The 72089-nt window shown below is 36.3% G+C and overlaps 4 protein-coding genes, 1 long non-coding RNA gene and 1 other non-coding gene across 7 annotated transcripts; 3 read left to right on the top strand and 3 right to left on the bottom strand.

The window, feature by feature from the left end:
- Positions 1-13788: 13788 nt before the first annotated feature.
- LOC125582567 lies at positions 13789-13895 on the top strand. The gene has a single exon (XR_007320024.1). It is a non-coding gene; the product is annotated as a small nucleolar RNA R71 (small nucleolar RNA).
- Positions 13896-25283: 11388 nt separating this feature from the next.
- Positions 25284-26947, top strand: LOC106404899 (gibberellin 2-beta-dioxygenase 1-like). Its single transcript, NM_001315692.1, is given in 3 exon segments — positions 25284-25633; positions 25933-26287; positions 26690-26947. Coding segments are annotated over 3 exon segments (963 nt in total).
- Positions 26948-48889: 21942 nt separating this feature from the next.
- LOC106406853 (E3 ubiquitin-protein ligase DA2-like) lies at positions 48890-49548 on the bottom strand. The gene is made up of 2 exons (XM_013847592.3): positions 49312-49548; positions 48890-49210 (listed from the first exon to the last, which is right to left on the bottom strand). Exons 1-2 carry the CDS (start codon positions 49342-49344, stop codon positions 48890-48892), a joined length of 354 nt encoding a protein of 117 aa, XP_013703046.1. The 5' UTR covers positions 49345-49548.
- A 2478-nt stretch (positions 49549-52026) lies between these two features.
- LOC106406852 (E3 ubiquitin-protein ligase DA2) lies at positions 52027-54892 on the bottom strand. Its single transcript, XM_048747409.1, has 9 exons — positions 54488-54892; positions 54030-54377; positions 53888-53939; positions 53764-53809; positions 53501-53582; positions 53256-53400; positions 53083-53161; positions 52764-52821; positions 52027-52663 (listed from the first exon to the last, which is right to left on the bottom strand). Exons 2-9 carry the CDS (start codon positions 54222-54224, stop codon positions 52190-52192), a joined length of 1131 nt encoding a protein of 376 aa, XP_048603366.1. The 5' UTR covers positions 54225-54377; positions 54488-54892; the 3' UTR covers positions 52027-52189.
- Positions 54893-62429: 7537 nt separating this feature from the next.
- Positions 62430-63221, bottom strand: LOC106404843 (VQ motif-containing protein 10-like). Its single transcript, XM_013845505.3, has one exon. The coding sequence runs from the start codon at positions 62981-62983 to the stop codon at positions 62669-62671; it is 315 nt and encodes a 104-aa protein (XP_013700959.1). The 5' UTR covers positions 62984-63221; the 3' UTR covers positions 62430-62668.
- A 2453-nt stretch (positions 63222-65674) lies between these two features.
- Positions 65675-68092, top strand: LOC125581630. 2 transcript variants are annotated; one of them, XR_007319244.1, is made up of 2 exons: positions 65675-67330; positions 67587-68092. It is a non-coding gene; the product is annotated as an uncharacterized LOC125581630 (long non-coding RNA). The 2 variants fall into 2 exon arrangements; XR_007319245.1 differs by having other exon boundaries at positions 65675-67484.
- The last annotated feature ends 3997 nt before the right edge of the window (positions 68093-72089 follow it).

The following is a 72089-nucleotide window of genomic DNA, read 5'->3' as shown; positions in this document are numbered from 1 at the left end:
GATCCGGGGGTCATGCCGGTTCATCTATTGGTTCAACAACCAGGTCGAGAGCATCTCCCGTTTCTCCAACTCAACCCACGACGAGGCCATAGCACTTGGTTAGTATTTTTTTTTATTTGTACCGTTATATTTTTTGCTTTAATTAACTTGCTAACTTGTATTTTTTTTAAAGGTTCACCAAGTCGAAAAATGGCATTAGCCGGAGCATCAACCAGATGATGTACTCCATGCTCCGTTTTGGATATCCAAAGTGGAGTGTGATCCCTTCCGACGAACGAGAGTTGTGGTTTCGTCAGTTTGCGGTATAGTAACCCTTCATTTTTTATAAGTTTTTACATTTTTTTACATATATTTACTTATTAAATTGTGTTTGTTTTGTAGCAAGAGTTCAACTGGCACTCCGATCTTACGGCATCAGGACCCCGTGATCAGAGGTGTAGTTGATTTGGTGGAAGCTGAGATAGTTTCTCAATCTCAGCCTCTCTCTGATGACGGCGACTCCACGGGAGCTTCAACCAACCTGTCTCTATTGCAAATAAATGAGATGGTTGAAAAGGTAATTTTTTTATTAATATATTTTTTTTATAATGTCGATTACTTACTTGTCCATATTTACTTACTTTAAATATTTTTGTAGGCGGTTCCTAAAAGGAAAGGAGGCCGTTTAGTTGGGTTGGCCCGTCGTGCTTCTTCGTATCCGGCATCTTCTTCGCAAGCTCCGTATGCCGATCCCATGATTCTCGAGGAGCTACATGACAAAGATGAACGGATTGGGGCATTGGAGGAGCAGAACACCACTATCCTTTCGGAGAATGCCACTATCCGTTCGGAGAATGCCACTATCCTTGCTGAGTTGGCATCCCAGAAGAAGTTCAACACCGAGATTATGCAGAAGCTAGATCGTTTGATGTCTTCGAGTTCATCTTAGTTTATTTCGGCTTTATAAAACTTTCGGAATGTTTTTTTTTCTATTTCGGTTTGTATGAATTTTAAACTTTGTGAATGTTTTTTTCCTATTTCGGTTTTTATGAATTTAAATTTTATAATATTATTAGTTTTAAATTTCCAATTTTTTAAATTTATTAATATCAAAAAATATATAAAAATGCAAAATTAATTTGTAAAAAAAAAGGGTATATACCGACGGACAACGGTGGTCGGAATATACCGACGGACATATATCCGTCGGAATTTACCGACAAACTCATTTCCGTCGGAATATACCGACGAACGTGGTTTGTCGGTATATTCCGACGACCGATGTTCGTCGGTAAATTCCGACGACCGTTGTCCGTCGGTATAAACCGAGGAACCACGTTCGTCGGAATTGTAGTTTTCCGATGAACTCTGGTCTCGTGTAGCCGCATCGTAATATCGTCGGAAGTTCGTCAGAATGACGTTTCTCGGTATTCGTCAGAAAGTCGTCGGAATTTCTGACGAAATTCCGACGAATTTTTTTTTTCCGACGAAACGATACCGACGGACGGGTTCGTCGGAAATTCGTCGGAATAGACCGATTCCGACGAATTTCCGACGATTTCGGCCATCAGAATCCCCCTGTTTTCTTGTAGTGACGACTACCGTAGTTTAAATCGTATATTTGCTAGTACCAAAAATTGATAAAGAAATATATATATATATATATATATGCTGTGGTAAAGATAGTACTCATGCCCCACGATTGTGTCTTCCATAAAAATCCACTGCGCTAAGCCACTGCGCTAAGCCACTGCATTTGATTTTGAGTTACAGTAAAACATAAAGCAAGAGAAAATTTGATAAACAAAGTATACGTACTTCTAGCCAGGTTCTCCCACTGTTTTTTTTATTATTTAGAAACACTTTCAGATTTTTTAGTGTTGATGTTGCTCTAAGATACTTCTTACTTACCAATTGTTTTTTTTTCAGGTTGTTTAATTTTGTTCAGCACTCAATTATTCATATTGTGCTTTTCCTTATACGTGCAAGTCACAATAATTTGTTGCATAGCAGTATTGTTGACTAATAAATATATTAACCATAGTTAATAATTAGGCAAATCTCTTGAACTTAGAAAACATTTGCAAACATTTATCAAATAAAATATCTGATCCCTCAAAAGCGTTTCATAAGTCGTCAACAGAAAAAAACATTCATAGTTATCTTGCCATCTGACTCTCCGATTATAGGTCAAACTTGTACAAAGATATATCTAGTCAAAGATATTAAAAAATTTGATTAGGAAAACTCTTAAGTAATCAAATCCAATAGAACTGATGTTAACATGAGAATGAGTGACATTTTTACTGGTTTGTGTAAAGAGACAAAATCACAGAGAGTAAACGGATAAAAAAACATATGGGGATGGTCTAGCGGTAAGATCCGACTTCGAAGCAACTCCACGACACTAAACATCTGTGGCTACACGGACATAAAGTTACATTTTAGATCTTATTTAAATATTCAAAATAAGAGATGAGAGTCCATCTGTGAACCTGATATGGGATTTTTCAAGGGTCCAAAATTCAAATCAAAGTAGTATTTTAGATGTCAGTCAATTTCTAAGTGTTTCAATTCAAAGAGAATTCATGTTCATACTTAAGCTAGATGTATTCAATGTAATGAAGTGGTTTGATTAAGCTAACAAGGCTCTAACACAATTTACTAGCAACTTTTAAGCAATGGATAAAAGAGAAGTCATGGGTGTAGGAATTTGATTTCAGATTACTAAGATTTACACTACAAGAAAACAGGGGGATTTTGATGGCCAAAATCGTAAGAAATTCGTCGGAATAGACCGATTCCGACGAATTTCTGATGAACCTGTCCGTCGGTATCGTTTTGTCGGAAAAAAAATTCGTCGGAATTTCGTCAGAACTTCCGACGACTTTCTGACGAATACCGAGAAACGTCATTCTGACGAACTTCCGACGATATTACAATGCGGACACACGAGAACAGAGTTCATCGGAAAAACTATGTACCGACGGAGAACGTTCCTCGGACAATTCCGACGTAGGGGATTCCTCGGTATTTTCCGACGGACGTTGGTTCGTCTGAATATACCGACGGACATTGGTTCGTCGGAATATACCGACGGATATTTGTTCGTCGGTATATTCCGACGGATATTGGTTCGTCGGTAAATTCCGACGGATGTTGCTTCGTCGGTATATTCCGAGGAACCGTTGTCCGTCGGTATATTCCGACGCCCGGAGTTCGTCGGAATATACCAATTTTAAAAATGAATTAATTTTGCATTTTTATATATATTTTTTATATTAAAAATTAATTAATAAATTAAAAAAATCAGAAATTTAAAACTAATAATATTATAGAATTTAAATTCATACAAACCGAAATAGAAAAAAAACATTCAGAAAGTTTAAAATTCATACAAACCGAAATAGAAAAAAAAACATTCAGAAAGTTTTAAAAAGCCGAAAAAACTAAGATGAACTCGAAGACATCAAACGATCTAGCTTCTGCATTATCTCAGTGTTGAACTTCTTATGGGATGCCAACTCAGCAAGGATAGTGGCATTCTCCGAACGGATAGTGGCATTCTCAGAAAGGATAGTGGTGTTCTGCTCCTCCAATGCCCCAATCCGTTCATCTTTGTCATGTAGCTCCTCGAGAATCATGGGATCGGCATACGGAGCTTGCGAAGAAGATGCCGGATACGAAGAAGCACGGCGGGCCAATCCAACTAAACGGCCTCCTTTCCTTTTAGGAACCGCCTACAAAAATATTTAAAGTTAGTAAATAGGGACAAGTTAGTAATCGACATTATAAAAAAATTACCTTTTCAACAATCTCATTTATTTGCAATAGAGACAAGTTGGTTGAAGCTCCCGTAGAATCGCCGTCATCAGAGAGAGACTGAGATTGAGATACTATTTCAGCTTCCACCAAATCAACGACACCTTTGATCACGGGGTCCTGAATTTGACCCATCGTCTTGTTAGTGTGAGCCACCTTAATGAGTTGGAGACGATCAACGGGATTACCGTCATTTGCTTCGATCTAAAAAAACCGCCATTATCAGCCAAGGAATATATAAAATATTTATTTAAAAATATAAAGATAAATAATAATAAAAAACCTACAAGTTCATCCTCCTTAGTAGACATAGAGCAAGCGCCGAGGTTGTGCACATACATACCTTTCCCGCCACGATCGCTCTTCCGGTTCTTAGAGTTCCTAGAAGACGTCTCTGCAGTTTCTTCCTTCTCCCAATGAGCTATCAACTGCTCCCACACCGTCCCGTTGATGAACCGTGGCCTCTTGTTCTTCTGCCAAACTGTCTTCCACGCGTTTATCTGCTTCGTATAAGAGTCCATGGCCTTTTCGTTGAATTTCTTACGGACTGTTTCCGTAAGATCGGATTGCGAGTTGAACTCTTGCTACAAAACAAACGTAATTTAATAAGTAAATATATTTAAAAAAATGTAAAAACTTTAAAAAAATGAAGAGTTACTATACCGCAAACTGACGAAACCACAACTCTCGTTCGTCGGAAGGGATCACACTCCACTTTGGATATCCAAAACGGAGCATGGAGTACATCATCTGGTTGATGCTCCGGCTAATGCCATTTTTCGACTTGGTGAACCTTTAAAAAAAATACAAGTTAGCAAGTTAATTAAAGGAAAAAAACATAATGGTACAAATAAAAAAAATACTAACCAAGTGTTATATCCTCGTCGTGGGTTGGGTTGGAGAACCGGGAGATGCTCTCGACCTGGTTGTTGAACCAATAGTTGAACTGGCATGACCCCCGGATCCTGTTGAGCAGCAGCGCGAGGGGCAGAGGGAGCTGAAGCGGGAATATATGCGGGAACCGAGTTTTGTTCATGAGACGATCCCGATGCACGGGAACTGCTCACCGAACTACGTCGAAGACGGGCTGCGGGGCGGGGTTCATCCTCGGCCCTAAAAAAAAAATTAATACATCAAAAATATTTTCAAATCATTTCTATTTTTAATGTTTTCATTTATATATTTACAAAAGGTTTTATAAACGTTTTAAAAAAAACTATTAAACCTTTTATTATACATAGTTTATTACTAGAAACTAATAAAAAATAATAAAAAATTTAAAAATTTTTATTATACATGATTTATATATATATATATATATGTATACACAATTATAAAACAATTTATAAATGTAGAAAAATGTTGTTAAATATTTATAAAAAATTTTAAAAAACGTTTTATTATACATAGCTTATTAGTGGAAACTTATAAAAAATTATAAAAAATTTTAAAATTTTTATTATACATGATTTATATATATATATGTATACAAAATTATTTAAAATTTATAAATATAGAAAAATGTTGTTAAATATTTTTGAAAAATTTTAAAAACGTTTTATTATATATATTTCATTACTGGAAACTTGAAAAACGTTTTTAAAAATCAAAAAACGTTTTAAGAACATGAAAACGTTTTGAATTTTAACAAAAAAAAAAATTCCAAAAAAAACTAAAACAACAATCCAAACAACAATCCTAACTTATATATCCTAAACTATCCATTCAATCCTAGAATTTTCAATCAAACAACCTAAAATCCGAGATCTAACTTCCAAAACCCTAAACAATTGATATAAAAGAAGGGTTGGGATGATTCTTACATGATTTGGGGTTTGGGGAAGAGATATGAGGGTGAGAAGAGGATTCGCCGGTGAAGAGAGGTGGAGAAGGGCCGGAATCGCCGCAGAGATGGAGAAATCGCCGGAGAGAGTTCGTTTTGAGAGAGAGGCGGAAATAACGAAGAAGGAAGAAGAAGTGTTATTATATCTGAAGATTCCGACGGACACGGGTTCGTCAGTATTCCGTCGGTGTAATTAAAATATACCAAATGGCGATTCGCGAAAATTTTCACGCGGTTTGGTTCTCCCGGTCAAATTGGATTTCCGACGGAATGTGTCCGTCGGTATATTCTGACGGAATGTGTCCGTCAGTATATTCCGACGGAATTCCGACGACTTAGTGTTTAGGGTGTTGATTACAAGTTTCTAAATGCAAAATCCATATCTTTGATAAGATATATAGTATTTGCATAAAGATTTAACAATAAAAATGTTTTTATAACACGATTTTACACAACAACATTTTTTGTAATGTAAGATTATATGAATATGATTGTATAAGTATATGAGTGTTAAGATGAGATGTTATGAAAACAATGATATGCATACATAAATATTTTAATGAGTTGTTATATTTGAACGGTTGCGATCTAATACTATACTAAACACTTATTATGTGTTATTTTCATAATTTTGGCATCTAAATTTATAGATTTTTATGATTGAAATTTTTTAGAAACACATGTCGTCGGTAATTCGTCGGTATATACCGACGAATTACCGACGACCTATACAAACTTCAACGAAACCCTTGGTCGTCGCTATGTCGTCGGTATATTGGGAGGGATTTCCGACGGACCAATAAAAAAAAAAAAAACTAATCAGAATCTTCTGAATCTTCATCAAACTCCCCAACCTCGGCTTCTGGCTCCGAATGTACAACAGCATCATGTCCAAACACAGTCAAATTCTCAACAAGTTGAACATTTTCCAAATCTTCAACTGCCTGGGCGTTGATGGTAGACTCTGGTTGCAATGGTTCATCATCATCAGAAGTTCCATCCACTCGTCCTCTTGGGTTGATTTGCGTTACAGTAACCCATGGATCGTCTCTGTACGTCACCCGAGGGTAACTTATGTAGCACACCTATACATATCAATTATACAAGTATTAGTAAAATATATAACATTAATTAATTATATTGCTAAAAAATTATGAATAGATTGACATACATGATCAGCTTGCGAACCAAGAATGAAGGGATAATAATATTGAAGTTTCCGCCGCGAATGAACTGATGTAACACCAAACGCATCAATCTTCACTCCTCTATCTGGGGTGGTGTCATACCAATCACAATAGAATACTACACAATGCAATCCAACCATTCCAGGAAATTGGATTTCCAATATTTCTTTTATGTTGCCGTAGTAGACATCGTCACCGGAAGAAGATGAAACACCAGCATCATATGTTGTCTTAGAATGACCTTTCCTTGTGAATGCATATCCTCGCGTACAAAATTTAGGATATGATTTGACCACATAGTTTGGTTCCTGCACAAATTCGCGTATCCAATCATCGAATACAAGACCTCTGGCCAAACCATATATGATTGAAAAGTTAAATTAGCTTATATTAAAAACATATATGATTGAAAAGTTAATTAGTTTATATTAAATTTAAACTAATCATTTGCATAGGGTAATATGATATATGACTCACATAACTACGAAGCCACGCAGCAAATCCGTTATCTCTAAGTTGTCGAAGCTCATCTTCTGTTGCATGCCTGTGAGTCATACGCAACTCCACCATATATACACTATATACAAAAATATTATCAATATGAAATAAATTTATTGAATATTAATCTAACAATAAATGAATAAATATTTTTACCTCTCATATTGTAGAACATCTTCACAGTTGGTGAGCAAATATGTTTGCAAATGAGAGTGCTCAGTGTCCGTAAGTCTCCGCTTCGTGAATTTTCCACTAAGTCGTCCTATTTCCTTGAACATGCTTGGGACAGTAACATGATATGTTGCTCTCTCCCCTCTATCATCATGTCGAGCAGGTCTTCGGTGTTTTGTATGCACTTCTGGTGGAAAATAATTTTCAGCAAAGATTGCAGTTTCTTCATTGATCACCTGTGCCACTATAGATCCTTCCACCCTACTTTGATTTTTGACCATCTTCTTTAGATGATGCATATAACGCTCAAAAATATACATCCATCTGTACTGCACAGGACCACCAAGTTCCAATTCTCTTGCGAGATGAATAGCAAGATGTTCCATTACATCAAAGAATGATGGAGGAAATATCTTCTCAAGGTTGCACATGCTGACTGGTGCGTTTGTCTTCAAATTATTAATACCCTCTTCAGTCACTACTCTGCTGCATAAGTCCCGGAAGAAAACACTAATCCCTACATAGATAAAAGACATAATTTTCGTAAGTATTAAGTTTTTATAAGCATAATTGTTAAATATGAAAATAAATTAAATTGTAAAAATATAAGATACCTGCAATTGCTTCATGAACTTTACGTGACAATAATGCTGAAAAAGCAAACGGAAGGAGGCGCTGCATAATTACATGACAATCATGACTCTTCAAGCCAGTAAACTTTCATTCGCTTCTATCAACGCAGTTCCCCAAATTTGATGCATATCCGTCAGGAAATTTCACTTTATCTGTAATCCAATCAAAGAACTCTTCTTTTCTAGCACCATCCAGCCGATAAATGGGAAAAGGGGCCGTACCGTTCTCATCAACGTGAAGTTCAGAACGATCACAGATATCGACTAAATCCAACCTTGACTTCAAATTATCCTTCGTTTTACCTTGGATGTTAAGGACTGTGTTCATCAGATTATCGAAGAAGTTCTTCTCAATATGCATGACATCTAAATTATGCCGCAATAGATGACTCTCCCAATATGGTAGATCCCAGAAAATACTCTTTTGTGCCAGTTATGTAGCTCTCCAACCGCACTGACTCGAATGTTTTCATGTCCACCTACATCTGGCGTCCTTTCTGCATCAGAATACCTAAACTGCTTCAACAAATCTTTCCCACTAACTTCCTCAGGTGGACCATCAAACACCTGCTTGTTCTTCGTAAACGAAGTCTTACTCCTGCGGTATGGATGATCAGGTGGTAGAAATCCTCTGTGACAGTCAAACCAACACGTTTTCCTTCCGTTCTTTAGTTGGAAAGCATCTGTGTCATCTTGACAATATGGACATGATAGCCTCCCATGTGTTGTTCATCCAGATAACATACCATATGCTGGAAAGTCACTTATTGTCCACATAAGTACTGGCCGCATCTGAAAGTTTTCTTTGCACGAAACATCGTATGTCTCAAAACCATGCGCCCATAGTTGTTGCAACTCATATATCAGTGGTTGAAGAAACACATCTAGTGATCTTTTAGGATGATCTGGCCCAGGGACGAGAATTGAGAGAAAAAAAAACTCTCGTCGCATGCACAAGCTCGGCCGTAAGTTGTACGGTGTCACAATAACTGGCCATAGAGAATATTGTCTTCCATGCTTTCCAAATTGGCTGAAACCATCTGTAGATAATCCAAGATAAACATTTCTTCTCTCTTCCGCAAATTCTGGATATGTTGACTGGAAATGTTTCCAAGCCTTCGCATCTGAAGGATGTCTAATCTCACCATTTGTGGAATGCTCTGAATGCCATCTCATTGCTTTTGCTGTGCGCTCACACTGATACAACCTCTTCAATCTTTCCGTCAAAGGCAAATACCACATTCTTTTGAATGAGATCAGAACTCTTCCCCTCGTCTCCTGATAACGAGGTTTCCCACAAAATTTACATACATTCCGTGTCTCATCCGCTCTCCAGTAGATCATGCAGTTGTCAATACATACATCTATCACTTCGTATGGTAGTTGAAGACCGGCAACAAGTTTCTGAACGTCGTAGTATGAACCCGGTGCAAGGTTATCCTCAGGTAGAATACCTTTGACAAAATCAGTAATCGCATCCATACATTCTTCAGCCAAATTATAGTCTGTCTTAATACCCATTAATCTAGTTGCATATGATAAGACTGAATGACCATCTCTACAATTTTGATACAAAGGTTGTTTTCCAGCATCCAACATGTCAAAAAATCTCCTAGATTCGGGATTTGGTTCTTTCCCCTCTATAATGATCATGTACCATCTGCTCAGTACCTACACCATAATCTATATCCGTTCTAGATTCTTCTAACCTAATATCAGGCTGAAGTTCACTAAAAGGCTAAGGTTCGCTAGTACTATCATATTCATAACCAGTTTCCCCATGAAGGTACCAAACTTTATAATTACGTGAAAACCCTTTCATATACAAATGAGTCCAAACATCAAATTCTTTTATAACCTTATTATTATTGCAAGTAGAGCAGGGACATCTTAACATACCACTTTTTGCATCCGGTTGCTGTTGAACAAGCCTCATGAATTCTCCAATCCCTTGAACGTATTCTTCCGTAAGCAAATTGGTGTTCGGATCCAAATGAGGTTTATCCATCCACGAACGATAATAAACTTCTGAAAACATGATTTTCACGGAATTGTTATGACTAAAGAGAATGAAGAGAGAATGAAGTGTGAATGAGTTGAATGAGGAGGGGCTGTATTTATAGGAAATTGCTTACGGCCCTCCGACAACTTTCCGACGAAATTCTGACGGATGTAAAGAAGTCCGTCGGAATTCCGTCGGTCTTTTCTAATCTCAAACGGCTATACAACGGTCATATATATTTGTCGGCAACGGTCACATGGTTCGTCGGAAATTCGTCGGAAAATTCCGACGGAATACCGACGACTGTACTGTTAATCGGAATGTCGTCGGAAGTTCGTCGGTATATTCCGACGACCCATGTTTCGTCGGAATTCCGTCGGAAATTGCCGACGAATTTCCGACGACTTCAAATTTTTGGTTTTCGTCGGAAATTGGTCAGTAATCCGTCACAAACGTCCGACGACATTGAGGTCAGTCGGAATCTCCGTCGGAAATCGGCGTGTTTTCTTGTAGTGTTAATCTAAAATGGCAAAGATTCAATCAACACATTTGCCTAAGTCTAGATAACAATTCTAAACAAATTCTTTGTCAAGACAAAAGCTCATTTACTCTCGTTGATCAAACATCAAATTTCTTTGGTTTGTGTCAATCAAGCAATCATTAGGAACAGATCATTCAACTTTCTAAACTCCCCTAACATCAAATGCCTTTGGTAGGGTAAGCTAAGAGCATATTGAGTTGGCTCAGACATTTCATCGAACACCTTCCGGGCAATGAAATGTCTAGATTTCTAATCTAAAATGGCCAACTCTAGATTAGCATTAAGATCAATCAATCAAGCAAGAAAACATATTAATCTACTCTAAACATTCTAGATCATCACTTAATCATCCTAATCATCCTAACCCATGAATGCAAAAAAAATCTACTCACTAATCTTCATGATCAACCTTAAACCCATAATAGATTCAAGAGAAATCATGTTAAAAAGATGAGATAGACTCAAATTACTCAAGAAAGAAAGATTAGATTACTAAAGATTCCAACTTTCTCCAAAGTATCAATGTATGTTGAGATAAAAAAACGAGATAATTCCTAAGATTAGGTCTAAAAACTATTTATAAAGGCTTAAAACTCGAACCGGGTCGACCCGAAAAACCCGGGTTTGACCCGAAAGAAAAATGGGTGTGATGGTCTTGGCATCGATCGCGGACGGCTCCAACCCGCGACCGTGGTCCGTGGTTCGTCCACACGAAAACTTGACCTCTCTGCCTCATTTTCGTGGACCATGCTCGTCCGCAGTAACTCCCGCGCTCCATCTTCGTCCAATCCCGCGGACATGACTCCTCCGCAATGTGAGTCCGCGACAATAGCTTTTCAAATCTTGAGTCTCTGCCCTTACTTGTCCCTAAGCTTATTCAAACAAAATAAAGCAAGAAAAAAATATATACAAATATATACAAAGGATACCATGAGACTTCATCCCAAGTGAGCTTGTTTTAAGTCTTTAGCTTGACTTTACTTCCAATTGGCTAGTGAAGAGGAGGATCTTTCCCACATTCAAGGATGATGGTGAGGACTTGGGAGAGGAGCTCTTGGAGCTTGATTGGATCATCTTGGAGCTGAGGAGTTATGATGGCCATTGCACTTGAGAATGGTGTATACTTTCCCTTGCATTTGATCTTGTACTCAATAGCTCCATCCTTGAGCTTCATTGGGTGAAGAATGAGAATGTGTGGCACCATATCAAGAAGTGGAGGGTAATGTTCTTTCATCATCTTTTTTTGTCATGAGTAGCCTTTGTGTCTCTACTCACCCCCTCCATTTTAGCACTTTTCAAATGCTCATCACACATCTCTTTAGAGGATTCTCCATCAAAACTTTCTTTTTCACTAACAACCATTTCATCCTTGATCTTTTCAATGGAAAGTTCTCCACAAGTGATGGTTCCACTATACTCAACATTCATCATTGGAGAATTTATTTGGTAGGAGACAACTTTGTTCACATTGAGGAGCGTGACCTTCTTGTTGGTAAAATCAATGCAAGCTCCTACTGTTGTGAGGAATGGTGTTCCAAGGATCAATGGAACTCTCTTCCCAGTTGCCATATTCAAAACAGTGAGGTCAATAGGAATGGTGCAAGCTCCAATCTTCAAATAAAAGTCCTTGATGAGACCAATTGGAGTTGTAGAAGAGGAGTCCCCAAACATTAGTAAGGATGTGTTTGGCTCCATGTTTTCAATCCCAAGACTCTTCACCATCTCCATTGAGATCACATTCACACTTGCACCAGAATCAACAAGAGCATCATCAAGTGTGAACTTACCAAGGGAGCAAGACAAGGTGAACTTCCCTTGGGTTTCTAGTTTGGGAAGGGACTTTGGTGTGACTGGTGGATCAAGGTGCATAGTAGAGATGTCTAGGACCTCTCCTACTTCTTCTTTGTGAGCTAGAATGTCCTTGATGAGCATCATTTGGACATGAGCATCATGCATTATCTGTGGAAGCTTGACTCCTACATCACCCATGTCTTTTCTAAACTTGGAGATCACCTTCTTTTGAGCCTTTGTGAGAAGGCTTTGTGGAAATGGGAGCTTATCATAGGGTGATTGCTCAACCTCATGGGTTTCTTCCAGCTTAACCTCCTTTAACTTCTTGACAACATTCTTAGTATCTGGTTTCTCAGCCTTGTGCTCAGCTCTTGTCACAATCTTTGCTTCAACCCTATGTCCAACCTTCTCCACAATCTGTGCTTCAGTCTTGGCAACAACTTTGGTTCCATACATGAGTCTTTCAAGCTCATTTACTTCTTTCCTATGATCACTCAACTCCATCTCAGAAGTAGTAGAGAGGATAGCATTGCAATACTATTTAGGGTGTCGCTCTGATTTCCCTGGTAGAGATCCCATTGGGCGCTTGGAGGTTGAAGTCAAAGAGGTAAACTGATTCTCCAAAGCCTTGAAGTTATAAGCAAGGTTTGAGAATTTGTTGTTGAGATCAATGTAGCTTCCATAAGGTTCTTCAACTTATATCCAATGTGCTTCTTACTTCTAGTTTGAGACTCCAAGATCTGTTTCAACATTGCATCAGTGCTACTTTCTTGTGGAGCAGGAGTTGAAGATCCGACTTGGCCTTGTGTAGACTGATTTCCTTTGGAGGAGAGACCTTGAGAGTAGTTCTGGCTAGCTTGGTAACTTCCTTGTTGGTTGTTCTAGAAGGGCTTTTGATGGTAGTTGTTTTGGTATTGAAAGTGAGGTTCCTTCTTGTACCTTGTCCCATTAGCATTAACGAAACATAGCTCTTCTTGACCTTCTAGACCATCAACCTTATCAGCCACAACCATTTCCTCTTGTTTCTGATCACCAACAAATTTACTTTCTCTTGTTTGGCTCTATCTGAAAGAAGCAAATCCATCTTATCTTGTAGAGCCTTCAACTCTCTCCTTGTGTCTTGATCATCTCCTTCACTGCCTCTGTTGCTCCTATCATGTTCATCACTGTAGACTGAATCACTCTGAACCATGTTCTCTACAAGCTCCTCAGCATCTACTTCATTTCTCCCCAAGAAGAAACCATTGCTAGCAGTATCAAGCCGGCTTTTATACTTAAGCAAGACACCTCTGTAGAAAGTACTAAGCAAGCTCTCTTTGGTGAAGCCATGGTGTGGACTTTGGTTTAAGTAGCCTCTGAACCTCTCATATGCTTCTCCAAAGCCTTCAATATTCTTTTGTTGAAACCCAGAGATCTCATTCCTAAGCTTGGCAGTCTTTGAAGTAGAGAAGAACTTGTTGAAGAAGGCCTTCTTGCATTCATCCCAAGTGGTGATAGAGTCACTTGGGATGTTCTTCTCCCATGTGTGAGCTTTGTCTCCTAAAGAGAATGGAAACAATCTCAGCTTGAAAGCATCTTCAGAGACACCATTGGTCTTGGACAAATCACAATACTTGTCAAACATGTCCAAATAATCAAGTGGATCCTCCAAAGCAAGACCATGGTACTTGTTGTTCTCTATCATGTTGATCAAGCTGGATTTGATCTCAAAGTTGTTGTTCTCCACAGCTGGTGCTCTAATGCCCATCCTATTCCCATGGATATGAGGCTGATCATAGGTGCCAATTGCTCTAGCTTGGCGCTGATTCCCCTCCATCTCAAGCTCAACTCTGTCCAAATGAGCTTTTCTTTCTTCTTCTCTTCTCTTCTTTGCAATCTCCCTTTCAAAAGCTCTAATGTCTCCAACTCCTCAAGTTCATGCACCTGACATTCAAAAGAGCTAGGAGAGAGAATCAATAACTAGATACAAGAAAATAAGACTTAGTCTCAAGCAAGCACAAAATCTCAATGTCAAAATCAACTTAGAATTGGCAACGGCGCCAAATTTGATATGAGACTTTTCAAGGGTCCAAAATTCAAATCAAAGTAGTATTTTATATGTCAATCAATTTCTAAGTGTTTTAATTCAAAGAGAATTCAGGTTCATACTTAAGCTAAATGCATTCAATGTAATGAAGTGGTTTGATTAAGCTAACAAGACTCTAACACAATTTACTAGCAACTTTTAAACAATGGATAAAAGAGGAGTCATGAGTGTAGGAATTTGATTTCAGATGACTAAGATTTAATCTAAAATGGCAAAGATTCAATCAACATATTCCCCTAAGTCTAGATAACAATTCTAAGCAAGTTCTTTGTCAAGACAAAAGCTCATTTACAATTGATCAAACATCAAATTCCTTTGGTTTGTGCCAATCAAGCAATCATTAAGAAAAGATCATTCAACTGTCTAAACTCCCCTAACATCAAATGCCTTTGGTAGGGTAAGCTAAGAGCATGTTGAGTTGGCTCAGACATTTCATCGAACACCTTCCGGGAAATGAAATGTCTAGATTTCTAATCTAAAATGGCCAACTATAGATTAGCATTAAGATCACTCAATCAAGCAAGGAAACATATTAATCTACTCTAAACATTCTAGATCATCACTTAATCATCCTAATCATCCTAACCCATGAATCCAAAAAAAGTCTACTCACTAATCTTCATGATCAACCTTAAACCCATAATAGATTCAGGAGAAATCATGTTAAAAAGATGAGATAGACTCAAATTACTCAAGAAAGAAAGATTAGATTACTAAAGATTCCAACTTTCTCCAAAGTATCAATGTATGTTGAGATAAAAAATGAGATAATTCCTAAGATTAGGTCTAAAAAGTATTTATAAAGGCTTAAAACTCGAACCGGGTCGACCCGAAAAACCCGGGTTTGACCCGAAAGACAAATGGGTGAGATGGTCTTGGCATCGATCACGGACCCAACCCTCGGCCGTGGTCCGCGGTTCATCCACACGAAAACTCGACCTCTCTGCCTCGTTTCCTTGGACCATGCTCGTCCGCAGTAACGCCCGCGCTCCATCTTCGTCCAATCCCGCGGACATGACTCCTCCGCAATGTGAGTCCGCGACAATAGCTTTTCAAATCTTGAGTCTCTGCCCTTAATCCGCGGTACGCATCAACCCGCGCCAACCATCGCATTTCTCATCCGAGCCAAGGCTCTCTTTGTCGCGTTTCCGCGGCCCAGTCACAGTCGCGTTGGTGAGCTCGCGTCGCGTGCGTCCAAGCTTCTTCAATCTTCGACGAGTCAAGCACAAATCTTCGTTGTCTTGCTCTGATCTTCTCTGTCCGTGTTCTGGTCCTCCGCCGTGCTCGGTCTTCACCGTGGCCTCAAGCTTCGCCGTCGTAGCTTCCAATCCGGTCATGGCCTTCTTCCCTGAAACCTCCATAGGCGTGAGTCTTCAGTCTCGTCTCTGTCTTCCTCGTCGAGCTCTCCTCTGTGATGGTCTGAAACCACACGTCGTCGTCAGCCCAGCCTTAGCCGTCGTCGGGTCGAGCTTCGCCGTCGTCGGGTCGAGCTTCGCCGTCGTCGTTGTGCTCCAGATCCGGCGAGAAGAAGATCGCATACTCCAATGGCTGGTTTTCATAGTTTTGCACATCTGGTCCTTCTTCTTTTAGCTATTTACATCCGGCCCTAATACTATTAGATTTTCAGAAAGGTCCTCTTGAATCAACCCTAAACTTTTGACTGCGCATTCTAGACCCCCGTAATTGCACAATGGTCCCTCGCTGCGTGATAGTTCTCAGTTCGGCCATAAACTTTGTAAATTGCAAAGATAACCTTGCAATTTCGTCCCAAACTTCTCAAGTGTGCATATTAGCCACTATTTATGCAATTATGCATGTAAATGGAATATTAAGACCTAAATGCAACCTAGAATGATTAAAATGAGCTAAATGAGATGTTAAATACCATTAAGATCATTAGTTTGGATCTGTTCATGGACATGTTATATTCCTAAAATTAAAAAAAAAAACTGATTAAAAATTCAATTGTTTGGAAGAAAGAAAAATAAGAGTAAAAGGTCATCTAGGAACGTGGCATAGAGACATTATCTATGCCTATGGTAACATATATTGATAAAGTTTCGTTTGGACTTTGAATTTAAATTCTTTTTGTCAGAAACAAAGATTTAAAGATCAATATAAATATGAAGTATCCCGAAAATTGCATCTAATTAAGCCCAAAATCGACCATCGTCTCTCTTCTATGCTATGTGATTTCCCAAACGTTGGTTGTCGTGTCTTATTTACACAGAAAGTAAAGAGCGTAAAAAGCATAAAATATCAAAAAAACAATCGTTGGGATCTCGAGTGCATTTCTGGCCCGACATCATTCACATAATTGAAGTAACCAGACACCCAAAAAAGACGAAACAACTTGAAGCCACCCTTAGATATTGTCCATATACTTCTTTTTCTGTAGGTTTAGTTTATGGAATAACAAATCAAAATGAATAAAGATTGGAATAGAATCATATATGTTCTTATCAATATTCGATGACATCCATTTTCTTACGATGCTTAGAGAATAACAAGACAAAAGACCATCTTGATAAATTATAAAGCAATGATGTTATTTTGGGAACTCTTTGTATTTCTATACATTTAATTAGCAAGCCCGTGATATTTCTTTTTTGTACCACCAAAGTAGTTTTAAAGACGAGCAATGTATAAAACTTTGATTTGTTCTTCAATCGTCTAGTCTTAAGTTTGTTGTTTCTCGAAAAAATGAACCGACAAAACAGTTTCTTTGTGCTGTATACTGATTTTAAAATATAGTGTTATTTGCTATGGTCCGTACATGTCGGTTCTTGCTTCTGGCTATCCTTGCAAGGCTATCCAATCGCTTACCTATTCATAGATGACATTATTTAAATGGAATAGAATCATTATCATTATTGATACTATATCTATAGTCATTATTAAATAATGGAAAATCTAATGCTATTATTTTTGGTAAAGAATCTAACATTATTATTAGTTCACATCAAACTTTAAAAAGGGTGGACATGCGAGGAACCTACCATTGCAGCTACCAATGCGAAGCTGGGTGTTGTTTCGAATCTTTTTTTTTCTCAAACACAAGACTTGTTTCTCCTCTAGTTGCCTCCTACGTGGCATCTCATGTACCTTTCAACATATATTTTTATTTGTAACGCTTTCTTATAAAAACTGAAGAAGATCGCTCCGCTGATTATTGACCACTGCATAACCGATTAAATTAATGTATACCTAACTACACAAAATATATGTTATACATGACAACATCATTAAATTTAATAATATTATATAGTTAACATCAAAAATTTAATTTGATCAATCCAAAAAATGACGTAGATATCGAAGACATTAACTCTGTTTAATTATCCCTCTGATAAATTAAAGTCCGACCATAGTTTAATTAAAGTTTGACCTATTACGACAAGGGAAAAAAACAAAGAAAATAGTTAAACTACAGTCCGGTGGGTCGAATTTTATTTGATCTACTGAGAAACTAAATGGAGTCAATGTCTCTGACGTTCATGTCACTTTTTGAATTAATAAAATTAATCTCATGATATTAACTACATAACATTATTAAGTTTTAAGGATGTTGTCATACTTAACATATACATTATAGTTTAGTCTTGATGGTTAGTCATGTGGTTGTCAGTACTTCAGGTAACTAGCAATCTTTTCTATAATACTATCTCTATTTTTTGTATAATGTTTTAGCATAAATACACATATTAAAAAAACTATTTTTTTATCAAAAACGCTCGATTACAACAAAAAGTAACCGACAAACAATTAATCATTATTATTTAGAACAAATAAGACAAGAAAATTACACATTAACTTTTAATCAGTTAATTTTATAATTTTACAGAAAAGATTAAAACATCATATAAATTGAAACAATAAAATACTCTAAAACATCATACAAAAAGAATCGGAAGAAATATGTCTTTAAAAATAAAAACTGTCTCATGAAGATTAATGTATTATTTTTATACAAAATGTCTGATGTTTCATTTTATCATTTTCTCACTTGATCACTCATAACCCGTTAGAAACAAAATAAAGTAAGGTTCTGCCGATATAGCAGAAAAGAAAAATGTAGATGAATAAATTTATCTTGACAAAAAGATGGACAAATTCATCAGATTCCTAAATCGCACATTAAGTAAGATTATATACTCCCTCTGTTTCATTAAGTTAGATGTCAAAAAAACTGTTCCACAAAGATAGATTTTTTTGTATTTTCTATGAAAAATTTGTGATTTTCAAGAAAATTAATTGACTTTATCGAATTACTATTGGTTAAAAATTATTGAAAATTAAAAATTAGAGAAAATGATACATTTATTATAGTGATTTGATGCGTTTTTTAATATTTGTGAAAACACTAAAAAATCTATCTTTACGAAACAGAAAGAGTATATAATAAGGACAATCCAACCCAAAAACATTAAATTTTCAAAGATAATAACATCATATCTAGTTTTGGAGCAAGAATAATGACAATAATATTGGTAAATATGTTATTGAGCAATTATGCATTGAGAGCTAACCATGGAAATGATGATATACAAATAAAACTGCATCATAACGAACATTTTAAATAGACTTAGTAACATAGATTTCATTAACAAAGATATACACAACATGAAAATAATATGTTTACAAATAAATGTAAATTTCACTAATGTAACCTCGGTTGATTTTTATTAGGTCGTTGTAGTTTTATAGAACTCCCAATAGTTTCCAAAACAATTAATTTTAGTTTTAGAAAATGTACATAAATTTATCATAGAGAATTTTCAAATATGACTCAAAATTTAGAGTAAACCCAAAAAGTAACCCTTAATTTTTTTTTTAACTTTCATTTGCCCTATTTATTCTAGAGGTTCAAGTAATACACGAAAATGTCATTATTTCTTTTTTTTTTTTTAAATGAGTGTTTTACTCATTCATCCGCCATCTTTCTCATTTATTTACAACATTGTCATTGTAATCAAAACACTAACCACCATGAACAACCAATTTAAAGCTCTAAATACATCTAAAATCAACATATACATCTTCATATCCTCATTTCATACACACATAAACCATTTCTCTTTCACTTTATCTCTTATTTCATCCCAAAATCCTATTTTTTTTTAAACAATAAGCTTATTAGAGTTATTCAAATTCATGATTCATGGTCAAGAATGAGTGAGTAACTTCCGTTAAGAAGTTATGTGTGCTTGTAAAAGCTAAACATGAATCTCACTGGATCTAAAAATGATATTTGATTTTTTTTTGTCAGATCTGTTTAGCGAAGAAAACTTCTAGAATCTTTAGGTCAATGCATTGGTTAGTTTTGCAATTGACTTTTTGTGTGTTTTTTTTATAGAATCTAACTTATCTTTGTTAACAAAAAACAACAAGAAGAATTTTCGAGAACTCTTCTCGAATAAACAAGTTAGTTTTACAATTGAATGAAGTTTGTCAGAAATTTGATTTTTTATAGAAGACTTCCTGAGAGAAGACTTTTCGAGAAGTCTTTGTATTGTTACATGATGTTTTCTCACTGTCGCAATAAGTCTGCGTATGTTAGTTTTGCAATTGACAATTACTAGTTAAAAAATTAATATTAATGAGAAGACTTATGTAGATGACTTCCCAATAAGTCTTCTAATGCATTACATGGTAGAAGATTTCTGTAGAAGTTTTCTAAACCATAAAACCAAATAAATAATTAAATATCAACAAACACTTCATTAAACATATGATCAACTTATAAAGTGTTTAATATACTAAAAACTAAACACATATGAGTCAATTTTAATTTTTCTAAAAACAATTTAAGATTCCAAAATCTAAACCTAAAAATACAAACAATACTATAACATATGTTACTAATCCCTAAACCAAGACTATCATGATCAATCTACATCCACTGACCTATGTTGAAAACAACTCCATTTTAGTAAATTTAAATTACATCGTTTAAAAATATCTATAATTATATGATTTAGATTTCTGTTTCCTATAAAAATATTTTAATAAAATTTATAAATTATTTTTAAGATCTAATACATGAGAAGACTTCTTATGGAAGATTTCGCATTAGGTGAAAACCTAAATTTCTAAATTAATGATTAGGCGGAAAACCTAAATTCTACTAAAATTTGAGCGGAAAATAGTAGATTTTGTTGTGAAGTCTTCATGAAGTCTTGTAGTGCATTATATGTTGGAAGACTTCTTGGCAAGTCTTCCAAACCCTATAATCAAATAACTAACTAAATAACAAAAAATAAGTATTTCAAACCTTATAATCAAATTACTAACTAAATAACAAAAAAAAACACTTCATTAAACTTAAAATCAATTTATAAATGTTTAATGTACCCAAAACTAAACACATATAAGTCAAAAAAAAAATTAAGTTAAGATTCCAAAATCTAACCTTAAAAAACACAAACAATATTATAATATATGTTACCACACCCTAAACCAAAAACTATCATGACTCAATATACATTCACTCATCTATGTTGAAAATAATTCAAATTTAGTAAATAAAAATTTACATCATGTAGAAATGTTTATAATTACATGATTTCAATATTTTTCCCATCAAAATATTTTTTTATAAAATTTATAAATTATTTTTAAGATTCAATCTCATAGGAGAAGACTTCACGGAGTTATACTCGAAAAAGTGCATCCATGGTTTTTAGTTTGGTCATAAGGGGTTGGTTGTTATTTCACTAGTCTTTTGGGTTATTTTTGCATTTGATTCCAACTGGGGTATAATCGTTTTTAATATTTTTCATTTATAATAGAATAACTAGGCCTGAGACGGATATCCGAGCAATTTTAAGGTATCCGGATCCGGATCCTTATCCGGCGGATCCATAATTTTACTATCCTTATCCGGATCTGGGTTCTCGGATATCCGGGTGTCGGATATCCTTCTAAAAATTGTAATATCCGGCGGATATCCGGATCCGGATTTAGATCTTTAAAATAAATAAAAAATAATATTAATATATATATATATAAAATATTAACAATAATTAAAAAATAAATATATAATGTCTTTAATTATTTCTATGTATAATATTACAAAATTTACATAAATTTTATATATACTATTATAAAAATAAAAATATATTAAATAAAATTAATTTTTATATATAGATATTACTATTTTTGAAATATTAATTAATAAAACTTACGGATCCGGATATCCGGACTTAAAATTTAAGATATCCGGATCCGGATCCGGCTTTGACGAATCCAACATTTTACTATCCGGATCAGGATTCGGCCCCTCCGGATATCTGGATTTTAGGATCGGATCCGGATCGAATCTCGAATCGAATCCGGATCTCGGATAAAAGTCACAGGCCTAAAAATAACTATCTGACATTTCTTTAAAAAAAATTGTTAACTATTTCTTATCTTTTTTTTCTGACGAGGTATATAGTAAATACTTTAAATGGTGTCCTTTTAGCTTCTTGACGAGTGATTTAGCTTCTAGTATTTTATGTTCTGAATCAGTTTTTCAATTATTTTCCTTATGATAAAGGAGAATTTTGCCAAAAAAATTACTCCAAATTTTATTTTAAATTCTACATGTCTGACTCCACCATCTTGAATCGCTCTATTCGTTTGTATAATTCATCTTTCTGAAACTCAAACCCCAAATATATTGATGTAGAAACATTAATAAATCATCAGCTAAACTACCGAACGTCCAATATAAGATAGTCTCTAAGCTCCTATCTACGAGATTGAAACCGATCATGGATGCTATCATATCAGATACACAAGGCGCTTTTGTTGCAGGTCGTTTGATCTCAGACAACATAGTGGTAGCACATGAGATGGTGCACAGCTTGCGAACTAAGAAATCGATCAGTGAGCAATACATGGCTGTAAAAACGGACATGTCTAATGCATATGATCGTGTAGAGTGGAATTTCTTAGAAACACTGATGGAAAGAATGGGTTTTGACCGTCGTTGGGTTTGTTGGGTGATGGCATGTGTAACTACCGTGTCTTATACAATCCTCCTGAACGGAAGAACACATGGATTCTTTAAACCAGAACGTGGGATTAGGCAAGGGGACCCCATGTCTCCTTTCATCTTCATCATGGCAGCTGAAGCACTGGTTAGTGTCTTGAATAAAGCTGGAGAAAAGGGATGTCTTAATGGCATTCAACTTGACAAACATGGACCAGCGGTTCATCATCTATTGTTTGCTGACGACAGTCTTTTGATGTGCAAAGCGGACCTGTTGGAAAGCATGGAGATTCAGCGTTGCCTGAAACTCTATGGAGACGCCTCTGGACAACAGATAAACCTTGCAAAGTCTTCAATAATCTTTGGTGATAAGGTTGAAGAAGGAATGAAAGCTGATATCAAGCAGATTCTTAAGATTGACAAAGAAGGAGGAGAAGGAACTTATCTTGGCCTTCCTCAAGTTTTTAAAGGCTCAAAGAAACTCATCCTGAACTACATCCGTGAGAAGCTCCAACATAGATTGCACGGATGGTTTGTTAGAACTCTCTCTCACGGAGGTAAAGAGATCCTCTTAAAGTCCATTGGATTGGCACTACCGATATATGCAATGTCAGTCTACAAATTTCCTAAAGTGTTATATCTGGTTCCCGGGTCCAATCATACGTCGCTTCTGGAAGTCCTCGTTGGCTCCATCAAATGATCCCAGAAGACACAAGAAGTTTTTGACCTCCTCCTGTTTAAAAAGGTTACTGGCTCAGGCTATTCATAACCTAGTTTCTGATCTCTCTGATCTTTGCTTCAAAGTACCTACCGGTACTGTTTAGTTTTATGTGCTCTTTTATGTTTCTCTTTTTTTTCTATGTCGTTTGTATCATTCAGGGGTTTTCCCTAACTCTCGATCCTTTTATGGGTCCTCTTATATTGAACCCGAACGAAGGGGTTTCCCAGCAAAGTTTACTACATTTGGTCAAAGATAATTACAATATCTTTCTTTCGAAAAATAGCAATAAAATATGTCTTAGATATTTTCCTTAAGAAAACTATTTCATTTGGATAAATATCCCAATACTGTATATGATGTAGGATATATATTTTCCTTTATAAAAGGATGGATTTTTCCTACAAAAATCATCTTCTAGACAAAGATGCTCGACATACTTCTTAAGCTTTATCATATATAATTAAATACAATTAAAACTTAGTAATATAAAATGAAAAATAGGTTATATGTTGTAAAAAGATCGAAACTGGAAGAGCACCACCAAATATATATAGATTTCCTTCCACGGTCAATGGTGTAGCGAATGGTATCCCGGCAGAAAAGTTATAACTTTTAATATAGGCCAGTTAGCATTACGAGACACGATTGTTCATGAACATACTACGAATGATTTCCATACATGAACATCTATCCAAACTATAAAATAATGTTAGCACTAGTACAAATTACAAGGATAGAAGCTCCGATCATGAAAACATGCATATATAGTCCATTACTCTTTTGTGCCTCAACATATTTGATGTACTCGTCCCTGCCAATGACTATGTGTTCATTTATACATATTATTTGAAGCATCTCTTAAGTAATAATAACAGTAAGAAAGGATATATAGCAGACGTGGAACAATAAAGGACTCTAGAATGGAACACGACATTGCTGATTCGTTGACAGCGACATTGCTAAATGTTGTTGTCTTTTAGATATTTTCTGGACTCAGGTGTGGCAAAAAAAAATTATAAAGTTTTAGACATCAGTCTTTCAGATTTATGGACCATGAGTTTGATGTATATGTTTTTTACAACTTATAAGCATTTCATAAATAAACAAATTAAAATTTAATTATATATATATTTGTGGTGACAGAGAGAAACACTCGGATCCATTCCAAGCCATACCGTACGCATCTATTTTGTAGTAGTTGGTGACAAGTATCAAAACAATATCTCAAATTTTTATTAAGAGTTATTCGTTACAAACGTTGACGACCATAAAAGAAAGGCTAAGGCTGCTAAAAACTAGTCTAATTAGATTCATCGTACCGGTTGATTCGAGGACAAAGGTCGGTGTTTTGGATATGGATTTTTTTTAGTTTTGGAAGTCAAATATAGCCATTAGGAGATGTTGGATTTGTTTTATGAAAAAGAAAACAATTATAAACTACACAAATTATTGAAGAAAGCTTTGTAAAAGAGTAATATGGATTTTGCGATTATATATGTCAGGGCAACCCTAATCTCCATCAAATGAATTTGTCAATAATTTGAATAATATAATTTTGTATTAAGATTTACTTGAAATATTACAATAATCCTCTCAGACTAATAGTCTTAAAGCTTCATATTCCTTGTATTTTTGCTACATATTCCTTTTGTTCTCAAATGATTTATGTTTTTAGAATTACTTCATTGAAAAATACAATACCTCCATGATGATACCCAAAATAAATGCTGTCATTTTACAGATAATGATTGAAAAAACAATTTAAAAGCTTTTACTATTTAGCAATAACTAACCAGTGACATTTTTCACAATTTTTATGGACATTAAAGAGAGAAATACTAATAGATTTTGTACCTTGGGTTTTGATTTTGAACAGTTTGATGGTTTTCGTACGGCATTGTAAGATTTTTATCCTCTCCTCTGCTATATATACACACTCCTCCGAGTACATAGCTCCATGTCTCAGCCTTCATAGCTATCAAAAGTGTCACAAGAAAAAAATAAAATTTCTGCGAAACATACAAATACATCAATGGCAGTCTTGTCTAAACCAGCAGCAGAACCAAAATTCGGGTTTTCTCCAATCCCGGTTATAGATATCTCTGACCCAGAATCCAAACAGGCCATCGTCAAAGCCTGTGAAGACTTTGGGTTCTTCAAGGTGATCAACCATGGCGTTTCCTCTGAACTAGTCTCTGTTTTGGAACAAGAGGCCGTCAAGTTCTTCTCATTGCCCAAGTCCGAGAAAACCCAACTCGCAGGTTATCCGTTTGGATATGGGAGCAGAGAGATTGGTCGGAATGGTGACGTGGGTTGGGTTGAGTACTTGCTGATGAATGCTAATCTTGACTTTGGTTCGGTTCCATTCCCAGGAATCTTCAGGTTAGAATCAACATGTTTGTCTTTTTTTAAATGTCTCTTGTCTAGTTAACACCTTTCATTATCATACTCTGTTTCTTCCCCTGTTTCATGCTCTGTTTTGTAGTTCATGTTCCGTCTCTTTCTCTGCTTTTATGTCTCGTTTCTTTGTTTGTTACTTTTATAAGTATTTTCACTAAACCCCACAAACGGGTGAAAAAATCAACATAAAACATAGCTGAATGAGAATTTTAAGCATCTCGTGTAAGCTTCTCCGCCATTGTGTACCCGTTTAAAACTAATACTCATGTTTCCTTTTGCAGAAACGCATTGTCAGAGTACACAACATCAGTAAAGAAAATGACATGCCATGTTTTGGAGATGATTACTGATGGGTTAGGGATCAAACAGAGGGACACACTTAGCAAGCTTGTGTCTGATTCAAACACTGATTCGATGTTCAGACTTAATCACTATCCACCATGCCCTCTTATCAACAAAAACACCAATGGTGGCAAGAATGTGATCGGTTTTGGCGAGCACACAGATCCTCAGATCATCTCTGTCTTAAGATCTAACAACACTTCTGGTCTACAAATCTGTCTTACTGACACCTCCTGGATCTCTGTCCCTTCTGATCCTTCCTCCTTCTTCTTTAACGTCTGTGACTCTCTCCAGGTCCGTCTCAATGTCAAGTAGCATTTTTTTTTGGTAATTGTAGGTGTCTAGACCGAAACTCAAATAAATTCCCACGAATTGATACCGATGAATAGTCCATTTCCGGATTTTCTAAATGATGCCTAAAACATGGTTTTATGTCGTCTGGCCAAATAAATAGCAACTTAATTTATGGCAGATATCAAATTCTCTCTTTACCGCTAGGATATCACCGCTTGGTTAAATATTTTTTTTTAATGATCCTACACAAAACCTCAGACTATTACTTGGACAAGTGAATAACTGATGATGAATCAAGCCCTAATCTCCCAATTTCAAGATGAATCTTTCAAGTTTAAACCAATAAACCACCATGAGTTGCTTCAAGTATCTAAACTTTTTGTTTGTTTGCTGATGTTGAAGGTGTTGACAAATGGGAGGTTCAAGAGTGTGAAGCATAGAGTTTTAGCAAACAGCAGGAAATCTAGGGTTTCCATGATTTACTTCGCTGGACCTTCGTTGACACAGAGAATTGCTCCGTTGACTTGTCTTATAGACAATGAAGAAGAGAGTTTGTACGAAGAGTTCACTTGGTCTGAGTATAAAAACTCTGCCGACAACTCTAGATTGTCTGATAATAGGCTTCAACAATTCAAAAAGGAACCTGTAAACGATTCTTAAGTTTTTGTTCGTGATTTGTAGGTTGAATACAAATCTAAAAGTGTGCCATGCATGGTATATATAAATTATATCTGTATATGTGTGTTTGAAGTTAATGTTGATCCAATAATTGTGAAAAATGCGACTGTATTTTTATTTTTTTTTTTGACAATGGGCTTGACTGTTTTTGTTTTCTACTATAAATATCGCTTTTATAAATTATGGTTACATCAAGCATATCTTTTGTATTTTATTTTGCTCATATAATAACCGATGGAATCATTTTTAAGGTAGTGTAAGAAAAAAGAAAACTCTAAAAACTAAAAAGCTCAAAAATACATGATAATACTTTTTTTCTTTATATCGGCATGATATTATATTGTTGGATTAAACGTGCAACATGTTAAAAAAAAAAAAAAACCTGTTATGGCTAACAACTTTATAACAGTAATAAAGATATCGATAAAGACATAACAACAGAAAATCTCAATATTGCAGGTCGAATGTGGTCCGAGAATTTGATTTTGGTACCAAAATGCGTTGTTTGCATACAGATTGATGAGCCATTCTTTTAAAGGAAAGTGACTCGTCAATGTATTGTCAAATTCACATGCATGGATATATGGACCAACAGATATATCTCCAACAAGTTGTATTTTGTTCTTAACGTTGTTAACTAAAAGTTTTCTTTCTATATATAAACATCATATCATCTAGCTCGTGATATTTTTTGTATTGGATACGATTTTTTTTTAATGTTTAGAGGGGTCCGAATGCTCGTGCATCTCCTAGCATTACAAAAAAAAGAGTTGAATTGTATCACTTAACTTATATCACATAATTAAGTGATTATATTTTAAATCATTTATTTGTAAATGAGACATATATATATATAATTTAGCATCACTTCGAAGAAAGTGATGTTTTATTAAATTATTTGGCATCATTTTGATAAATGCCATATTTTTGTTGTAAGTTGTATCACTTTAACAAAACAAAAAAAAATGATATTTTGACGTCAAAAAAAAAAACAAAAAAATGATACTAAAGTAATATCAATTATATATGATGTACTTATTTTGTTGTTGACATCACTTATTATAGTGATACTAAACAAAACCGATGCCAATAATGTTTTTATATCAGAAATAATTATTGTATAATAATTTCAGTTACAGAAACTGATGTAACCATCACAAAACTAAGTAAAACAACGTTGGGTTAACCCACTAAAACCAATCAGTTACAAAATATTTTAAACTTCAAAATCCGGAGATTACGTGAAGTAGTTTTTTGAAGAAATTACGTGAAGTAGTTACTATATATTATTTGGTTTTTATCTGTTTTTCTTTAATTCAATTATTAGTTTTCTCTTAATTCTATAACTGTTTGGACCTGTGTCTTTAATAGACCCGGGTTTAACCCTTTTTTTTTTACAAAAACAAATCTATAACTGTTTACTTCAACCAAAAATATTTTTCTGTATTTTGATCCTCATTCATGAGTTCTTCTCCTTCTCTCAATTTTTAAGCTTTTTATTAGTTTAGATTTTTTAACAAAAACCATTCATTTCTCTCTTAAGTTGAGTTAACGTCTCTCTCCATATTTTTTTTCTGTAGGTTGTCGAGATTTCAGATTGTGATGACAATGAGGTGTATAAAAAGAAACCGATGATAATATCTAAGGAAGAAGATGATGAGACATGACGTGTCCAGGGTTCTTGGTATTTTGAAGGTATTATAAACAGATTATAACTTTAGAATGACTCTCATGTGTTTAAGTCTTTTTCCTAAAGATTGGTACTATTGTTTCGCCAGGTTGATACACCATGGATTTTACCCATTTTTAACCATGGTTTATGAATGTTTTAAGATATATTATTACTATATAGAGTCTATTTAGAGCAATTACAGGTCCAGGTACTATTTGCAAGGAAATGATGTAGTTGGAGCTATTTAGAGATCTTTTGAGCTTCGCTGAAAGCAAGAGATGGTCGACGGTCGCAGCTCAGTATCGACCGATAGTCACCACCAAATATCGATCGATGTCGAGTCCCTCGTATCGATCGATTATGAAGCCATCCGAGAATTAATGACAAATTAGAAGATTTCAAGTTTCACAAAAGTCTCAATAATTACATCATTAGTCCATGGCCGCCTGTTAGGCTATTTATTAGGGTTTTGTATTATTTTAAAGAAGACTTGCCTAGAGACCTTTTTAGACCTAGTTTGGAGGAGGCAAGAAGCCACCATTAAAAGAGGAGAGCTTAGTTGGAGAGATAGATCATCTACTCCAAAACAGAGAAGATCTTGAACTCCCTTGTTTTCATATTTCTGTTTACTTTTACTATTAATTATCTAAGTATTATTCAGATCATCATAACTATGAGTTTTATGAATATGTCTGAGTAGTCCTTACTGTTAGATTTAAGTTTCTCAAATAGGTTGAAAATGTAATACTGATACAACAATTGTTAGGATGTTTAAAAATATAGTTCAATCATCTAGTTATGCTTAAAGCTAAGTTTAAGATTGATCACCCTTTAAACTTAGATCTTAGGATTAATTGGGATCAAACCATTGCTTGACTCAATACCTGAAAATAACTAGAATGATCTAACTGACTAGATACAGACGAGAGTTGGTCTAGTCAGTTAGAGAATACAAATCAACCCCTCGGTAAAGTTTTCTGGAAGAAGTATCGATCGACACAGCGATATCCCTGTCAATCAATATTTTGAAAGGTGTATCAATCGATATTCACAAAGAATTATCGATCGACACTTTCTCGCGACCAAAATAACGAGAGTTGAGGTCCGAGATCCAGATTAGATAATCAAACAGATTATACCTTAGTTTGAATTCAAGAACAATTAATATTAATAAACTCCTAATTTCCAAAATTAAGTATTATTTATCATACTTGAGAATATACCTGAATCTAGCTACTTCACCCAACTGTTAACAACCTCAAAACAAATCAATCGAGCAATAACTTGCTCACCAACCAATTTACTGCTTTAAAACCCATAAACCATTCAATCTAGATTTATTTCAAGACCATAATCTATTGTAATCCTAGAGTCTCTGTGGATTCGATCCCTAAGTACGACATCTGAACCTCTTATTTGAGAGAGTAATTCACTCATTAGGATAATTTGAGTGATATCAAATTTGGCGCCGTTGCAGGGGACATGAGCTTCAAGATTAAGTTTAGAATTTAATCTAGATTTTGTTACTAAAATTGCTAAAAGTTTTCTTTCTTTTCCTGCTGACACAGGAGCTTCAAGATGGAAGACATGGATTTCGGCCGGACATGGATCGACGAAGCGACAGCAATATCAGTCGACATATCGACAGCGATATCGAGCGACAAGTCGACGGAAATATCGATCGACGACTCACATCAAACATCGATCGACAGCACCCCGCCGGAAGTAGGTAAGTATTCTCTTACCGATGATGCTAATGAAAGAGTAGTCCTAGGAAAACCTAAAGGTCAACTAAGCAACGCAAATAACCAAATTATGAATGAACAGGGGACTGAAATCCCTGTTCAAATTAAATCTATCTCAGAAAGAGATAATGAATGGAAATTGCCTTTGCAAGACTACTTAAACCCTGGAAGGACCTATTCCAATAGGTCCACAATTAGACTACCAAAAGATGATACCAAGAAATTCAGGATCAGTCCCGAATACTTAATTATGGTACGTCAAAACCCTTTCCGTGGGACCATCTCAGAGCGACCGCACAATCACATCGAGTATCTAGAAGAATTGATGAATGATGAGTACAATCGTTGTAAACTCTTTCCTTTTTCCTTACAAGGCGACGCCAGAAAATGGCTAGACCAAATACCAACAGGATCTCTGACCTGATGGAAGGAGATAAGAAGTGCTTCTATAAATCAATTTTTCGATGAGGCGCGCTACTGGGATGTAAGGAAGAAAATCTCCACATTTCGTCAATGTCCACGGAAATCATTCAGAAACACATGGGAGAGATTCAAGAGATACCAACTTGAATGCCCCCACCATTGCTATTCAGAGCCGCAACTCATTAATACCTTTTACGGAGGTATTAACCTTCATTACCAGATCACGCTTGACACAGCCAGTGAAGGGAACTTCAGTACCAGAAACCCCGAAGAAGCGAAGGGTTTGATCAAAAATATAGCTATGGGTAGATCCTACGAAATGATGGACGTAGAGTTAGGAAAGAAAGCTGACCCAGTTGATGAGTCACCTTTACTCAAATTGAAGAACATCTAGACTCGCCCCATCCTGCTCTTGAGGGACATAACCAATTTGGGATTTACCAAATTGATGATGACACCCTATCTGAACTAGAGCAGCAAATAGATTTCGTAGAGAGCCAAACCTTGAAAAATAATTACCCTAACCCCGATAGCTTTACCCAAAATTACGATGCTACTGTTGGCTCACGCCGAGGCAGAGCGAAATCTAGAGTAAACCAAGCTTTCACGGAAAATCGCAGATTGGCCACTGACCTGAACGGAAAGATAGACATAATCTTCAGTGAGCTGATGAGGAAGTTTGACGTTATAAGTGAACACATTAAGAGACTAGACAGTCAGATCGCGGAAAACGCAACCGCCATCAAAAGAGAGACAGGACGTCTCCCTGGGCGGACTGACGCGAACCCAAAACGTCAAGTTAATGCCGTATTATTGAGAAGCGGAAAACGCCTCATTCCGAGGGCAATATAAGTCAACAACACAGTGAAACATGTTGTAGTTGAGGAAACCGGTGAAAGTAGGTCACGCCCTATAATCCTCGATGATCCCAGTATCGAGTCAGAATTACCTCGAGGAAGAGAGAGGCCCAACACTGAAGAAGAGGCCATCGACCTCGAGGAAGAAGAAGGAGAAATGGAAGAGGATACCGAAATTGATCGACAAGAAAGAACAAACGTCGATCGACTAACCACGGTGAATATCGATCGACACTTTGGAAACAATGTTGATCGACTCCTGACTCCTGCTGAACCAGCAGTAGAAAGAGTGCATAGGACTCTACCACCCTTCCCTCCTAACAAGACGCAGACTAAACGAGAGCTAGATAAAGTGATCTGCAAGAAAGCATTCGATAAGATCACGTTGGAAATACCATTGAGTGATGCGACAAAAGTATCACCTTCAATAAAAAAAATATGTAAAAGATAAGGTATCCAACAGCTTTCCAGCCACTGAGCGCTGCGTCATGATGGTTTCAGAGGAAGTAAGTGCAATAATCCAAGGCGAGATCCCGATCAAGAGACCCGATCTGGGCAATTTTGTTTTAGATTGCAATATACGGAAAAAAAATTCCTAGATCCCTTTGTGACCAAGGTTCCAGCGTGAACCTCATGCCACATTCTGTCGCAATATCCCTAGGATTCGACAAGTTCAAACCTACCAAAATAGTTTTGGTTCTGGCCGATAGATCCGTTAGATTACCTGAGGGAGTGCTTGACGACGTGCCAATAAGGATTAACGGCTGTCACGTCCCAACGGATTTCGTAGTATTGAAATACCAAAATGAACCAAAGGATCCCCTTATTTTGGGTAGACCATTCCTAGCCATTGCAGGTGTGATAATCGATGTCAAGGAGGGTAGGATATGTCTAAACATTGGAAACATTCCGATGACCTTCGACATGGACAACCTGATGAGACGACCCTTGATCGATAAACAGACTTCCTACGTGGACGACATCTGTGAATTGACTGAAGAATCCGTCATAAACTCATGCTTGGACGACCCTTTGGAGAAAGTACTCACAACTGGTGAAGACGAAACTTTCAGTGTCGATAGTAAAGCTGAGGAATACACACGATTAATGGACGCAAGTATGGACACTGGAAACGTCGATGACATAGAGGATGACGCTTTGGAAATCAATGTCGATCGATATCTACTAAAAGCTGTCGATCGACAACCATCATCCTCGAAGGAATGGGACCCCGAAAAGGCACCAAAGATTGAGTTAAAATAGCTGCCCGCTGGACTCAAATATGCCTTTCTCTATAAAGATTTATACCCACTAATCGTGAACGCCAACCTCACAAACGGAGAACTTGTGCTGTTATTAAATAAACTACGCAAATACAGGAAGGGCCTCGGGTACTCTCTCGAAGACATTCCTGGCATTTCTCCATATCTGTGCATGCACCGGATTCACCTAGAAGACGGTTCGAAATCGTCAGTGGAACACCAAAGGCGACTGAACCCGAACTTGAAAGAAGTTGCTAAAAAGGAAATAATCAAACTTCTAAATGCCGGAGTCATTTACCCGATTTCGGATAGCAATTGGGTTAGCCCCGTGCATGTTGTACCAAAAAAGGGCGGAATCACTGTGGTGAAGAATGACAAAGACGAACTCATTCCCACGTGAACCGTCACTGGACATTGAATGTGGATCGATTATAGGAAGCTAAACGCTGCTACTAGAAAAGATCACTTCCCTTTACCTTTCATTGATCAAATGTTGGAAAGATTGGCGAATCACCAATACTACTGTTTTCTTGACGGATACTCTGGATTCTTCCAAATCCCTATACATCCTGACGATCAAGAAAATACCACATTTACATGCCCTTACGGAACATTCGCATACCGCAGAATGCCATTCGGTCTTTGTAATGCCCCTGCCACTTTCCAACGATGCATGATGTCAATTTTTACTGATATGATAGAAGACTACATGGAAGTCTTCATGGACGATTTCTTAGTATATAGATCCAGTTTCAAAACTGTCTCGATAACCTATGTAAAGTTTTGGCAAGATGTGAAGAAAAGAACCTCGTTCTAAATTGGGAAAATGGCCACTTCATGGTTAACGATGGAATCGTTTTAGGACATAAAGTTTCTGTTGCTGGTATAGAAGTAGATTGGGAAAAAATTGAAGTAATGACCGGCCTGCCAGCACCCACAAACGTCAAAGATGTGAGAAATTTTCTCGGACATGCCGGATTTTATAGGAGGTTCATACAAGATTTTAGCAAAATCGCTAGACCTCTCACCTCCCTCCTCTGTAAAGAAGTTAAATTCGACTTCTCACCAGACTAGAATCTTCCTTTTGAAATCATGTGCGATGCGAGCGATTTCGCTGTAGGAGCAGTTCTAGGCAAAAAGAAAGACAAAAAGCTGTATGCAGTTTATTATGCCAGTCGAACTCTCGACGAAGCACAAAGAAATTATGCAACAACAGAAAAAGAACTGCTAGCCGTGGTTTATGCATTCGGAAAATTCCGTCAATACTTGGTCGGTTCGCGAGTTATCATTCATACTTACCATGCTGCAATTAAATACTTGATGCAAAAGAAAGACGCGAAACCACGACTCCTGTGATGGATCCTTCTACTTCAAGAATTCGACATTGAGATCAAAGATAAAAGAGAAGTAGAAAACTGAGTTGCAGATCATATTTCCCGTATAAGAATAGAAAACAACGTCCCCATCGACGATTTCTTACCAACTGAAAACGTTTACCAAACGGAATCATTCATCGGGACTGTATGTCTCGCTACCGAGGACCTATCGATCGATGATAACGATCCAATGTCGATCGATTACGACAACACCAGGTCGATCGACGACGACGACACTATGTCGATCGACACTTTAAATACGCTGAGCAAAGATACTAATCCCAAAACCCTCACCTTCGATATAAAGGTTAACGTCGCGCACAACAAGTTGTACCCTGACCGCGATTCCGCCGTGGATGAAAGTCTGCATCAAGGAGTGCATGTAGTCGGACAAGGTTCAAAGGACAGACCTTGGTACGCTGATATAGTAAACTATTTAGCTGCCGACATAGAACCCGAAGAGTTGAGAGGATACACAAGAAAGAAATTTCTAAGAGAAGTTAGAAGATATCACTGGGACGAACCATATCTCTACAAACACTGCTCTGACGGGATGTACAGACGTTGCGTCGCCGATACTGAAATACGCGATATTTTATTCCAATGCCATGGATCCGATTATGTTGGGTATTTTGCAACCTTTAAAACGGTATCAAAAATTCTTCAAGCAGGATTCTGGTGGCCAACCATGTTTCGTGATGCTCATGCATTCATAGCACAATGCGACAGGTGCCAACGAAGGGGAAAAATCAGTAAAAGACACGAAATGGAACATAAATCTATTCAAGAAGTAGAAGTCTTTGACTGTTGGGGGATAGATTTCATGGGACCTTTCCCTTCTTCGTACGGAAATAAATACATCCTAGTCGCTGTTGACTATGTGTCAAAGTGGGTCAAAGCGGTAGCTTCCCCAACGAACGACGCATCTGTTTAATATTAAGCTTTTCAAAAGCATTATCATCCCGAGATTCGGAATACCCCGAATAGTCATAAGTGACAGTGGTTCTCATTTCATCAATAAAGTTTTTGAAGGACTACTCCGTAAGAATATAGTACACCATAGAGTTGCTACACCCTACCACCCGCAGACAAGTCGGCAGGTAGAAGTCTCAAATCGACAGATCAAAGAAATCTTAGAAAACACCGTGGGCACATCAAGAAAAAATTGGTCTAGAAAATTGGACAATGCACTCTCGGCCTACCGGACTGCCTTCAAAACCCCTTTAGGAACTACCTCATTTCACCTTCTATATGGAAAATCATGTCACTTACCAGTTGAGCTGGAACAGAAAGCAGCCTGGGCCATTAAATTATTAAATTTCGACATCAAACCAGTTTCCGAAAGAAGGCTCATACAGCTTAACGAACTGGACGAGATTAGACATTTAGCTTATGAGAGTTCAAAGATATACAAAGAGAAAACGAAAGCATATCATGATAAAAAAATCATTTCCAGACACTTCGAACCAAATGATCAAGTATTACTTTATAACTCTCGGCTAACGCAATTTCCCGGAAAACTCCGATCTCGTTGGTCTGGTCCTTTTACTGCTGTGAATACCAATCCTTATGGAGCCATTACGCTTACAAATAATAAAGAAGGCGAATTCACGGTAAATGGCCAACGAGTGAAGCATTATTGGGCTAAACCGCCAAATATCAAGCCCATTGACTTAGGCCCCCTTCCCGATAATTAGAAAATTCGAATATCGAGTCAAGCTAAGGACTTAAAATAAGCGCTGAATGGGAGACAACCCATTAATCTTAATTTTAGAATTTTTAGAAATTTTAGGATTAAAAAAATTATTAAAATTATCGGAAAACAAATCCGATATCGATCGACAACAACAACTTGTCATCGATCGACATCAAATGGACAGACACGGGCTCACTTAAGTCGACATTCGCATAAACACGAAAACAATACGAAAACATTCCCATCTCTTTTCTCTCTAGTTTTTCACCCAAATCCGACGATTCTTGCCCTCATTCCACTCGAATTTCAACCATTTCTCCGTTTAGATCACTTAACTCACGCATCATCATGGTATGAACACGAAATTTTCTAAATTTTCGTTCTTCCTCGGGCTGAAATAGAAATCGGATTTGAACTGAGATTTTAGAGCTTGTATCGATCGATTCGTGTTTGAGGAACAATATAATCGATCGATTTAGCGAATTTTCTGTAACATGCAAATCGAATTGCATAATTGGGTTTTTTCAGGTTTTCGCGCATGAGATATCGATCGATAACCATCGGTTTTATCGATCGATTTTCTCAAAGGCGTGTCGATCGACATCGAGACATCTCTGTCGATCGACAACGACAACCTAACCGTCGAACCTCGCTAATATACTCTTGTTTGTGAACTTTGTTTACAGTCTGATGAGAGGAGAACAAAGAGGAGATTCGACACCAACAGCCCAGCTCCTGTCCGTGACAGAGACCTTTGGCCGAGACAGCCCGAGGATGGACATATCCCACTCTTTGACCACTTCGCGGACACGCAAAAAGCGGCGAAGAGCTTAGAATGCCGCAACCGTGCGATCGAGAACGCATGGGATGACTATGACAACATATTCTACAATGCGTGGCTGCAGGTTTCCATAGAACGAACGCGGTTCGTCGATCCAGACGTGGTCCGAGCGTTAGGCATCCGATCGGACCTCGAGGACTTGTTCGTTGAGTTGGGTATGGGGAACCTTGCTACTCACCCACAGGTTCTCTACCCGGAGCTGGTCCGTCAGTTCATGGCCACCGTGAAAGTCTACTACGCCAGTGAGAGGGCAGAGAAGGCTAGCGAGGGCGTCCTGACCTTCTTCATCTGTGGCATTCGCTACAGAGTCCCTATCTTGACTCTCTGCACTATCTACGGGTTTGAGACCGAGCGCCAGCACGCCACCGTACCCGACTTCCCAGGGATAGGGACATTTTTGAGCCACATTGCTACCGGCTTCTTCGACCTCGCCAAGACTGTTCAGACGGACATTCGTCACCCGACTCTGCGTTACTTCATGAAGGCCCTTGCCAACACCTTGTTGTGCAAGATGGAACCTAGTAAGGTTCAGGTCCAGGAGCTCACTCTGGTTTACTACGCGGTGAGGAGCTTGGTTCAGATGGAGGGCATCGAGGAGCCCGCGGACGACGCATGGCCCAACCTTGGAGCCATATTTGCTGAGCATCTGACCAAGCTCAAGATGAAGCCTTTCCAGTCAAAGGGAAGGAAAAGGGAGACGGTTGGGAGCCTACTTACTCCGATCTTCGTCCATTGCGGAGTCCCTCTAGACGACGCTGAGATGGACGACCGGATCGTCTACATGGATGCAGCGCACCTCACGAGCGCATAGTGGCTTAAAGACGACCGCGACTGGTGCTTCAGGGATAAGGACGGCGTATACTTGGTGAGGCTCCCACTTCGGTCACTTACGGACTTCTCCCATGGCCTAAGCAGTATTCAGTTCTGACCTGACCCTCGCCGAGTCCGAGCCCCAGCAGCCCAGCTACGCCGCTACACTGTCCTGCGCCCTGGAGGACCCCAGCCGCATCAGCCCGAGGACGCACTACCGCCTTTCCCTCCCATGCCAGTCATGTCTACACGTCCTGAGGGAGACTTCCAGCGCGTCGTAGTCGATGCTCTCACTGCCATCTGGGCTAGAGTGTCGAGATGTCGCTGTTCGAGCAGGAGGAGTGTGCGAGCCATCTCACCGTCAGCAGCAGGACCGTCCCGCCAGCGCAGAGGCACCTCCAGCGACGAGACCACTGATGAGGACTAGTCCTCATATCTCTATCCATATCTACTTATGTTTTTCCTTTATTTTCGAACTCTTAGGATTTACTTTTGAACTTATTATTCTATGTTATGACTGGAGTTTATCTATTTTGCTAATCTAGCATGTGTTTGGATTGTCTAACAGAGCTAACCTAGCTGACTAATGCTAATATTATGATGAGTTAGACACATGGATACATTGCAGCTAGCGCAGACGTTTTCTGTCTCCGCGCTGTCGATCGATAACGAGATGGTTACGTCGATCGACAGAGATGCGGTGATATCGATCGATTATGCGGTGTACATGTCGATCGATCCTCGAGACAGAGGGTAACACATTCGTTTCTCTTGTCTAACATTTTAACTTAGTAGTTATTGTTAACTTTCTTACCAACCAACCTTAGACTGAATATTATTGGGGACAGTGAAGTTTAAGTCTGGGGGAGGTACTTACTGATTTTAGTTTATTCATGAATTTTTAAGTATTTTCAACAAAAAAAAATAAAAAAATTATTGAGTCAAGAAGGGAATAATGATCTCATTAGAATATCTAACCACTCTTTTAGCACCATTTTAAACTTTCTGATTGCACATAGTACTAAAGTGGATCAACCTGTCAATTGTCCACAGTTGCTGAGATTGTTTGAAGGAACCAAAGCTGACCGCCAACACTAAACTTGATACAACTGCTTATCTTGGGGCTTGGTATGTATGGAATCGGATTCTTCAAATAAGTTTGGAAGGTAAAGCCTTGTGTATATAGATTTTTCACCCTTTCTCTCTCTATTTTCGAAATTATAGATAGATAAAAAAAATTATTATTATATATTAGAGATTTATTAGGAAGGAATTCGAACAGGACTTGGTGGCTACAACCATTAAGGCTTGCTTCATAAGAATTCTATAGGTAAAGGATTAGAACAGGACTTGGTGGCTACAACCATTAAGGCTTGCTTCACAAATGATCCTAGGATATAGGTCAAAAAGAAGTGAACATGACTTAGTGGCAACCACCATTAAGGCTTGATTCATGGAAGCCTGTCCAATCTTGGTCAATGATCTAGCTAATATAAGCAGACTTTGACCAGGAGAGAAAATTAGTGGAGAGAGAGGATATGAACTAATGTTTACCTGCAGATCCAGATACTTGTTTGAGAATCCTTGCATTCTGTGATCGATACACCCAAGGTAAGGCTTACACTTTTATTCATGCAAAGAAATGAGGTTGGTAGAGGGGAATGTCAGACAAGATTTGTTTAAGTTGCTGGCTAGATGAATTTGGTTGCTAAGCTAGGATATGGTATAAAGTGCTTTTGTGATTAGGACTTTTTAGATATGGATTGCAATATTGTAGAGGTGATGATTCTGAGTTTTAGATCATGTGAGTTCCTGATGTTTTCAAACCTCTCTCAGAGATACTGCGCTGTTGTGTTACTGTTAGATTTAGGTTTCTCAAATAGGTTGATAAATGTAATACTGATACAACAATTGTTAGGATGTTTAGAAATATAGTTCAATCTTCTAGTTATGCTTAAAGCTAAGTTTAGGATTGATCACCCTCTAAACTTAGATCTTAGGATTAATTGTGATCAAACTATTGCTTGACTCAATACCTGAAAATAACTAGAATGATCTAACTGACTAGATACAGACGAGAGTTGGTCTAGTCAGTTAGAGAATACAAATCAAACCCGTCCGTAAAGTTTTCTGGAAGAAGTATCGATCGACACAGCGATATCCCTGTCGATCGATATTTTGAAATATGTATCAATCGATATTCACAAAGAATTATCGATCGACACTTTTTAGCGACCAAAATAACGAGAGTTGAGGTCCGAGATCCAGATTAGATAATCAAACAGATTATACATTAGTTTGAATTCAAGAACAATTAATATTAATAAACTAATAATTTCCCAAATTAAGTATTATTTATCATACCTGAGAATATACATGAATCTAGCTATTTCACCCAACTGTTAACAACCTCAAAACAAATCAATCAAGCAATAACTTGCTCACCAACCAATTTACTGCTTTAAAACCCATAAACCATTCAATCTAGATTTATTTCAATACCATAATCTATTGTGTAATCCTAGAGTGTCTGTGGATTCGATCACTAAGTACTACATCTGAACCTCTTATTTGAGAGAGTAATTCACTGCTTAGGCTAATTTGAGTGATATCATAGGTTTCAGTAACAATTGGGAGCATTATCGTGTCTGGAGTACATGAAAGCATCACTGTGGTCTGAAGAAGAAGAAGAAGAGTACAAGACTGCCTCATGTTTTTTTTTTTTGAAAAAGACTGCCTCATGTTGTCTGAGCTATATCTTGAAAAAGTAGGAGCAACAACCTTCACGCCATGATCGAAGATTGAGGATGAAATTAAAATACAAGATCAAGAAGAAAGAGTAGATCCTAGATAGAAGAAAGTCATAATCAGTTCTTTTTAACTATTTTTTTATCTAAATTCATTTACCTTATTGATTTATTTGTAAAGGTTCTTTTTTGTTTTTCGTCATATTATATTTTCAGTGGAAAAAAATAAAAAATAGTTAATGCAAATAATTTTTATTATTATTGACAAATTTATTTACTGTATTACAGTGATAAGATTTAAATCGAAAATTATAAACAATATAATTATTAAAATAATTTCCAAATTGTAATATTAGTTAAATTTCAATAATTGATAGATAATAAATAGTTGAAATCAGTTATTTTAATTGATGTTAATACTAACATCGTTTTTAAAAAACTGATGCAAATTTTGTATCATTTTTACAATTGATACATATTGACATCACTTAAAAATTGATACAAATATTCAAATTTTTTACTTCAGTTATTAATAAAATGATGTAAATTATTTGCATCACCACTTTCAGAGTCATTTATATAAGTGATACAAAATTCTTTTACATCATTTATAAGTAATACAAAAATTTAAAATAAATGATGTTAAATCATCTTTTTTTGTACTGAAGGGTAAAACTTAACAATTTTAAATTAATTTTTGTTTGAACATGAGACTCCTCCCAACGAAAATTTAATATATGACATTTTAGATTCATACCTGATAATTTAAGCATTTTTAGTCACTATGCCAACTTCAAGTTAGTTATAACTTATAATGTGGATTGTAGAAAAAATGTTTTGTATGGTAATGGAATCGACCGAAACCTTTATTGGATATGATAATCATAAGACGACAAAACTTCGTTGATATTTTTTCAAAGTTTTCAAAACTTATTTAGAATAGTTCTTTCACTGTTACTTGGATTGGAACTTGAGAGCTTAACTAGGCTTTTGAAAATATCTGAATGCACAAACTAACAAAAGACTGCATGCAGCCGAGTCTACAGATTTTTGCAATCGAGTCAAAACTTTGATAAGGTGAAGCAGCACAATCATTATCTAAAATTTTCATTTACAATCACTATAAAACTTAGAGAGATCATCCCACCAAGTAAAAACACACACACACTGCTTTCCTGAGTTACACGCTACCTTTTGTTACAATCACACTTCTTCATAAGTTACCAAACATCTTCATCCTCTAACCTTTCATCTTCCCACTTCTTAACCCGAATCATCAGCCATTCTCAGTGATTTTACAAACCGGCCTGCATAATGCTTCTCCATTGACCCGCACCGCTCTGAGAACTGACCATTCATCTCAACCCCTCCAGATAGAACTGCTGGTAGAACATCTGCTGCTTTCCTCCACTACTCGGTTTGTACCTTCAGCTTCTCTCCGTCTCCGCTTCTAAATTCTCTTTTACTTCTTCCACATGCTCCAGCTTCTTCTTTAGCTGCGTCCTGTGCTCATTACTTTCAATACGTTGATTTGGTGTTCCTCTGAAGTCATATCATCATATCTAGAGTGTCCAACACTCTTTCTATTTCAAAATGATTCATATTTTAAAATTTTCACTTATATTAATTTTTTTTTAAAAAATTTAGTTAAAAAGATATTGTTTTTGTTTTTAAATATTTCTCAAACTTTTAGCCAATCAAATATCACAAATACAAAAGGTTGGAGTTTCTTTGGTCAATTAGAGGCCTACTTAGTACCATTTTTAACATAAGGATCAAAGAACCTAGCGCAAACATGAGTTGAATATTAAGAAACTGGTTAGTTACTAAACCCTTTGGCCTAGTTTGGTCAACATTCTCTCGAAAAAGCGTATTCGTAAAATAATTTTGAAAATGAAAGGATATTGGACATCCTTGAAAGCTTCTCTTCTCGTTTCTTTTACTATCAAAGAGACAAAACACATGTGATATTCTTCACTATTTGTCTATGGAGATAGAACCAAAGAAAGAACCGCAGAGATTTAATGACATAAAGAAGCTTTTGAACACAACCCAACAATTTTCTATAAAAACTGTTTTTGTTATGAAAGATGAAGTGGATGGTTCATAACCTAGACCATACAAGTTCAAGACTAGAGTCCATTGGGGGTTTACATCCAGCCACATGGAAGACCCATTCAACCTTAGTCTTTATGAGTTTGACCATGTTATTTTGTAGAGTATCTTTGTAATCAATTCTTCCTTTGACTCCACCTTGTATGAACCACTATATATAGTGGTGTAAGCAATAAGAAATATACAACACATTCTCACAAATCTTCTCTCAAATCTTAACACGTTATCAGCACGAGACTCTCTCCACCTGAGCAATCCCATCCGCCGGCGATCATCTCTTTTCCGGCCATCTCTTCCGGCCCTCAGCCTTGCTCCGCCGGCCAAGTCTATCCCTCTCACGGTTTTCCGGCCAGCTCCTCCACCTCTCTCTCAACCAGCTCATCCGCGGATCAGCTCTCTCTCACGGTGGTCCATTCAGATCAATTTGGTGTTTTCTAAAAGGTAAACTAATCTATCCATAAAATCTAAGAACACCACATATCTGAATCCTGATTATTAGATCTATTTGAATCATAAAACTTATAAAAATCTATAGATCTAAAATTATCACAAATATTAATCTTGAATCTAAGATCTATATGAATCTTGATTCTAAAATTATTTGAATCTCTAAAGATCTAAGAATCTCTAAAAAATTATAAAACTTATTAATAATCTAAGATCTATATGAATCTTGTTTCTAAGAACTATTTGAAATTATAAAAGACATTAGAGAAAATCATAACCCCTTTTAGCTAGTAAGCCTTAAAATCGGTTCCCCTTTCTCCTATTTTGATCCGGCCTTAAATCCGGATTGACTAAAGGATTGAAACCCATAATCTTTGTTTGGCCGTATTACCGGCTGTATAGCCTGATGAATAAGCTGGCCATCAAAATCTTAATCCCATTTGATGTGCTTACCGATCCAAATCGGCCCTTATCCACATCAAAATCTCAAATCCCCTTGTTTGTTTTATAACCGGATATGTATCTTGATGGCCATTATACCTATCAATTCCCTAAATCCTTTTTGCTTGATTTTTATCAATCCCCTAAACTCTAAGCAATAATCGGCTGAACCCCTAAATCCAAATCCGGCCATGATTTTTTTTTCCGGCCATGACCTTTTCCGGCCACAATCTTTTCAGCCATAATCTTTCAGTCAAACCCAAAGATATCAAAACTTAAATCCTAATCAATGCATATCTTTGACCATTGATGTTTTATATTGTAACTGATCAAAATTTAAAACTTTTATGATTGTTTTAAATGCATATCTTTGACTAGGTAGTATTTATCAAAATATTATAACATATAGTCTTGATTTAAATAGTTATGACATAGGCTAAAATAAATACTAAGTTGAAATCATTTGATCACATAGTTGTTTGTCAAAATTTATCTAAATCTAAACCGGCCTTGAAATCGGTTCATTATAGTTTGAACAAATGATATAAATTTATCTTGATCTAAAAACCAACCTTGAAAACTGATTTTGTGATGATTGAATTATATACTGATCATATATACATACCTGATAGCATCTATTAGATCAAACATGGATTAGTAAATTGTTAGATCATACACATATCATGAACTGATCATTTCCATGCATCCGCTTGTCATATAGTTTTATTAAAACTGAGCATGCATACATATAATAGATCATTCTAATCATGGGGCATTTAAAATAAAATCTAAATTGGTTCATATTGCTTGCATCTAATTAGATTAAATCGGTTATTTTTAAAGTTAAGCATGTTTGTTTAATTTGAAAACATAAACCAGCTTTGAAACCGATTGATTGAAAATCTAATTGAATTTGTTCTAGACATATCCTGAAAATTATAAAATTTTCTTGTCTTGGTTTACCCTGTAAAAGGGGGAAGAATCGGTTTTTGCTTTATGATCTTTGAAAACCAAATATCCTCATGCATTAGGAATCACATATAGATTGTTTAAGTCCAATGCTTAGTTCTGAACATGCATTCAGCTATTTCTTGATCCATGCATTTGCTTGATTTCATCCATCTTGCTTGATCTCATTTAATAAAATGATGATTGATCCTTATTCAAATTCTAAATGGCCTTAATACCCTATATATATAATCAATCCAATTTGAATTATAATTAAAATGATTACTAGATGCAATGATCAATTGATCATTCTCATACTAAGATTGCTTAAGCAAATAGATTATATGATTTGGGGAAAAGCCTTATTGAAATCATATACATTGATTTATTCTATTGCTTACATAGAATTCTGAGTGCTTGAATTACTCGTTAAATATTCAGATGTCGAGATTTGAACCCTCAGATTACTCTGCCCTAAATCTCTCTGGAGATAATTACCTAGAATGGGTAAAGAATACTCTTGTTGCCCTGAGATCCAGAGGACTCGGACAATGCATCAATGAGTACAATGATATCATTGACAGTGAAAGGCATAGAGCTATAACGATTATTCGTTATCATCTCACTGAGGAATTAAGAGACCTGTATCTCCATGTTGAGGATCCTTGTGACCTTTGGTTACAGTTAAGGAAAAGGTTCAAACCGGTATCGTGGCAAAAGGCCAACCATGAATGGGAGATCCTCAGATTCCAGGATTTTGAATCCGTGGACAAATATAATTCTGCTCTGATGGATATTGCTTATAGTCTTGAACTATGTGGTGAAAGGATAACACATTATTCTTTATTATATAAGACCTACTCCACATTCCATCCAAAGGATGTGCTGTTGCTACACACGGCTAAGAAGTTCACCACTTATAATGACCTTTTGTCATATCTTTTGGCTTCTGAACAAAGAAAGCAGAAAATCAAAGATACCATCAACAGATTTGACATAGCTTCAGAAAAGATACATTGAGCTAAAGAATAATGAGATGAGGCCTCCTATAGCTGATGAAGCTGAAGTTGAGCGCCATATGGCAACACATGCATTGTGAAGGCCATATTATATAATTGTCTTTTGACATTCTCATTTTCATGTTTCCTGAGTTTATGTTTCATGAATTGCTTTGATACTTTGCTTTATACACGACTTCATTAATAAAATGAATTACTTTGAGTTCATCATTATCTTATTCAAATTGTTGTTTGATAAGAAACTATATATATATGCTTTTATTGTACCAAGATAAATATGATTAAGGATTAATACCCCAACTCACTTTTCCAAAGAGTTCAAAGAAGCCTTTGACAAATGGCACGACATGCTCTGCCATCCAGGCTCAGTTATAAAATACTCTTGAACTCAACTGGACATTCCTTGAAAGAAAGGAAAAGAAGCTCGACCAAGGCTTTGCCTAAATGGCATTATATTCACCCTATAAGGTCCATTGAATTAAGAAGAAAAAATGGTTTCCAACAATGGACAAAAGGGAATAAGAGTACCTAAATTAAAATCGCCTAAGTGGTCGAGACTACATTCTCTATTGATCTAGTGATCAATATGATATTAGGCAAATAGCCAGGGCAATCATGTTTGATTAACCCACGAAATTTATCACTTAGATGGCATTACCATACTTAGCCATTCGGATTATGATGCAAATATTTAAAAGGGCACAAATGTTATCCCATAAGATCTCACGTGTGTGCAATATATCTATGCACAAGGGAATTTATTGTCCCAAGCACCACGAATTTGAGTATGTTCATGAGGGGGAGTGAGGAAAAATCTCATGATACATGACCATACTAAAATCCGTGAAACATGGTCCACAACCATATTACATATTGGTTGAATTTGATATAAAGACCATTACCTATAAGGTTCAAATTCTAAAAGTTCATATGCTTGGGGACACCATGAGTTATAAAAGAATGAACTTGCATCAGGCCATATAAGTGATCATAGATATTCCCACCTCAGACTGATACGGGTCATGAGTCCAGACATATATCATCTTAAGATATTATGAAAGAATCCACCACAAATATATGTGCCATCTAAGATCATGTGATCTTAGAATCTCATAAAGAGGATTGGGAATATATGTTGGATATATATTATGAATATACTTTCTCCATAATTTTAAAAGAAACCTTGAGCCAAAATGGGTGATCTAATTATAGACCAAGGAACAAGGATTACATAAGGTTTATGAATCCGAATATCCAACAATGAAAGGAGAAAAGTAATAAGCTGGTATAAAGAATGATAAAGAATGGTATCTACCATCTGGTATCAACTATCAATGTCTTGGCAAAGATCCTCGAACTAGAAAATAATTTATAACCGTCCATATGCTACAATGATAGCAAAATAAAATGCCAGACACATTGACCTGAGAGAAAGAATGACTATGTCATCCAAGCTTAGCACCACACGGTTTTGATGTCTTAAAGACACAACCAAGTTGTTACAAAGTCTATATAAGATAGACCAAATAAATGAGTCTATATAAGATAGACCAAATAAATTTTCCAAATAAAGTTCCATAAATTCTAAGGAACCTCGGAAAGAAAGAAAGGTGCATGAGATAAAATCCGAGTTTTATTAAAGGAAACCATTCCAGACATTGAGATATAAGGCTGGCCAGCTGAACAACTAGGTACCATACCATATAGCTTGGGACGCCAAGTTATAAGGTTATTAAGGTCCTAGATAATAAAATCTCAAATTGATTTATACCATGTCTGGAACTAAAAGGAACTATATATATATATATATATATATATATATATATAAGTATGTCGACACATACATTCATAGAAAATGCGCAAGTATGTAGCACATGAATACAAAGATATGTATCGAGGATCATAAACCCACACAAGAGTACTCATAATGAATAATGAAAGAAACGTGGGGTTTAAAGTGATATATAAAAGGCATATTGTATTGGCCATGAATATGTAAACGCCATATGATGCCCAGTGAATATATAAATCCTGAAAGAAGGATAAATCGTGAGACAGACCGGGAAAGGTCTATATAATCCAATGTGGTGGATACTACTACATATTTCACTACATATGATGTCTGGAAGAAATTCAAAAGATGTAGTATGCTATATATGACTCACTGGATGATGATGATAATATTATTGGTACCAAAAGGGTTACCAAACGGTATTGAGCTCAGAATCAAAAGATGAGAAAAGAAGTTCTCTTGAACAGCATTTTCCTAAAATTGTTCATGGACTGAATTAAATTACTACATGTAAGCAAGTGAAGAGTTCTATAAGAACAATTCAAATCAGTCCATAGAGGAATTTTAAATTCCTTGTGTTTTATACTAACCAGTCTAAGATAGGTTAAATGGTTATTCATTAAACCTTAAAAAAGGTTATAGACCATCACCACAAATTAGCCAAATTTTGGTAATACTTATGGTTGGTCGAATTCTCAGCATGAACCAACCAAGCTGTGGTATGAATGAATAAGCTATCATAAAGATAAGCTATAAGATCGAAGTTCATCTTTGAACAAAAGGTATAGGACCACATTATGCGTCCATATGCGACCCAACGGGTCCGACCATCATATATGAAGATAATGCAGCTTGCATTGCTCAACTCAAAGACGGGTATATCAAAGGTGACCAAACCAAACATATTCTACCCAAGTTCTTCTTTACCCATGAGTTTCAGAAAGCTGGAGAGGTCAACGTCCTTCAGATCCGGTCTAGTGAAAACTCAGCCGACCTCTTCACCAAACCATTGCCCTCTTGCACATTCAGGAAGTTCATGCAACAAGATTGGCACGCGTAGACTCAAGGACCTTCAGTGATGTCCAAATCAGAGGGAGTAATGTGTGTTGTACTCTTTTTCCTTTCTCTGGTTTCCCTTTTTACCACATTGGGTTTTGGGTTTTCCGGGAGAGGTTTTAATGAGGAAACATTAGCATGTTACAAACCCTATATGGTTATGGCATCCAAGGGGGGTGTTATGAATCATGAAGTGGATGGTCCATAACCTAGACAATACAAGTTCAAGACTAGAGTCCATTGGGAGTTTACATCTAGCCACATGGAAGACCCATTCAACCTTAGTCTTTATGAGTTTGACCATGTCATTATGTAGAGTATCTTTGTAATCAATTCTCCCTTTGACCCCACCTTGTATGAACCACTATATATAGTGGTGTAAGCAATAAGAAATATACAACACATTCTCACAAATCTTCTCTTAAATCTTGACAATTTTTTTTTTCTTTTTTTTTTCTTTCTTCCTATAAAAACAGACATTATATGAATGAAGTGATTACCATGATTTTCCATTACTACACTATTTTATTGCCAACTAACTTCAGTTGGTGCACTTGTGGTCGTGGCATGAACCTCTGCCAACGACACAGCCATAGCCATCATCATCTGCTCTTCAAAACTATCTGGAACAATGACCATAGGAGGAGGAGGAAGAAAGTTGTGGAAGGTCTCTCCGTTCATGTACGAGCTTTCATAGCATTGCTCCCTGTTTCTTCCATTTCACTGTTGTTATGGTAATGATTATGGTGATGGTCAATGTCGTCTACTTCTTGTTCTATGCCGTAGTAACTGTCGCAGTTGCCAGGAAGCATAGTGTATGAGGAAACGTTGACGTTGTGATTGTGATTGGAGGATTCACCAACCATTTGCTGGCGTTCAGCAAGTGCAGAGATTGCACAAGAAGACGATGAAGACGGCATTGCTGGTTCTTCTTCTGATACATACTGACTACAAGGTGCCATTTCTCCACTACCTGAACTTCTCTGCATATCTGTTTCCTGTTTGAAACAAAGTGAAAAAAAAAAGCCATAGAGAATTAATATTTTTTTTCATTTCGTAAGAGGTATAAAAATTAATTAAATAAACAAATAATTATTACCTGAATGGAGAGCCATATTGCTTCCATAACCATTAACTCTTCAAGGTCAACATCATCCCTGAAGAGTTTTCAGAAAAAATTACATATATAAAGTCCAATACTGAAATCACTCAAATTAAAGTTCATCAATGCACATTTGATGAGATCAAAATGTAGTTGGAGACATGAAAGCATAATGGTGAAGTGAAACTGTGTTCAAAACCACTTAGTTCCCTAAAACAAGACCAAGTCTAATAACACAGCATGATCTCACGCTAACATTACTTCATTGCAGAACTTAACAAAGAAAAATAAAGAGCTTTAAAACCCATAAACCATTCAATCTAGAATTATTTCAATATCATAATCTATTGTGTAATCCTAGAGTCTCTGTGGATTCGATCCCTAAATACCACATATGAACCTCTTATTTGAGAGAGTAATTCACTCCTTAAGATAATTTGAGTGATATCACAGGTTTCAATAACAATTGGGAGCATTATCGTGTCTGGAGTACATGAAAGCAGCACCGTGGTCTGAAGAAGAAGAAGAGTACAAGACTGCCTCATGTTTTTTTTTTGAAAAAGACTGCCTCATGTTGTCTGAGCTATATCTTGAAAAAGTAGGAGCAACAACCTTCACGCCATGATCGAAGATTGAGGATGAAATTAAAATACAAGATCAAGAAGAAGGAGTAGATCCTAGATAGAAGAAAGTCATAATCAGTTCTTTTTAACTATTTTTTCTCTAAATTCATTTACTTTATTGATTTATTTGTAAAGGTTCTTTTTTTTGTTTTTCGTCATATTATATTTTCAGTGGAAAAAAATAAAAATAGTTAATGCAAATAATTTTTATTATTTATTGACAAATTTATTTACTGTATTACAGTGATAATATTTAAATCGAAAATTATAAACAATATAATTATTAAAATAATTTCCAAATTGTAATATTAGTTAAATTTCAATAATTGATAGATAATAAATTGTTGAAATCAGTTATTTTAATTGATGTTAATACTAACATCGTTTTTAAAAAACTGATGCAAATTTTAGTATCATTTTTACAATTGATACATATTGACATCACTTAAAAATTCATACAATTATTCAAATTTTTTACTTCAGTTATTAATAAAATGAAGTAAATTATTTGCATCACCACTTTCAGAGTCATTTATATAAGTGATACAAAATTCTTTTACATCATTTATAAGTAATACAAAAATTTAAAATAAATGATGTTAAATCATCTTTTTTTGTAGTGAAGGGTAAAACTTAACTATTTTAAATGAATTTTTGTTTGAACATGAGACTCCTCCCAACGAAAATTTAATATATGACATTTTAGATTCATACCTGATAATTTAAGCATTTTTAGTCACTATGCCAACTTCAAGTTAGTTATAACTTATAATGTGGATTGTAGAAAAAATGTTTTGTATGGTAATGGAATCGACCGAAACCTTTATTGGATATGATAACCATGAGACGACAAAACTTCGTTGATATTTTTTCAAAGTTTTCAAAACTTGTTTAGAATAGTTCTTTCACTGTTACTTGGATTGGAACTTGAGAGCTTAACTAGGCTTTTGAAAATATCTGAATGCACAAACTAACAAACGACTGCATGCAGCCGAGTCTACAGATTTTTGCAATCGAGTCAAAACTTTGATAAGGTGAAGCAGCACAATCATTATCTAAAATTTTCATTTACAATCACTATAAAACTATAGAGATCATCCCACCAAGTAAAAACACACACACACTGCTTTCCTGAGTCACACGCTACCTTTTGTTACAATCACACTTCTTCATAAGTTACCAAACATCTTCATCCTTGAACCTTTCCTCTTCCCACTTCTTAACCCGAATCATCAGCCATTCTCAGTGATTTTACAAACCGGCCTGCATAATGCTTCTCCATTGACCCGCACCGCTCTGAGAACTGACCATTCATCTCAACCCCTCCAGATAGAACTGCAGGTAGAACATCTGCTGCTTTCCTCCACTACTCGGTTTGTACCTTCAGCTTCTCTCCGTCTCCGCTTCTAAATTCTCTTTTAATTCTTCCACATACTCCAGCTTCTTCTTTAGCTGCGTCCTGTGCTCATTACTTTCAATACGTTGATTTGGTGTTCCTCTCAAGTCATATCATCATATCTAGAGTGTCTAACACTCTTTCTATTTCAAAATGATTCATATTTTAAAATTTTCACTTATATTAATTTTTTTTTTTAAATTTAGTTAAAAAGATATTGTTTTTGGGATTAAATATTTCTCAAACTTTTAGCCAATCAAATATCAATAATCACAACTGATTTTTTGAAGTTCGCAATTTACAATTACTACATGTATTGAAAAATATAAAAAAATATTTTTCTAAAACATAAATATTTTTGAAATAAAAGAAGTACTTCTCATATCACAAATACAAAAGGTTGGAGTTTCTTTGGTCAATTAGAGGCCTACTTAGTACCATTTCTAACATAAGGATCAAAGAACCCAAAGAACCTAGCGCAAACATGAGTTGAATATTAAGAAACTGGTTAGTTACTAAACCCTTTGGCCTGGTTTGGTCAACATTCTCTCGAAAAAGCGTATTCGTAAAATAATTTGGAAAATGAAAGGATATTGGACATCCTTGAAAGCTTCTCTTCTCGTTTCTTTTACTATCAAAGAGACAAAACACATGTGATATTCTTCACTATTTGTCTATGAAGATAGAACCAAAGAAAGAACCGCAGAGATTTAATGACATAAAGAAACTTTTGAACACAACCCAACAATTTTCTATAAAAACTGTTTTTTTTTTCTTTTCTTTTTTTCTTTCTTCCTATAAAAACAGACATTATATGAATGAAGTGATTACCATGAGTTTCCATTACTACACTATTTTATTGCCAACTAACTTCAGTTGGTGCACTTGTGGTCGTGGCATGAACCTCTGCCAACGACACAGCCATAGCCATCATCATCTGCTCTTCAAAACTATCTGGAACAATGACCATAGGAGGAGGAGGAGGAAAGTTGTGGAAGGTCTCTCCGTTCATGTACGAGCTTACATAGCTGTTGCTCCCTGTTTCTTCCATTTCACTGTTGTTATGGTAATGATTATGGTGATGGTCAATGTCGTCTACTTCTTGTTCTATGCCGTAGTAACTGTCGCAGTTGCCAGGAAGCATAGTGTATAAGGAAACGTTGACGTTGTGATTGTGATTGGAGGATTCACCAACCATTTGCTGGCGTTCAGCAAGTGCAGAGATTGCACAAGAAGACGATGAAGACGGCATTGCTGGTTCTTCTTCTGATACATACTGACTACAAGGTGCCATTTCTCCACTACCTGAACTTCTCTGCATATCTGTTTCCTGTTTGAAACAAAGTGAAAAAAAAAGCCATAGAGAATTAATATTTTTTTTCATTTCGTAAGAGGTATAAAAATTAATTAAATAAACAAATAATTATTACCTGAATGGAGAGCCATATTGCTTCCATAACCATTAACTCTTCAAGGTCGACATCATCCCTGAAGAGTTTTCAGAAAAATTACATATATAAAGTCCAATACTGAAATCACTCAAATTAAAGTTACATCAATGCACATTTGATGAGATCAAAATGTAGTTAGAGACATGAAAGCATAATGGTGAAGTGAAACTGTGTTCAAAACCACTTAGTTCCCTAAAACAAGACCAAGTCTAATAACACAGCATGATCTCACGCTAACATTACTTCATTGCAGAACTTAACAAAGAAAAATAAAGAGCAGTCAAGTGGAAAGACAGACCTGCTTCCTCGCTGTCTAACTGATGTGTTCTGAGATGAAGCAGTTTCTGCATCTTCCATAGGAGAATTATAAGACATAGCTGCAAACCCAAGGCAAACAAAAAAGGAGCCAGTCAAAACCGCCTATGTGACATGGTAGGAAGATTAAACATGCTCTATAAGAAAAAGACTGACCTGAAGCTGAACCATATTCAACTTCACCAGCCATTGCGCTTGTGCTAGAGGAACATGATTCCAAACGTTTCTGCATTTTCTCTTCATCATCCTGCATTTCTTTCTGCCTCATCCTTATTTTGGCTTCTATAACTCGTTGCTCCTCCTTCAAAAAGGTTGCAGAGAAAGAACATTACATATAAACAAAGAAGTTTCTTCAAACTTTATTAAGGGAAGTTACAGTGAAAGATCATTTCTAATCTTACAACTTGCTCAATGCCCTTCTCCTCCTTGCTCTTTACTCCACGGTACTCAACAGCATAGTTGGGTGTTTTACAAAAGGGGCACCTCATAATGTTAAGGAGGACATCAAAGTACTAATACAAGACAAGACCCTAAAGGCTCATGAATTATTTTTCAATAACTAGGAGGTGCTGGAGGGACATGAACCTATGACTCCTTAGATACCTACTAGATAATCTAAGAGTTTTAGCCACTGGACCAACTCCTGATTGAGATTTAAGGATACTGAGTAGGCCGAGCTAAATTAGGATTCTTCATTTGCAAAAAGCACTCTGCAAACCAATTATAAAACAAATCAAAATGGTGGAAACATGAAACTAATAAGCAAAAATCGATGAGATATACTTCACCTGTACAAATGCTTTTCATGCAGCATCTTGATCTATTGAGGCTAGGATAGTACTAGAAACACACACACAAGAAGAAACATCAGAGTTACATCTACAATGAATGAGATTGCTATGCATTCTTGGAAAAAAAAAAAACACAAACCAGAAAGCAAATGGGGCATTCTTCGAGTTCATGACAGCTTTCATCATCTCCAGGGTAGCAAGGAGCAAGCTTAGACTCTAGAATCAGTTTCCTAAGCTTTTTAATGTCGACATCGTTGTTCACATACAAACCTTGTGGCTTTGTATACTTTTCTTCCACCGCTTGCCTCCTCCTTCCCACTAGCTTATTACCCATCTCACAAAGTTCTAATCTTTCTTCACATTAACAGCTAACAAAACAAAAAAAACAAATCCTTTTCTACAAATTACAGTCACTATCACTAGTCTAAAGATACATGCTTTGAGTTGAGAACAATCTTCGGTATAAAGGAAGGTTTTTTATTGAACCCTGCACAAAGGTGAATGCAATTTAAGCACATAGTTGGGCTAAAACCCTAAACTTTACATTAATTTTAAAGGAATTAGCAAACATAAAAGATAAAAATCGAAGAGGGAAACCTGAGAAGTTCAGAAGAGAACAAGAAAGGAGATCGAGATGGGTTTTGAGGTAAGCGATAGGAGACACGATCAGAACTTTACTCTGTAGAGATAGAGAGAGAGAGATGCAGTGTTTGTTCCGTATTATATAAAAAAAACAGAGGATTAGATGAAGTTCTGTATCTGAAACTTGTATTTATTTTTCTTTGCTTTTATTTTCTTTCTTTTTTAAAGAAAATTGACGGAAAATCTCTTTCTCGAGAGAGAGAGAGAAGAAGAAGAAGAAGGTGATGAGGTGGTGGTGGTGGCGGAGAGAAGCAAAAGGGTCACAGGTTACGATGGAGTAAGAGGTGACGCAAAGAATCACTCTCTGCTTCTCTCTCTTTGACACGCATAAAACGACGTCGTGTCATTCAGTTTTTGGTTTGTTCACCGGAAAAAGATTATAGAATATACGAAATCTTGTGAAGGCGGTTTTGTCTTAACCACTGAGTTTGGGTTATGTCTTTTTTACTATCGTTATATCCATTTCTTTAATTGTATGCTTTATTTGTCGTATTACATAATTAATCAAAATATTCGTAGTTTCTTTACAATCATAAAAGTGGAAGAAAACACAAAGTATCTTTGGGGTATTGTTTAAAAATTAGATTAGTCGGCGTTAGTGTTACGTTTTATTGAATTATAAGTTTCTTGACGACAATACTTCTTACGGGATTCTAATAGCTACCTAGATTTTTGTTATACATATGATATAAATTTTCTAATAATCGTTGAATCAGCCCCCACTGATTGCAACAAGAAAAGGTGAACATAAATGCCAGAAAGCTAGCTAAATAAAAATATATGTGAGAGGGAAAAAATCGTTTGTATATGTGTTTGGTTGATGGAAAATAATTTGGTTCAACCAACACAAAATGAGCTATGGTTGGTTAGAGAGGGTCAACAATGGCTTTTGTTGCTATGTGCCTTCAGCCATTTACGCACTTACACAAACCTCTTTTCATATATAAACACAAAAAGATCAGTTCACATAATCCTGATTTGGTTGTTGTGATCTAACATATTTAAAAAAAAAAACTGTAGAAGTTTTGTCCAGAAAATATTATGGTACCGTGCTTTCTAAACATATATGTAGACAAAAAGATTAGTATACATTAATATAAGTACTTTGTATAAAATTTTCAAATCCAAAAACTTAAGAAATGTTGTGAAATTTAGGATTTAAAACTGTAAGTTTCTGTATTTTATTAATCATAAAGTGTTCCCTTTATATAGGAGATTACAAGATAGATAAAAGGAAATATTACAAATCATAAACATAAAGGAAAATTGAAATCATAATACAAAGAAAAGGAAATTGAGTTTCATTTTCTCCTAAACCATATAGCCGTCTCTCTCTCTAAGTCTCTCGGCCGCCGCCTCTCTCTCAAGGGTTGGCCGTCTCTCTCTCTAAGTGTATGGACCGATTATGGACCGAGTCGGTTATGGACATCCATCAATTGATTTATAACACTCCCCCTTGGATGCCATAACCATACAGGATTGTAATACGCTTAATGTTGCCTCATTAAAACCTTATCAAGAAAACCCAGTGGGACAAAACCATGATGAAGGAAAAAGAGTACAACACGTACTACTCCCCCTGATGTGAACCCCAGTGGAGGTCTTTCAGCCTACGTATCCCAATCTGATGCGTGAGTTTCCTGAACGTGCAGGTCGTAAGTGCTTTGGTGAATAGGTCTGCTGAATTGTCACTTGATCGTACTTGGACGACCTAGACCTCACCGGCTTTCTGAAGCTCGTGAGTAAAGAAGAACTTAGGCAAATGTGCTTCGTCCTATCACCTTTTATGTAACCATCCATGAGCTGAGCAATGCACGCAACATTGTCCTCATACATCACGGTTGGCTCTTTGCTCTCGGCCATCCCGCAATCAGCTCGGACGTGTTGGGTCATCGACCTCAACCAAACATACTCGCGGCTGGCCTCATGTATGGCCAAGATTTCCGAGTGATTGGATGATGTGGCCGCGATGGTTTGTTTCATGGAACGCCATGATATGGTCGTACCTCCATGTGTAAAGACATATTCTGTCTGTGATCGAGCTTGATGTGGATCTGATAAATAACCAACATCAACAAAGCCAACTAAACCATCTTTGTTATGGTTAGTATAATATAGACCCAAGTCTTTCGTTCCGTGTAGGTAACGAAGAACGTGTTTGATCCTGTTCCAGTGCCTTAGGGTCAGACAGGAGCTGAACCTGGACAGTAGATTCACGGCAAAGGCTATATCAGGCAGTGTATGAGTTGCCAAGTACATCAAATCTCCAATAGCACTGAGATAAGGCATTTCGGGACCAAGGACATCCTCATCGTCCATCTTGGGACGGAATGGATCAGTGTCCAGGCCGAGGGATATCACGACCATGGGACTGGTCAGTGGATGGCAATCAGACATATTAAACCTCTTGAGTACCTTTTCTGTATAAGCCATTTGATGCACAAGGATACCATCATTTCTGTACTCAAGTTGTAATCCCAAACAAAATTTTGTTTTCCCGAGATCTTTCATCTCAAATTCTTTCTTAAGGTATTCAACCGTTTAGGATATCTCTCCAGAGGTTCCAAGGATGTTCAGATCATCAACATATACTGTTATGATCACGAATCCTTGATTTTCGAATTTCTTAATGAAAATACATGGACTGATAGGGTCATTTCTATATCCCTCTTTCACTAGGTACTCACTGAGTCTATTGTACCACATTCGTCCGGATTGTTTCAGTCCATAAAGAGATTTATTCAGCTTAATACAATGTTGTTCTCGAGAACTCTCTTTGTTTTTCAATTCAATACCCTCTGGGACTTTCATATAGATTTCATTATCCAGTGGACCATATAGGTATGCGGTTACAACATTCATTAACCGTAAATTCAGACCCTCTCTCACGGCCAAACTAATTAAAAATCTGAAGGTTGTAGCATCCACCACAGGGGAGTATGTCTCCTCATAATCTATTCCAGGTCTTTGTGAGAATCCTTCTGCAACAATTCGTGCTTTGTATCTCACAACTTTGCCTTTCTCATTTCTCTTTCTCACAAAAACCCATTTGTATCCCTCTGGTTTGATATCATGAGGTGTCCAGATTATTTGGCCAAATACACCTCTTTTTCTCAATGATTCTAACTCCACGTTTATGGCTTCTTTCAATTTAAGCCAATTTGGTCGTTGCATGCATTCATATATAGACGTGGGTTCATAATCCCCATTATCCATAAGTTCAAGTGCTACTTCATAAGCAAATAAATCACCCATGTCGACATGTTATATGTTCCACTGTTTCCCAGACAAAACATAGTTTATTGAGATCTCATTATTATCTGCACCATCAGTACCATGAATCTTGGCATCCCAAGAATCATTGTTTGGCACATCAGGGCCGGCCACATCAGTGGCATCAGTACCAGCCATGTCTAAAGCCGTAGGGTCGCACGCGGACACATCACGAGCTGGATCGTCCGCGGCCATGTCTGGTGTCTGAACAACCTCGGTTTCATTTTCTGCACCTTTCTTTGTTTTCCGAGGGTTCTTATCTTTGGAACCTATTGGTCTACCACGTTTTACACGTTGTCTAGACTCTGTATCAACTTGATTTTGTCCTTCTTGAACATCAATTCTTATTGGTGCATTCGCAGCTGGTATATATGACTTTGTCACTCTTTTCGGGTCAGCAAAGGAATCTGGCAATTGATTAGCTAGCTTTTGTAAATGAATGATCTTTTGAACTTCTAGATCACATTCTTGAATTCGAGGATCTTGCCAAGATATGGATGTTTGATTCCATGAGATTTATTTTACCATTTTACTGCTATCACCCCCTAATGTTGGAAGTTCGGATTCATTAAAATGACAATCCGCGTATCTGGCCTTAAACAAATCACCCGTAGTTGGCTCAAGATACTTTAAAATCGTGGGGGAATCAAATCCAACATATATCCCCATCCTCCTTTGAGGTCCCATCTTTGTTCTCTGTGGTGGAGCTATTGGAACATAAACGGCACAGCCGAATGTCCTAAGATGGGATATGTCTGGCTCATGACCCGTAAGTAATTGTAATGGGGAATACTTACGTTCACTTGATGGCCTGATGCGTATGAGCTCGGCCGCGTGAAGGGCCGCATGTCCCTACGCTGAGACCGGAAGTCTTGACCTCATGAGTAATGGTCGAGCTATGAGCTGTATGCGTTTTATAAATGATTCGGCCAAGCCGTTCTGTGTATGTACATGTGCCACAGAGTGTTCCACACTTACCCCTATGGACATACAGTAGTCATTAAACGCTTGGGAAGTGAACTCACTAGCATTGTCTAGACGTATAGTCTTTAAAGGAAAATCTGGAAAATGGGCTCGTAATCGAATTATCTGAGCAAGCAACCTGGCAAATGCCAAGTTCCTGGTTGACAGGAGACAAACATGCGACCATCTAGTGGACGCATCAATGAGGATCATGAAATATCGAAATGTTCCACAAGGTGGGTGAATTGGTCCACAGATGTCTCCTTGAATCCTTTCTAGAAAGTTTATAGTCTCTTTAGTGACTTTAACTGGTGATGGCCTAGAAATGAGTTTTCCTTGGGAACAAGCAACACACGATAGGTGCTTAGGGATGATTCGTTTCTCTTTAAGGGAATGGCCGTTTGAGTTCAGGATCAGTTTACACATCATGGTCGAACCGGGATGGCCAAGCCGGTCGTGCCATAGAGTGAAATTGTCGATTGCCTCTTTATTAAAAGTGGCATTGGCCTCGATCATACTGGCTTTAGTATGGTAAAGACCAGTAGATAGTGCGGGTATGGATTCTAAGACTTTCTTATGACCTTAGGCGAGATCAATGATCTGGAGGAACTCTTTGTGTCCTTCGCCCTTGGTTTCAATATGATAGCCAGTCAATCGAATGTCTTTAAAGCTTAATAGACTTCTCTTAGAGTTGGGTGAATACAAGGCATCTGATATCTCAAGATGTGTACCCATAAGCAACAGGATATTGGCCTTGTTGTGCCCCTCTATGAGACTAGCAATACCCGCAATGGTGGAGATGGTGGCGTTTTTCAGAGTTAGGTTTATGAAGTATCTCTTATCTTTTAAGATCGTGTGGCTTGATCCACTGTCCACAACAAGTACATCCTTGTTCTTGTTTATTTCTAAACAACATTCAAAAGAATGCTACTTAGAGACTTCATATATAAAATCATTTCATTTCTTATTAAGTTTTCAAGTTCAAAGAAATGACAACATAGAAACACCAAAACATAGAATTTTTAGATTACAAATGTCGAAATCATACTTCAGTCTTTAAGACAATCTGAAGTTTCATAATCCATAAGATCGTCCTTCTCATGATCGAAGTCTTTTTCATTGTCTTGATAGGTCATGTGGGCTTCAGGATTCTTCCCTTTCAAACTCTCTTGATAGAGATCAACTAGATGCTTGAGAGTCCTACAAGTCTTAGCCCAATGATTGCCCATACCACATCTATGGCACACTAATTTACTTGAGTTGGTCGAGTGTTGAGGTTTTAACGAAGATCCATGGCCGCGACCATGGCCTCTTCCAAATGAGCCACGATCTCGTCCATGATCTCATCCATTATGATTCCCTCGTCCGTGGCCAAAGGAACTTCGGCCACAGCTATGTCCGTTTCTACTTCCTCGACCACGGCCATGATAGTCGTTTCTTTTGACATGGTGGGACTCTTTATTGTCCTCAGTGGTGTGTGCTTCAGGTGGTGCTGCTGAGCCAACAGGTCTCATCTCACTGTTTTTCATTAATAATTCATTATTCTGCTCATCAAGCAAGAGACAAGAAATAAGATCAGCATATGTCTTAAAACCTTTCTCACGGTACTGTTGTTGTAACAGCACATTGCTTGTGTGGAAAGTGGAAAAGGTTTTCTCAAGCATATCCTCATCTGTAATACTTTCACCACACAGTTTCAATTTTGAAACGATCTTAAACATGGCCGAGTTGTACTCGTCCACGGACTTATAGTCTTGGATTCTTAGATCTCTCCAATCAGACCGAGCCTTAGGTAAGATCACTGTTCTCTGGTGATCATATCTCGATTTCAATTCGTTCCAAAGATCTAGTGGATTCTCAATGGTTAGATATTGATCCTTGAGACTCTCAACTAGATGATGACGAATGATCATGATGGCTCTGTAACGATCATTCTCATTAAGATTACTGTTCTCGTTGATACATTCACCGAGACCCTTGGATTTCAAGATGAACTTAGCATCAAGTGCCCACTGAAGGTAATTGTCTCCAGATAAATTAAGGGCAGCGAAATCAAGGTTGTTGATTTTCGACATCTGAAATCATAGATTAATATTTTAGATCTTTTGTAATAGTTTTTAAGTTTAAACGATTAGGGTTTTAGGTTCAAACAATCAAACAATGCCTCACGGCCAAGATCTATGCCATACAGCCAATGAGTAAGCCGCACGGCCAAGTTAAGCCACACGGCTATGGATGCATGTGGTTCACTCTTATGCATTTAGTTTGTTATGTAATTGCAATCCTAACATGGTTTCTATCAGTTTATACGAGATGCAAACAAAACAAGAAACCTCTCGGCCAAGCAATAGAACAAGCCACACGGCTATTTGGTTTGATTCAATACCATTCCTAGAATAAGTTCTGAGTATAATTGCAATCAATCAATTGTGATCAGATTCGGATATGAATGCAATAAGGTCACATGGCCACGAGTATGATCAGGTCTAGAATTATTAACCTAGAATGCAGCAAGGCCACACGGCCACAATTCAGATTTGATTTCAAAATAATCTAGACTAGGTTATTAGGGTTTCAGTTTAAACAAGACAAATTCAGATTCAAGTTTAAACAATCCTAATCAATAGTTCTATGTGATTAATCAATGTTCAAATTCCAAACAATACAAATCGATTTTTTTTCAGATTAGGGTTTTGGGAATTTGATTTGATCTAAGATCAAAGGAGTTTAATTTTGAGATTCAAAACCTTCAAGGTTCTGATTTTAATTGATCAATGGATCAAATCTCTATTTTTAGGGTTTGGATCGAACTTATAGAGCTTCGATTTACTCATAGGGGATTGATCTATTATCCTATGGCTTTCATCTTTTAGAGATTAGGTTTTTAGGGTTTCAATCTTTACAAAACAGCCAAATTCGATTTCATGTTTTCAGAATTCGAATTACCTTTAGGTTTTGAAGATTGTAGAACCAGACCACCAAGAGAACCTCGAGCTGGACGATCGGACGCGAGATAGAATGAGCTGGAACGGTCGCGTGCTGGGCTGATCGGGGAACGCGAGCTGTAGCTGTCCGGGATGCAAGCTGAGAACGGATGGGGTCGTCTGAGCTGAGATCGGATGGGGCTGAGACGGGAATGCTTGCTGTAACGAACAAGACGCGATCGGGTTAGGGTTTAGGTGCGATCGGATTAGGGTTAGATGGATCGCCGGCTAGTTTAGGGTTTAAGGGTTTTGCGATTTTGGCTCAGGGAGTTTAGAAACTATCGTGATGATAACGTGTTGTGAAACTTAGGATTTAGAGCTGTAAGTTTCTGTATTTTATTAATCATAAAGTGTTTCCTTTATATAGGGGATTACAAGATAGATAAAATGAAAGATTACAAATCATAAAAAGGAAATCTTAATCATACAATGAAAAGGAAATTGAGTTTTCTTTTCTCCTAAACCATGTAGCCGTCTCTCTCTCTAAGTCTCGCGGCCGCCGCCTCTCTCTCTAGGGTTGGGTCGTCTCTCTCTAAGTGTATGGGCCGGTTATGGACCGGGCCGGTTATGGACATCCATCGATTGATTTATAACGAGAAATTCCATTTAAGAAAATCAACACACTCTTTGGACTTTATGGGCCATCAAAAAACATAAGTAGGTCTTGAGAACGTTCAAGAAATGGGCCGTACTATAATGCAATTTATATTATTGAGTTTGTCAAAATATAATCTTCGTAATTTGACATAATCTCAGAATAACGATCTACTTAAGGAGATGATTAATCAACTAATCACAACATTATCTCAGTAAATGAAAGCGAGATTTGATTTTTTTTTAAGGAGAAAAATATTAAATCGATGTCAACAAAAAACATGAAAATGTTCAACCAATAACATAAATGCAATTTAATGACTCAATTTTCTGACCATAGCTTATAGAACTCTTCCATAGCAGGCATCTCCTTGAAAAATCTATCAAACTCCGTCGTCGTCTCCACGCCTCCTCTTCCACCGCCACCATAAAGCCGTCTAGTATCATGGCCACTTTTATTACCTCCATCGTAAGCGTAAGCGGAGGGAGACTCGTAAGGACCGGAGGCCACGATAGCATCCTTACCGGTGAGTTCTTGAACAACATTCTTGAAGCTACGTGCATCCGTCTCAACGTACTGTGTGTTAATGAACACAACTTTCATTGGCTCCTGTTTCACTTTCCCTCTTCCAGACATTATTAAACTGAGTTTAAAGGAAAAATAATCTGAGAGTTTTAATGTTGATGACGATGGTGATGAATGATTTTTTAGAATGCAGTTTTAGAGCTCTCCCAGATGTTTGTAATTTTATATGCCTGCTTGTATGTGTATATATACAGAGCATATGATATATCTTTGTGGGGCACTGAAGTGGGTCAATTTTCATATTATTTTTTATTATATGGTCCTACATGAAATATACATGACGACCTAGCTTTTTATTTTTTCTGACGCCATGATACATGTCATTTTAGTAGTGGTCTTTGATTTCACTAATTATATATGGTTCTCTAGTTCTAGAAATGCTTACCTTTGATGGTTTGTCTGGACATTTATATTTATACGAGTGTTATATGCTAATGATATGACTACTACATTTTTTCCAAAATGCATAACCTAATTTATTCTGAACAGTATAAACTAAATAAAGTTGTTTACAGTCATCATATCCTTGCTGATTACACTCATAATCACATGGTAATCGATTTTGCGTAAATACGAACTCTTTTTATAGTTAGGAAATGTTGACCGTTAACAGAGTCCAGCAGCCTTCACGGACCAAATATTAAACTGTCATATCACTGTTACTATTTAACAATATTGAATTACGAAAAAAACATATTAACATTTTTCTTATCGCGGTCAAAGCACACCTTCTTTGATGAAACCCCATCACATCAAGTTAAATGCAGCCTATGAAAAAAAAAATATATATATATATATAGAGTTGTTCAAAAAAAAAAAAAATATATATATATATAGAAAATTTAGAAAGTGTTTGCACGTGGTGTAGAATTTGCACGTCCCAAAACACCATTTCACCATAAAAAAAAGGTCTGATATTCATGCTTCTAGAAAAATTAGTTATGTATCTCAGTGATTATAATTTCTTTAAATTACTATCCATGTTTCCTGTTTTGGAACAGGAAAAAAACTATGTGAAAACATAACATAATGAGGTGGATATTGATACATAGTATAATTTTACTCGATTGAAATAAACTCAAACTATTATGGGGTAACTTTTGGTTATATGTCTCTGGACCTTATCAATTCATAACTTGATAGACAGGTATAGTTAATCATACTTTTTAGATACTTTTGTAATAGAGGTTAATTAGAAATTCCACAATGATGCAAGAAGTCAAGGTCCAAGGATAGTTACAGACGATGTTTCATGGAGAGCTTCAAGATGGACCCATCCTCCCTCTATTTATTGCCCTTTGTTTTGTTGACTCATATTCATTCAATCATTCATTCATTCCACAAATTATCTTTCACAAACTGCAAGTACTTTCAAACATGTGTACGGCTATACCTTTGCGATGTCTCTAATTATGTGTAACTATCAGGCTTCAGACTTATTATCCGAGATCCGGATTCGATCTGAGATCCGCTCCGGATCTGTTCCGAAAATAGGATATCTGGGGTGCCCGGATCCGAATCCGGATAGTAAAATTTTGGATCCGTCCAAACCGAATCCGGATCCGGATATTTTAATTTTTAGGTCCGGATATCCGGTTCTGGATCCGTATTTTTAAAACACTTTAATTTTTTTAATTTCATTAATATCTATATTTGATATATTAATATTTATACATGAATTAATCTTATTATCTTATATTTTAGTTTTTACAATAGTATAGACATATATAAATATATTTATAAATATTTAATTTATCTATTATATTAAAAAAAATAGTTTTTTTTAAAAAATATTATTTAAAAAAAATATTATTTTTAATTATTTTTACGGATCATGATCCGGATCCAGATATCCGCGGGTAATAGAATATCGAGACGGATATCCGAAATCCGGATATGCGGAAACCACGAATCCGGATCCGGATATTAAATTCACGGATCCGGGTACCTTGAATTTTCCGGATATCCGGATCCGTCCCAGGCCTAGTAACTATGTATAACCATAGCAAAACTAAGGGGGATGTATTCAATCTAAAATTTGAGATGATTTGACTTTTAATGAGGTTTTAGATGATTTTAAGGAATTGCAGAGAATAAAATAATTTTTGTTAAACTACTCTAGAATATCACCTAAAACCATGGGATTTGAGTTTTATTTTTTTAACTAAGAAACTCCACCCAAACACTCTAAAATCACTTGAAAACTTTAAAACTTCATGTTTCAATAACAGTGGATTTGTCATTTTGACACAAATCACCTAAAACTCTCAATTGAATACACCCCCTTAGACTTATTCATTTTGTCTTTTTCGTATGAAGAAATCACTGGGTAGAATATACAAATTAAGGCAGTAATCAATCAATTATCATTATGCTATACAAATTCATCTAAAAAAAGATATACAGATTCATTATTATTTATGTTTGATATCATAATATTCAGAATATATATATTTAGACACACATAAACATACAAAGGCAAAGTCAAGCTTGGCTATGTATAACAAATCAGAGTAATTAAGATTTTGACTAAAAATATATACTCGGACCCTGCATGTTTTTTTCTTTTATATTTTATCGCCTTTTAGATAATTATTAAATCATTTAATAATTTTGATAAAGTATCACAAAATCTCAATTCTGGTGACAGTGAGCTATTTCGGAAAGCCCAACCCACAGTCTGCTATATCTATGAAGTTTAATAATTACAACCAGATCCAAAATCTATAAATTTTACACCTAAAAGCCGCTATTGCCCAAAAAATCAATCATCCAAGGCCAAACACAACCAACCTTAAATATGATACAATGTTTCTTTTGGGTTCAATCAAATATTTAATACATTGGGATATTTTCCACTTTATATTATATGTTTTTGGTAAGTGATCCCAACTTTGGTATCTTAGAGCATATGCAACGGTGGACTCCTTCTTGGAGTCCTTACCACTATTTTAGTTTTTTTTTGTTTGAATAGTTAAGGATTCTAGTAAAAATAGTGTGTCCAATAGTGATCTCCGATTAGGAGTCTTACACATATATACATATTTCCCTCCATCCAATGAGACGCGGCCACGTCACTAAGGACTTGATCCTTAAACTCTTTGTCTAAGGATTGCTCCTTACCGAATTGGGCTTTGATAATATTATTTTATCTGGATTCGCCTAGGATATAGCGCTAAGGATTCGTCTAAATGGACCGTTGCGGATGCTCTTAGAACACCATCTAAATATTTACTCCACGACTTAAAATTGACCCTGACTTTTTCTAAAATATTTATAGCCTAATACCAGTAGTCTAAACCGATGCTAACACTAAAACCAAACCTCCTAAATTCAATTGTTTTAGTTTTAGATATAGATTCGTGTTAATATTACTTCTCCTTCGCAATAAACAAAGAACAAAGTTTTTATCTGAATCCATCTCATGCTATACTAACAGCCATTCTCTTTAATTCGAATGAGAGTTTTGGCTTCTTCAATCATTTGGTGAAAGAAATCTTTGGATGTCAGCTGCAGTTGATCAATAAGCAAGGCCATATGTAAGTGTATCATATATATCTGAATCCATCTCATGCTATACCTTTGGATCCTTCAATTTTCTTTCTAGGGTTTCACTGCTTAGGTTTCGAATCATGGGCGAAGTGAAAATCTCTGCAATTTCAGATAATATGTTGGTTGCGCAGTGACGAGAAAAAAGAAACTCGGATTTTGAGAATTCATGAGATGAGAAAACGAATTGGTTCTTTGAAGAAGAAAGCCATCAATGCTACTAACAAATTCAAGCACTCTCTCAAGAAGAAAAAGTGAATTGAAAAACGAAAGCTGAGTCGGTTCTGTCTCCATTGAAGATGTTCGTGATGTCGAGGTGTTTCAAGTAGTTGATGAGTTTAGACACTCTTTGGTCATGGACGAGATGCTATCCTCTAAACACACATGATGATGAGGTTCTCGAAGGCAAGAAAATTCAATATTGAGAAAGCAAAGCAAATGTGGGCTGATATGATCCAGGACTTTGAGTTTGAAGGGATTAATGATGTCTCTTTACACGTCCTTTGTTGTTGCTATTGTTGATGCATGGGTCCATTAGGTATTTGGTACAGATATCCCTGGTGGAAAGAGAAGGAGATATTCTCGGAGGAGAGGAGGGAGCAATGGATGTGTCCTCTGACGCTAAGAGAGGCGGCGTCGGTTCTAAAAGCACCAGGATTCAATAAAAGTTGATATACATTGCAGTTGGTGAGATTTATGGGTGCAAGCATACACTGTCTGTCCTAAGAGAAGCATTCCGGAATTGTCAGTCTACCAGTACCAGTCCTGGTTTCCCTACCGAGTGGTCGATCGCGTCTCTCATTATATGTGCAATTGTTCTTCTATTTTTACTCTCACATGTGGTTATAGGTAATGAAATGCTATTGGAGTAGGCAGAGTTGCAACAGTTTCAGAACCATTTGTCTCAAATCACTGGTCTAAATTTTATTGTGTTTGTGGCTAGCAACACTTTTATTCCCATGTATGATGGAAACATGGCAAAAATTGTGGAAGGCCGTCAGATGTAATATTAAAATTGAATCCATTTAATTTTCATGAAAACCGATAAAGTAGTGCTAAGGAAAAACATATATGTGATTCTTGACTTACTAGATTGAGTTCGCAGGTATCTCGGGTTTAGGAAAACAGTCCTGCTTGACCACAAGAGACTCTTGCTGCTACTGGACTTTCATCACAACAAGCATGAGGGATCAGTTTGCAATAGCTGTCAAGGAAGCCCGTGAGAGAAGAACAGGAGCACCAACACATCGAAGAGTAATCTCACATCAAACTATGGAGGAAGAATAGTTTTATGCAAACCCTCGGGAATGTCTTTGTGAAGGTACAAATTGCCACAGCATATTTGGTCATAAAAATTCCAGTTTAACATGTTGTAAATCATGTTTTTAGAAGAAAAAAAATTGTCAAGTCATGTTTTTAGCACATTATCTCATTGCCCATGAAAGAGGACGAGATGCAAAACACTTGGAACAGGACCTGCTAAGTAGTTCATTCGTTGAGTTTTTTTTCTGCAGAGTTGCTGATTATTTATTTGTTTTTATGTAAGTTAAGATGTAACTAAAACATCATTGTCTATCTCCTTATAGAAATTTCAAAAAATTAATTAGTATATATTTAAATGCATAATTTATTCTAATTGTATATACTAATTAATTTTAGACCAGGGATTTGAAATAAACCCGGCGAGTTGTTAGCAATTTTATACCTAGGTTCTAGACAAATTATCTAGACCAGAGATTTGAAGCAAACCCGTCTTAAAAATAAAAATTAGAATAAAATACAAAGAAACTGAAAATTGAATTGACTCAATCTTAAATTAAGATGTTAGTATTTAAAATATAAATTAAGGACTTCCATTTCATAGTTAATTGATATTAAAATTTCTTAGATAAATCATTTTTGGTGAAGAAAGAATGAAATTAATGAGTCAACCTACTTTATTTTCATAAATATAATTTTTTAATTTAAACTAATATAAAATTTTGGTATAAAATATTACATAGAATAAAATAGTACAATATATAATATATTGAAAATTATTTATATACATATATATATATATAATCGATAATCATATTATATAATCATACTATAAATTAAACACTGATTTAAATTATATAATGTTATTGTCTACACCCAAAAAAGGATCTATCAATTCATCTCAAATTTTGATTTCGACAAATATATTTCAATACAAAGTAGAAAAAAAAGTAAAACAAAATTAAAGTATCATGTGTTTATAACATGTCAAAATTGAGTAAACTATATAACACATTATACCAAAATATAAAACTGATAACACATCTCAAACTTTCATATCTATAAATAAATCACTTAAAATAGAACCAAACTTAATACAAAAATAAATAATGAACACAAGTCAAACATTAAAGGGGAATTTTAATAGTTACCATATTGTTGTTACCATTATTTATGTTTACCACCACAAGAGATATTTTCAAAATACATTCTTCATTAAGGGACAAAAGATTTTTATAACATTCCTCTATATATATATATATAGGGAATTGCCAAAAATGTCACCTTCATAATACTACTTTTCATGTTTACACTAATCATTTTTACTCTTATTTTTAAAGAGAGAGAAAATATTTTTAACCCTAGGGTTAACTAATCAAGATTTAGGGTTTAAAATTGAAGAGTGGGGTAAGGTTTTTAGAATATGAAATTTAGGATTCTAATAAATATATAAAATAAATACTTAAAAATTTAATTTAAAAAAAAAAATTCAAAAAAAAATTATTTTCAAAAAGATTCTTTTTACAAAACAATTCTTAAAAGAAAAAATTCAAAAATTTTTTTATAAAAATTTCTCGAATTTGAAAAGTATTATCCGAAAAATATTATTTTTTACATAATTATTTATTATATATATACAAAGAACAAATGTATAATAATCTTTTGCCTCTTAACGAAAAATGTATTATTAAAGTTGTCTCTTTAGTGGTGGTAAACATGAATAATGGTACAAACAAAGTGGTAAACATGAAAATTCTCTATTTATCTAATAAATAATTATTTAAATAAATAAATAAAATTTAAATAAATAATTTTTTAACAACCGAAATTTATTATATTATTAGAACTTGATGGATATCTTTGTTGGAGACCCAGATGGCGGCTCAACAGGCGGGCTATGAAGCACAGAGGAGGCTGAACCAGCAAATGATGGAGATGATGCAGAGGATGTACCCGAACGAGGTGTTCCCGGACGTGCCAGACCCGTAGTTTTTTTTTTCCACAAACTCAGAATATTTTATTTTAATTTGTGAAACTTTGAATATTAATTAATATGATTTTAATTTTACTTTTAATTTCACATTTTCGAATTTAAATTTCAGAAATTTTATTTTTTTTTAAAAAATTAATATTTTTTACATTCCGAGGAAATTAATTTTATTTTTCACTCGATCGATCGATGCGCTTTTGGACATAAATCCATCGATCGATGCGCTTTTCCGAGGGACATGTTCCCTCGGTTTATTCCGAGGGAATGTTCCCTCGGTATATACCGAGGGACATTTCCCTCGGAATATACCGACGGACTATTTCCTCGGAAATTTCCGAGGAACCGTTCCCTCGGAATATACCGAGAGAACGGTTCCTCGGAATAAACCGAGGAAATAGTTCGTCGGTATATTCCTATCGATCGATGTATATATGTCCAAACACGCATCGATCGATGAACTTCCGAGGAAATATCCCGACGAAGTTCTCCCTCGGTATATTCCGAGGACATTTCCGACAAACTAGTGATCCTCGGAATTTCCTCGGAAATTTATTTCCTCGGAATTCCGTCGGAAATTTCTGAGGGATTTCCGAGGAAAGAAGAAATTCCGAGGAATTATTTCCGACGACGTGTTTCGTCGGTATGTCGTCGGAATAACGATATTCCGACGAAATTCCGACGATTTTTTCCCTCAGAATACATGATGTTTTCTTGTAGTGTAGTGTCTTGAGTTGCGAACCCAGCTGCTACACTTCATGTGTCAAGCTCAACTCCTCATTGACTTCGTGTTACTTCATATCTTGTTACTCCTCGTGAACTTATCAACAACACAAACTTGCTGTCAAAATCACGAAAATGTTCAAGTGCTTGAACAGAAACCTGAACATTTTTCTGCAAGTTGATTTCCTCCTTGGCCTTTCGATTCCACTCATGCGCATTGAGCCTTGAATCAAAGTCCTTCAATTTTATAAAACATCATTCTAACCATATATGCTTCAGTCCTGAAATAAATTTTGATTCTCTACTTGTTTAAACCACTTCAGCCTTGAACACCTTTTGTACTGCTATTATTTCTAACAGAACACGCCATCCAGCTAAACACCTTGCTGAACAGACTTTCGACACAATCCTGGTGAAACCCTCATGCTGTAGTAGAACATTGATGTCACACTGAAACCTTTAGAACCAACTGCAAACTTTGCAGTCACTCATGCTACATATCTCTGAAACAGTCTTTGACTTACCCTTGATGTTCTTGACCAGATTACACTTTAGCATCACTTTGTACCGCTACTATCACAAGTAGGTCACGCCGCCTAAAACCACATGACTAGGAAGACTTTCGACACAAATATCTTTGCTCCACCATCTGATCAACATGTTCTGCAACAACAGAACCCTACTAACAGATTTATACCCCACTGCTAGTTAAATGAACTGAGCCTCATACCATCGAATCTATGACACGCCTTGGCTCTCCTCACGAGCTGCATGTGATATCTTATCTAGAATCCCTGATATCTCTCCTTTACTCAGCTGTGAATTCATTATCTCAGTACCCTTCTTGTATTGAGATGTCTCAATTACCAAAACATGTGCATCACCATCAACGACTTGAGTACGCCCGTTAGTCATTGAACCCGACATTAGCAAATGGACTTTCCTGAGGAAACTGCCTCTGTACTCCCCTTTGATGCAAACATAAATCCAGAACTACACTTGTTCTGTTCCTTTAAATGCAATCGGCTTCTCCTTGCATTTAGACCTTCATGAAGCTTCTTTCACTTCCATGACTTGAGCTTAAGATGAGCCTGCTTATGGAGAACAAGTCTTACCCTTCTTGAGATGGACAAACTGTAAGACAATTCCCTGCAATCCCTACATGTCTTCTAACAGTTTCTTACTTTACTTCATCTCACCATTCGTCATCTTCACTGCTCAATATTTCAGTATCTCTTGATACTTACTTCCCTTCAGTTTAACCAAGTACCTCACCACGTGTTATCTTGCATCATACTCGGCTCTGATTTCGGGGTCCTCTGTATCAACCTCACTACAGTGGAAACCAAAAATCTCTTTAACCTGATCTGACTCCCCCGTGTGAAGAACCACGTGACCACCAGCTTCCATTAAACTTTGCGATTTTCTTCCGTCTCGCTTGGAAGCTTCTTCATATGTCTCTCCTCCTCTGAGGCGTGGACTCCATGAATCAATGAGCATGTGCTCTGATACCACTTGTTGCGCAATTTAACAGCTCTGATACCACTTGTTAAGTATTCATACACTCTGATACCACTTGTAAAGTCAATCGTAACTCTAACAAGACTTTTTTGTCCCATGATCTTTCCCATTAATTCA

The sequence above is a fragment of the Brassica napus genome, chromosome C2, assembly GCF_020379485.1.
Source record: "Brassica napus cultivar Da-Ae chromosome C2, Da-Ae, whole genome shotgun sequence".
Lineage (NCBI taxonomy): Eukaryota > Viridiplantae > Streptophyta > Magnoliopsida > Brassicales > Brassicaceae > Brassica > Brassica napus.
Note: the sequence above shows the minus strand (reverse complement) of the source record. Positions and strands in the feature narration are given on the sequence as shown.

Excerpts from the sequence above, each read along its gene's own strand:
- LOC106406853 (XM_013847592.3), bottom strand. The coding sequence starts at position 49,344 with ATGGTTATGGAAGCAATATGGCTCTCCATTCAG. Across the intron at positions 49,211-49,311 it reads CAATATGGCTCTCCATTCAG|GAAACAGATATGCAGAGAAG; the intron begins GTAATAATTATT and ends TGTTTCAAACAG.
- LOC106406852 (XM_048747409.1), bottom strand. The coding sequence starts at position 54,224 with ATGGGTAATAAGCTAGTGGGAAGGAGGAGGCAAGCGGTGGAAGAAAAG. Across the intron at positions 53,401-53,500 it reads AGAAGGGCATTGAGCAAGTT|GAGGAGCAACGAGTTATAGA; the intron begins GTAAGATTAGAA and ends ACCTTTTTGAAG. Across the intron at positions 53,162-53,255 it reads TGAATATGGTTCAGCTTCAG|CTATGTCTTATAATTCTCCT; the intron begins GTCAGTCTTTTT and ends TTGGGTTTGCAG.
- LOC106404843 (XM_013845505.3), bottom strand. The coding sequence starts at position 62,983 with ATGTCTGGAAGAGGGAAAGTGAAACAGGAGCCAATGAAAGTTGTGTTC.